At 48.2% G+C, this 70,666-nt stretch overlaps 3 protein-coding genes across 3 annotated transcripts; all 3 read left to right on the plus strand.

Moving 5' to 3' along the window:
* Nucleotides 1-1,413: 1,413 nt before the first annotated feature.
* Nucleotides 1,414-2,701, plus strand: nkx2-8 (NK2 homeobox 8). Its single transcript, XM_004082098.4, has 2 exons — nt 1,414-1,807; nt 1,906-2,701. Exons 1-2 carry the CDS (start codon nt 1,645-1,647, stop codon nt 2,472-2,474), a joined length of 732 nt encoding a protein of 243 aa, XP_004082146.1. The 5' UTR covers nt 1,414-1,644; the 3' UTR covers nt 2,475-2,701.
* Nucleotides 2,702-8,656: 5,955 nt separating this feature from the next.
* On the plus strand, nt 8,657-12,943 carry nkx2-1 (NK2 homeobox 1). The gene is made up of 2 exons (XM_004082054.4): nt 8,657-9,247; nt 9,556-12,943. Exons 1-2 carry the CDS (start codon nt 8,881-8,883, stop codon nt 10,227-10,229), a joined length of 1,041 nt encoding a protein of 346 aa, XP_004082102.1. The 5' UTR covers nt 8,657-8,880; the 3' UTR covers nt 10,230-12,943.
* A 19,240-nt stretch (nt 12,944-32,183) lies between these two features.
* On the plus strand, nt 32,184-40,146 carry mbip (MAP3K12 binding inhibitory protein 1). The gene is made up of 9 exons (XM_023951687.1): nt 32,184-32,333; nt 33,177-33,293; nt 33,473-33,634; nt 34,142-34,238; nt 34,583-34,648; nt 34,792-34,953; nt 36,859-36,956; nt 39,023-39,061; nt 39,142-40,146. Exons 1-9 carry the CDS (start codon nt 32,214-32,216, stop codon nt 39,247-39,249), a joined length of 969 nt encoding a protein of 322 aa, XP_023807455.1. The 5' UTR covers nt 32,184-32,213; the 3' UTR covers nt 39,250-40,146.
* The last annotated feature ends 30,520 nt before the right edge of the window (nt 40,147-70,666 follow it).

Below are 70,666 nucleotides of genomic sequence, written 5' to 3' on the forward strand. Positions count from 1 at the left end.
GCCGCAAAGGACCCTCAGCCGTGGAGGACCCTCCTCTCTGCGGGTGTTAAACAGATTAAGGAGCCGCCGGGTCTTTGTGGAAGGAGAAATTCCCGCTTTCTGGACGCCTTTCGGTGTGTTTTGCTCTCCAGTGGAGTGGGCTCTGCAAACGCGCACTTCAGCAGACCAGCATGTGGTCACGGAGCGTGGAGTGGTCACGGAGCGTGGAGTGGACACCGGCTGTTTCTGGACGTCCCGCAGACACTTTCTGGCTGATTTGGGAAGATTAAGGCGGCAAAAGGAGAAAATGACAAAGTGCAGATTTCTGGCACCGATTTGGAGTTTGCAGCGTCCTGAACCGCGTCAGTCAACTGTCTGAAGATGCCCCACGTCCCGCTGAGCTCCATTCAAAACCATGACAACACGGAACAAGCCGGGATTTATTCTGCGGGGTTAGAGCACATTGTGCCGCTGCGTCAATCATTCATTATTGCGGCACTGAACAAATGCTAAATCTTGACTGGAACAAAGGCTTCCAATGGGTCTTGGACGCAGGGCTACATTTTGCCCCCTTTGTTCCTCTTCTCTGGCTGGTATGTATTTGCCCCCCCCCCCCCCAAACCCTCCTGTCCGACCACCCAGGGCGAAAGCGCAGCTCTCCTCCGCGCGAACAGAGATCGATCAGTTTGAACGTGTTTGGAGGCTGCATTGATCCCACGAGCTGGAAGGTTTGGATTTTCCAAAACGATGTGTGATGAATGCTCGTGACCCGCGCTGCGGGACGGTGATTGATTTAATCAGAAATGATCCATCAATGTCAGGATTCAGGATTAATAACAATCATCAAAAGGTGCAGAAAATGATCGATTTGTTTCCTGTAACCAAACAGAAACATGTTGATGTTAAACAAAACCCTTAGTTTTTAGTTTTTCATTCAAAAACTTGAAAAATGACTTTTGTTTTTAGGTTTCTTTGTTTTCTATTGAAATACTTCTGTAATGTCAAACATTAAAGGCAGGCTGGGCTTCCTGCGCCAGCATTACGCGTTCCCAGCGCGCGCATCCATGAAGCCCTGAGGAGCAGGTGTGATGGTGGAACCTTCATTCGAAAGGAAACGCACGAAGATATAAAGGAAAAACCTTCCAGAAAAGTGTCAACATTGACGGTTTCTCCTCGGGCTTCGTGCGTAAAACGTCCTGGGCGGCGCGCGTTAACGGCGCATCATTAGTTAAACAAACTCGCAGGCATCAGGCTAATTGCTCACTTTGTCTGCAAATATTGGACACGTTGTGTGGACAAGAGGGGGCTGAGGAGGGGGGTTAGGGGAAGGGGGGGTCTGTTGTCAGATACCACCCAAGACGCGATTCAGCTCCAACAATCACCATTATCTGTGTCCCGTTTGACGATACGGAGCGCATCTGTAATGACGACGAGTGTTTCCTCCAATCATTGTGGGGGGGTCACACCTAACCATCATTGGGTGACTGCTCTCCAGCTATTCAGGTGCTGGGGGGGGGGGGGGAGCGAAGTCTTTATAAGCGCGCGCCGTGTTATCTGTTTAAACACTGCGCGTAAAGTGGATCCTCCGCCACTTTGGTTTGTGGTCTCTACATAGATTTACTTTGGGAATTGGATTCTTTCTGGCCCCCCCCTAAAAAAACCGACATGGCAGCCCCCCTCACCAAGTTCAGCTTTTCCGTCAGGAGCATCCTGGACCTGCCTGAGCGGCACGCGGACGCAGCGCCGCCGCGGTCGTCTTCGGTCTTCATGTGCGCCTCCAGCCCGCCTTACGCCGCCTGGACGGACGGAGAACCGGGTCTTTGTTTATGTGAGTTACCCTTTGATGCGCCGACACCATCTCTCTATGATCTTTATGGGAAACGGAGGAAGACGCCCGGATTCTGACCCGGTTCTTTCTGTTTTCAGCTTCAGATGAGGGCAGCCCAGACGCCTCTCCAGACTCAACCAAGCCGGACGACTCCGCTCTGGACTCGGAACCGCAGAGGACCCAGAAGAGCAAGAAGCGCCGCGTTCTGTTCTCCAAAGCTCAAACCCTGGAGCTGGAGCGGCGCTTCCGCCAGCAGCGGTACCTGTCCGGGCCGGAGCGGGAGCAGCTGGCCCGGATGCTCAGCCTGACGCCGACGCAGGTGAAGATCTGGTTCCAGAACCACCGCTACAAGATGAAAAGGGGTCGGGTAGAGGGGGCGCTGCAGGACGCGGACGCAGCGCAGCCCCCCGTCCTGCGCAGGGTCGTTGTTCCGATTCTGGTCCGGGAGGGGAAGCCGTTCCATCCCTGCTTCTTGGACACGGACTCCGTCTGCTCCTCTTCCTCCTCTCCCTCCGCGCAGCCGCTTCCCTTCTCCGTGGCCTTCCCGTCGCTCCCGCGGTCCTCCCCCCTTGTTCTTCCTCCGCGGTTCCAGCAGCACTTCCCGGCCCCCGGGTTCGCTTGGAGGGACTTCTGGAGCGAGTCGGTTCCGTTCGGTCATTTGAAGTAAAGACCTCGGCTCGCGTGGACTCAGATGATTTCTAAATGAACCAAGACATTTTCACTTTAGCAAAACTTTTATATTTTTGCACATTTTTGGTTAAATGTTTCTGTTTTCACTCGAGTTTTTTCATTTTCTTTAGTAAAATTGATTTTCAGTGTTTCTAAACTGCAGCATATAGAAAAGATAAAGCTTGTTTGTAAGGAGATATTTCAATGTGAACAATAAAATGTTTTTTTTTTCTAAATCTGTGCAGTTCTGTTCATGTTTTTATTCTGTTAATACTAAAAGTGTTTTTGAGGATTTTATTTTAAGTTGCAGAAACTGAAATGTGTTTCAGATCCAATAAGAGACTTTTATGATGTTAAATGAATTCATTGTGCGGCTAAAAGCTGAGCAAACATGTCTGTGAGGGAAGGCCTGACTGTGTTCAGCATAAGAAAAGCTGTTGCCTCTTTCAGCTCCTCCTGCAGCCTATCTGCGGCTCCTGCAGCCTGTCTGGGGCTCCTGCAGCCTGTCTGCGGCTCCTGCAGCCTGTCTGCGGCTCCTGCAGCCTGTCTGCAGCTCCTGCAGCCTGTCTGCAGCTCCTGCAGTCTGTCTGCGGCTCCTGCAGCCTGTCTGTGGCTCCTGCAGTCTGTCTGCGGCTCCTGCAGTCTGTCTGCAGCTCCTGCAGCCTGTCTGCAGCTCCTGCAGTCTGTCTGCGGCTCCTGCAGCCTGTCTGCGGCTCCTGCAGCCTGTCTGCAGCTCCTGCAGCCTGTCTGCAGCTCCTGCAGTCTGTCTGCGGCTCCTGCAGCCTGTCTGTGGCTCCTGCAGCCTGTCTGTGGCTCCTGCAGTCTGTCTGCGGCTCCTGCAGCCTGCTCCTGCAGCCTGTCTGCGGCTCCTGCAGCCTGTCTGCGGTTCCTGCAGCCTGTCTGCAGCTCCTGCAGCCTGTCTGCAGCTCCTGCAGTCTGTCTGCGGCTCCTGCAGTCTGTCTGCGGCTCCTGCAGTCTGTCTGCGGCTCCTGCAGCCTGTCTGTGGCTCCTGCAGTCTGTCTGCGGTTCCTGCAGTCTGTCTGCAGCTCCTGCAGCCTGTCTGTGGCTCCTGCAGTCTGTCTGCGGCTCCTGCAGCCTGCTCCTGCAGCCTGTCTGCGGCTCCTGCAGCCTGTCTGCGGTTCCTGCAGCCTGTCTGCAGCTCCTGCAGCCTGTCTGCAGCTCCTGCAGTCTGTCTGCGGCTCCTGCAGTCTGTCTGCGGCTCCTGCAGCCTGTCTGTGGCTCCTGCAGTCTGTCTGCGGCTCCTGCAGCCTGTCTGTGGCTCTTGCAGTCTGTCTGCGGCTCCTGCAGCCTGTCTGCAGCTCCTGCAGTCTGTCTGCGGCTCCTGCAGTCTGTCTGCGGCTCCTGCAGCCTGTCTGTGGCTCCTGCAGCCTGTCTGTGGCTCCTGCAGTCTGTCTGCGGCTCCTGCAGCCTGCTCCTGCAGCCTGTCTGCGGCTCCTGCAGCCTGTCAGCTCCTCCTCGAGTCTGTCTGCAGCTCCTGCTGTTTTGACTGCAGCTCCTGCAGTCTGTCTGCGGCTCCTGCAGCCTGTCTGTGGCTCCTGCAGTCTGTTTGCAGCTCCTGCAGTCTGTCTGCAGCTCCTGCAGCCTGTCTGTGGCTCCTGCAGTCTGTCTGCAGCTCCTGCAGCCTGTCTGTGGCTCCTGCAGTCTGTCTGCAGCTCCTGCAGTCTGTCTGCGGCTCCTGCAGCCTGTCTGCGGCTCCTGCAGCCGGCTCCTGCAGCCTGTCTGCGGCTCCTGCAGCCGGCTCCTGCAGCCTGTCTACGGCTCCTGCAGCCTGTCTGCGGTTCCTGCAGCCTGTCTGCAGCTCCTGCAGCCTGTCTGCAGCTCCTGCAGTCTGTCTGTGGCTCCTGCAGCCTGTCTGCAGCTCCTGCAGTCTGTCTGCGGCTCCTGCAGTCTGTCTGCGGCTCCTGCAGCCTGTCTGCAGCTCCTGCAGTCTGTCTGCAGCTCCTGCAGTCTGTCTGCGGCTCCTGCAGTCTGTCTGTGGCTCCTGCAGCCTGTCTGTGGCTCCTGCAGTCTGTCTGCAGCTCCTGCAGCCTGTCTGTGGCTCCTGCAGCCTGTCTGCAGCTCCTGCAGTCTGTCTGCGGCTCCTGCAGTCTGTCTGTGGCCCCTGCAGCCTGTCTGTGGCTCCTGCAGTCTGTCTGCAGCTCCTGCAGCCTGTCTGCAGCTCCTGCAGCCTGTCTGCAGCTCCTGCAGTCTGTCTGCGGCTCCTGCAGTCTGTCTGTGGCTCCTGCAGCCTGTCTGTGGCTCCTGCAGTCTGTCTGCAGCTCCTGCAGCCTGTCTGTGGCTCCTGCAGCCTGTCTGCGACTCCTGCAGCCTGTCAGCTCCTCCTGGAGTCTGTATGCAGCTCCTGCAGCCTGTCTGCGGTTCCTGCAGTCTGTCTGCAGCTCCTGCAGTCTGTCTGCAGCTCCTGCAGCCTGTCTGCGGCTCCTGCAGTCTGTCTGTGGCTCCTGCAGTTTGTCTGCGGCTCCTGCAGTCTGTCTGCAGCTCCTGCAGCCTGTCTGCGGCTCCTGCAGTCTGTCTGCGGCTCCTGCAGCCTGTCTGTGGCTCCTGCAGCCTGTCTGTGGCTCCTGCAGCCTGTCTGCAGCTACTGCAGTCTGTCTGCGGCTCCTGCAGCCTGTCTGCAGCTTGTTCTTCTGCAGGTGCTGCGTCTTTCGCTGCAGCCATGGCCTGTTGCACTAGACCGTCATAAAAACAATTTTCATTTGGATCTGGGGGCCCCGCCTGGCACCAACGGCCCCTAACCCGATAAATGTGCCTCAGTGTTTAAGTTGCTGTCAGTAGCTGGGGTGGGGTGGGGTGGGGGGTCTTTGCTTTCACGCCCCCTGTAATGTTGTTTGCTCGTCCTGTGACCCTGCAGCCCATCGTCCCTGTCACCTGGCCCTTTGTCACCCTCTCTGGGGCCACCTTATATCACATATGGAGGGGTCTGGCTGAACCGCTCATCTCTCCTTAAACAGGCTTTTTGTGTGTGTGCCCCCCCCCCCCTGAAAGCAACCATTGTAGCTCCCCCAAAAGGAACTGAGACCACATCTTTAGTGTTTCACTTCTGCCATGTTTAATCAGCCCCTGCGACAAATTTACGAGCTTTCACGACACAATGGGGGTTCAGAGCATCTTGGGGGTGTGGGGGCCACAAAGACGCTTTTGGAGGTTGCCATTGGTTTTTTAAGATGGTCAGAGGAATTGTCTGAAAAGGATGGGCTTGTGTCGGGCCGACCAGGCCCACAGTTTCACTGATGGGCCTGACTTCGCCCCCCCAGTATGCTTCATGGGGCGGCGGCGGGGGGGGGGGGGGGGGGGTCATTTAAAAACAAAATTATTCCCCAGTTTTTGTCCAGTCACAGAAATCCCTGAACCTGAAGTGTTATTATGAACTGCAATGCATTGTGGGAAACAACTGTATCTTAGTAAAGCATCATGCAAATGTTGAGACATAAATAGAACTAATCTGATCCTCATCGTCTTCTGGATTTCTAAATCTTCTCCTGTTTTCTGGATTGGAGCCGTTCTTTGTCTTCCAGGAAAACTCCCGTCTGGCCTCCAGCTCGTTCCAGATGAAGAAACGGAGAGAAGAGGAGGAACCTCTGCATGTTGTGAGGAAGAAGGGAAGTCGCTGCAAACCAAAAGTTTACTTTGACAATTAAAGCTGAAAGTTTCTCTTCCTGGACGTTTTTCTCTGACTTGCAGGCGACTCCTTGCAGATGCTTCAGGTCACGACCTCCTGAGTGACAGACCATCAGACGGTCAGAAATCCATCAGCTGATCAGGAAAACATGACGTCTCTTGAAATCAGCGGCCTGGTTTCTTATTCTCCTTTGATTTTCCTGCATCAGTAACTTTGGTTGACTTTGTTTGAAAAACTTTAGAGACAAAAAAGTCAACTGTCTGAATTTCTGTCTGAATTTCTGATCATTAATGTTGGAATCAGGATTTTCTTCTTTGCATCAAACTAGAACAGACAGAAACACGAGTTTAAACAGAAAAAAAACCTGGTGAAGAAGATTTATGGAAGCTGGATGGAAACGAAGATGAGCACCTTTCGGGGGGGGGGCTCATTACGTCCAGAGTTAAATAAACAAAAAATATACATAGCTCGCATGCCAAGGGTGTGCCCCCCCCCCCCCCCCCCCCCCCGGTTAACTTTATTTGAAGTTACAGCTGCCGTCTGGAGACGTTGGAGTTACCTGATTTTTCCGCTAGATGGCAGCATTGCACCTGGATCCGCGTAGAAACGGTCGGACTCACCTGTTTGGACTGGAAAGGCCACCAGAGCGCGCGCTGACCTGCTGCTGGACTGATTCCCGCCGCCGTGCCACGGCGTGATGACGTCATCGCGCATGGTACGTAGAACGTAAGGGGTTGGGGGGGGGTGCTTTTGGGTCAAGGAGCTTCGTGTTTTTGAATCAGATGTCCTAATCACACAACCTGTCCTGGGGGGTCAGAGAGAGAAATGTGCCCCCCGCCCCTCCTAGGCTCGTGCGTGATGCATGCTGGGAGAAAAGATTAAGATAAATTCCAAATTTTTAGATAAAAGTGGAATCAAAGAAATGAATCCAAACATCTGTAGTGACTCTCATTTGAAAAAGCTTTATTGGCAGAAAATCAGCATTTTAAGGACAATCAGCGGAAAATGTCTTCCCCCACCCCCACCCCCACCCCCCACTTTATATCAAACAACGCCCGGTTGATAAACACGCGCCTCGCGCGGCCTCGGTCACACGGGCGCCCACGGCCCCTTCAGTCTTCTGAGGAATTAGCCGCAGCATTTCAACTAATTGCTGCTAATTGGCTGTAATAGCCTCGCTGCAGAATGGGGGGGGGGGTTCCCATTTAGTTAAATGTCTTACGAAGTTCTTCAATTAAGGGAGCGCGCGACAGGCTGCGCGTGGCCGCAGAATTCTGCGGTTGTTGCGGCCTAAGTTCTGCCGCGCCGCAGCTGCGGCTGCTGTGCTGTGCGGGGTAAAAACCCGCAGCTGAAGCTGTGCGGTTAGAACGCAGACCGCAGATCTGAGGGTTTGCGGGGGCAGCACCCGCAGCGGCGCGTGTCCACCGGCGGGAACGGATCCCAAACGGTTTCGGGAGTTCTGAGGTCTGAACATTTAAAAAGAAATAATTTTCTTATCCAGACAATTTGTTGGAATAATATTGAAAGGAACATTTGTATTTTTGTCATTCTATAATAGGGAGCTCAAACTAAATTGATGTAAACAGAATAATTTACCTGCCGGGATTAAAACAAAATTCTGAATTAAAATAAAATCAGGTTTCTTTAAAGCTCATGGAGAAAGTGTGGCGCCTTCATCTCTCACGTGAAAATAATACAAATCCTTTCTATTTTGGGAGGTGGAAGCACATTCTGCCTGTAAAATTGGAGCCATCAAGAGCTCCATTCCTGTTCCGCTGCTTCAGCTCAAATGGCTCCTGTGCGTAAAATCTTCCCCATGCCTGGGTTAAACTGTAATGGCTCCTTGAGCATTAAGGCAAGATGCTGCTGAGGGCTACCTGGCGTTGTGCTGCAGGAGAGCAGCTACTTGAACACCACCAACTTCATATGAGAGCCTCTCCTGCTCCAGACTTGATTTCTCCCCCTTTCCTTTTCTAGCAGGTCTCTCACCCGCGAGCGTGCATCCGACATTAGGTGACACGCTGCTGCGCCCAATGATCTCAAAAGGAGGGGAGGAAAAAGTGAGAGGGGGGGGGGTTCATTTACGCATCCACTTAACGCGCGGATGTGTATTTATTTACTTATCAGTATCAGTCATTTTCCTCCCCGCGAGCGCACTTTTGCATGTCTGAGTACGAGCAGGCAGCAACAAACAATCCTGCAATCACGGAGGCCTCTCGTGGCCATTAAAAGTCAGTGGTTCTGCTGAGGAGTGCTCCTCCGACCCTCGAGTCCACACAGGCCTCCTTTCATCAAGAGGCCCTCGTAAACATCACTACAGTTAATAAAGTGCATTGTGGTCACTGCAGCCCCGAGCTGCGGCCGCGGCAGCAACAAGTCAGAAAGTTGGCGCGCGGCTCCGGCCGCGCTCACGCACGCACGCACGCACGCGGCGTATGTTGTTGTCGGTGGGAGGGAGCGCCTGTCTTCTAAGTGAAATTACGCGCAGCCAAAGGAGGTTAGAGCTGTTTGGTATTGTTGCAGAGGCCCCGCCTCTGACGGGAGCCCGAAACCTGGCTGCCAGCTAAAACAAACCCGAGCCAGCGCCGAGCTCCCACTCAATCCAATTAAGGCGGACTTGAGGCGCTCTCCTACGTCTTCATCGAGCAGAGTCGACGTTGAGACAACAGGAACCAGAGGGGCTTTGGCCAAGAAAAAAAAAGGAGAGGAGAGAGAAGGAGAGATTGCCTTGCCTTCTAATTTCTCCCTCTCCAGCCACAGAACAATGTCGATGAGCCCCAAGCAGACGACTCCTTTTTCTGTTTCCGATATCTTGAGTCCCCTTGAGGAGAGCTATAAGAAAGTAAGTATGGACAACAACAACCTGGGGGCGCCTCTCACTTCTTACCGGCAGCCGCAGGTCTCCCAGGCCGCTATGCAGCAGCACCACATGGGCCACAACGGGACCGTGTCGGCGGCTTACCACATGACCGCGGCGGGGGTCTCCCAGCTGTCGCACACCGCCATGGGGGGCTACTGTAACGGCAACCTGGGCAACATGGGCGAGCTGCCCTCCTACCAGGACGGCATGAGGGGCAGCGCCGCGGCCACCGGCTGGTACGGAGCCAACCCGGACCCGCGCTTCTCCACCAGTGAGTATCGAGCGCGCGCGCCAAATCTGGGATTTACGCAGAGATTGGAGCCTCGTTTCAGAGCAACTAAAGCGCGCGAGGGTTTCATGAAATGATGTCAACATCTGGATAAAACATGGAATTAAAACAGGACTTTTTTTTATCTAAAATTTCTAAATCATGATTTTTAAATTAAAGAAAATGACACATTACTGTTGCTCGTTTCGCGTTTGAGTCCAAAACTTTTAAAACATTTTTATTCATCAACAAAGAAATTTAGTTTTTGCTTCTTCCTGCGTAAAATCTGACCGCGCTTCTCATCTTCTCAGTTTCCCGCTTCATGGGCTCGTCGTCGGGCATGAACATGGGCAGCATGGGGAGCCTCGGGTCCCTGGCAGATGTGGGGAAAGGCATGAGCTCCCTGTCCAGCACCCCGAGGCGGAAGCGGCGCGTGCTGTTCTCCCAGGCGCAGGTGTACGAGCTGGAACGGCGCTTCAAGCAGCAGAAGTACCTGTCTGCGCCGGAGAGGGAACACCTGGCAAGCATGATCCACCTCACCCCGACCCAGGTGAAAATCTGGTTCCAGAACCACCGCTACAAGATGAAGAGGCAGGCGAAGGACAAGGCGTCGCAGCAGCACCTGCAGCAGGACGGCGGCTCCTGCCAGCAGCAGCAGCAGCAGCAGCAGTCCCCGCGGAGGGTGGCCGTGCCGGTGCTGGTGAAGGACGGGAAGCCGTGCCAGGGCAGCGGCCACACGCCCACGTCCTCCGCGCAGACGCACCACCAGCAAGGAGGCAACGTCATGATCATGTCCAGCGGCGCGTCCGGCCTCGGGCACCAGAGCCAGCAGGTGGGAAGCACGGGTCACTCCCCGGACTTGGCGTCGTCCAGTCCGCCGTCCATGCAGAGCCAGGTGGCCGGCCTCTCCCACCTCAACTCCCCCGGCGCGGAGTACGGCTCGGCCCTGCAGTGTTCCGCGCTGCTGTACGGCAGGACGTGGTGACAGGAGGCGCCGGCTGCGACCCCCGAACACGCAAAGTTTTTCTCTTTTTAAAGATTATTGTAAAAATGTCAACAGAAAAGCCGCCATTTTTCAAAGACCACGCGTGGAAAAAGTTTTCCCAGAAACTGCGGATGTGAAAATGTTGGGAATTATTTATGTAAATTATATTCAGAGAAAAAGAGGAAAAAGCCGGGCGCATGAACACGAGTGGACTGCTGCACCCCCCTCCCCACGGACACGAACCCACGACACGACTCTGATTTATCCTAGAAATTCATGTAAGAGTAGAGTAGCGTGTATATTTCTGTCCGAGGTTTGGATTTTAGATCTTTGTTGTACAGATGTTTTGGAGGTTTTTGCTCGTTTGTTGTCGTTTCTGGTATTTGTACGTTTTTTTCTTTGTAACTTAAAAAGAAATTTGAAAAATAGTCCTATAAATAAATTATGGAAAAAACAGGTAAAGTTTCTGACACATGTTAATGAGGGCGCTTTAAATCATGAAGCGATACACAAATATTTATCCTCATTACTTAAAAAGTATTTTTACGTCATAAATCCAGCCGTCGGCGGATCAAAGCGGCTCTTATTGTGAAAGTGCCTCTTATCTGCGCGTTTTCACTCCGTGACAGATCGCCCCGCTTATCGCGGAGGCCGCGGCGCGCAAACATTTGCGCCCCGCAGGTAAACTCGCCCTTTTTGACTTCCTTTCGCGCGCGCGCGCGTCCTCTCCGCGTGAGTCACTCAGGTGAGGTTTGTCAGCATCAGTCGGAGCACAAAGGCGCCTTATCGGGGAAAATCTGAAAGCAAACAAATTCCTCTCCAGTGACGGCGCAGCTGATCAATAATCAATCCACAAATTTGTGTTGGAACAACAAAAACACACAAACAGTTGCTGCACATTTTCGTATTTTCTGATGCGCCTTTTGAAATTGACCGCAATAAAGACCCGTAATCTCTGTCTTTTCTGCGGGTTATTACCGCGCAGCCTATAATAACCATTAGACTCTATTCTCCCGCGCGGCGCGGCCGTATCTTCGACGGTAAACAACGTGGTTGCTAAGCGACGGAGGAAATAGAAGAATAAATGGTCTGTTTAGGATTCTCGGCTTCATCATTTCTGAGTCTGAAAAACAACGAAGGCAGTTTGACCCGAACGTGATTGAACTGAGCGGGAACGGACGGCATCCGGGAGGAGCCAAAACTCTGCTTTGGATTATTTCTGATTTTTCTGAGCGGCTGGTTCTGACGGAAACGTTCCGGGTCATGTGATCCGTGGGCTCTGAGGCCTGCGGATCCACCGAATCTGGAAAGTTCTGGAAGGAAGTGGTTTTCTGGAGAAATGTTTTATCTTTTCTGTTGAAGGAATAAGACGTCCCGGCGGCCTCCGAGGCCTCCGAGACCCCCCCCCCCCCCCCCCCCCCCCGGCATCGGATCTCCCATTAGGTGTTTAGCCGCGCGGGTTTTGTTGGCGCGGACATTTGCATGTCTTTGGCGCAGTGTGTGGTCTTTGTGTGCAGCTTGTAGCTGTTGAGGATGACTTGTTGGGAGCGTGCGCGCTCTCATCGCGCTCCTTTGTTGAACTCCCCAAGTCCTCCTAGCTTTATGGTGGGCTGTCTCCATGAACCCCAAGCAATTAGTCTCTAATCTCAAGGCAATCACACTGGAGTTAGTGACCAGCGGCGGGAGTTTGCGGCTCCTCCGCGAGCGCAGCTGCTGCAGACGGAACTTTCATTTCGGCGCAGCTCTGATAAATGTCGATTGATTTGCTGCGAGATGTGAGAAACAAGTTTATGTCTGGCTTTGGATACACATTTGTTTTTTTTAAAAAGTATCCAATTATGTGGTAAAAGCTTTTATTACTATTATTTACAGTGTAAACAAAGGTGCAAATAACGGAAAACATGTAAAGACTTGCTTTGATTGACAGCATCACACATGGTCCGAAATGTTTCTGCGTCATTTTGCAGCCTTTTGTGCGGACGCGCGGAGCTGTCCGCGGTGCTGAACAGCAGCATAAAGACCGAACCTCTTCACCTGAACGTTGTTTTCCTCATAATAACTTCGCCTCGAACGGGACGCACTTTCATCTGAAACATTTCTGCGGGTCCGAGCTTCCCGCGCGCGTCTCAAAAAGCACAATTACGCGGCAACTGCAATCACCTCCTTTGGTAAATGTTATTGTGAGCCGGCAGCGAAAATCTTTAATTGTCCCACATTTATCTGGTTTTTCAAGTCATTGTGCAAAGAGCGCAAACGAGGGTCATTTGTGAGCTGGAATACTTTGCATGCAAAGCGGAGACGATGCTGTAATACTTGACCTTTCAGCATAATTGTTGCAGGCATGAAATGCGGCATTCAGGGCTCCCTGAGTGCGTCTTTTCCCTCCCCCTTTACATCTTGGGTGTTCATTTGGTTTTGTTTCTTTAGGGAGAACATTTTGCCAGAGCTAGCAGCAATTTAACTTCATTTTAATAACTATAAAAGGCACAATTACTGTGAGGTGTTTACGATTTTTTTCCGTATTGCTTTTGCAGCTTTTGCTTTTTTTTTCAAACCCCGGAAATGTTCAAAGCTGACATGAACTGAAGGTTGAAGACTTCCCAGACCTGAACAATATTTTAAAATGTCAATTATTAGAATAAATATTCATCTGGAAATGTTTTTTCGCTCATTTTTGGCTGAATTTCCCCCCGAATTCAAAACATTTTCCTGATTTTAAAACCAGAAATCTCAACCTTTAAATGAGAAAAAGAATTAAACATTTCTGAAAATCATTAAAAAAACAGATTTGATGTGGACGTTTTTTTTAAATGTATTCATTTCAAAAAAAGTTCATTTATTTATTGAGAAAAATAAAGAGGGTTTAATAGTTTATTATCTGGAAACCACAGATATGAATATGTAAGAAAAAAACAGTATAAATTTGAGAAAGAATAAATAAAGATATAAAAATATTAAATTATAAAAAACGCCTTATTATTAACCCTTATTTAAATACAATTTTTAGAGACAAAAAAATTCAAATGGATTCTAGAAAAAGTCAAAATTATAAACTCATCCTCACTTTACTAAACTGAATTTTATCCTAATAATACAAAAGGTTTTCCTCAGATTCTTTTAGACGAAGAGTTTTTTTAAAGCCTCATCATCTGCGTAGAACTTTATATTCATGATGACTTTGGAGAGAAAAAATCTACATTTTAGAATTTGATTTTTCTTCAATTAGCATTAAAATGTTAAATTTAATAAAGTCAAATTAAAAGAAAAAGAAGTGTTTCAGTTTACTATAACAACGTGATGTTTGTGCAGACAAAAAGAAATTCCCCCTAAAACCAAACAGAAACAGAAAAGTTCAAAGGAAACGCAGCTGCAACAATAATGACGACATTTTTAGACTCGCTGTTTGTGAAATTTAAATCCACAGAAGCTTGTTTAGTTAAGACTGAAGCTTTAAGAAGCATCTGTGCACATTTAGAGATGAACTTCAGCAGATCTGCAACAAAAAAAAGAACAAACGACTGGATGTTCTGGAAATGCAACACATTCAGCAAATATTCATTCAGGAAAATGTAAAACAGGAAGTAATGCACAAAAAACCCAAAGAAAGTGGATTATTTAATAAAAGAGGTACAAATATGATCTATTGTCACTTTAAATAAGAAAGTCACAATCAAACATACAGAAAAACAGCATTTTATTAAACATTTAGTTTCTACATATTTTTCTATGAAGCAACTGTCATCAAGTTTTTATTTAACAAAATGATCCGACATTCTAAACAGAGAGACCACTACTATTTTATTGTGATTTATTTATTTTCATAAATATTTACACATAGAAGAGGCAGATTTAAATCTCTTTCAGATTAAAATAAAAGCGTTGATTGCAGTTTCTTCCTTTTACCACTAGATTTATTTTTTCTGTTTCCCCCTGAGTCTTCAATGACTCACCTTCGTCACCACGTGACTCACCTTCGTCACCACGTGACTCACCTTCGTCACCACGTGACCTGATCAAAGAGGAATCTTCGGACAAGTCCCGATTTGTTAAACACGTTTCTGCCATTTTTTTACATTAATTTGATTATGGAATAGTTGTAGATTTTTAAAAAACATTCTATAAGACATTTAATCTTTCATCATCTTTACATATTTGATTTAGAAATTAATTAATAAATAAATTAAATATTTAATTTAGAAACTTAGACAGATTTTCATTGTAAACAGATTCATTCACTTTGACTGTTTGAAGCAGAATTTTCACAAATTCTAACAAAACATTTGCTCTCATTTTCTTTTATGAATTCATAAGAAACGGATCAGATGAAAGAATCTGATCGTTAGGGAGACACGAATGAGATCCAGGAATATTCTCAGATTTACATTTGTGTGTTTGTGTTGACATCTTTCATTTGCTTCTGTCTGACGTAAAAATATCAAAACTTTATTTTATGAAGTGAAACATTTCAACAAAACTGAAAACTGCTTTAGAAACTGAGAGCTGCAACAGCTAAAGCAGGTTTGTGTGTGTGTGTCTGTCTGTGTGTGTGTGTGTCTGTCTGTGTGTGTGTGTGTGTGTGCTCACTTGTGTTTGCATTACAAGTCTAATTAATACGTTTGTTTACATTCATTTTTGTGACTTTAATTTTATTTTTAGACATTATTTCTTTTTTACTTAAAGATAAAAAAATTCAGATTTTGTCATTTTTTTAAAGGTATTTTTGTTGTTGGTGTGTAGTACTATGTGAAGTACTTGTTACCCGTTGGTGTAGTTTCTGAATTTATTTCAGTTTAGAAAATGTGGGAAACCTGTGGGCGGAGCCAACAGCTGCTCAGAGACCATCACGCCTGACAAGCGGCAGAAGTTTGACAGTTTTGCTGTTGAACTTTTCACACGTGAAACATTTTTACTTCGTGTTAGAAAAGAGAAACTTTGTGAAATACATTTACCACCTTAAATACACTTCAGAGAAAGGTTCTGCATCAGCATCGGGTCACCAGACTGAACCTCAGTCCAGACTGACCAGAACTCTCCAGAACCTTCATGCAGAGATGGATCTGCTGCTCTGATGGAGGACATTCAGCCCCACACCATCACACTGCCACCTCCATGCCCGACTCTGAAAGTCTGAGTCCAGATGTTCTTGTGTCTGATCAGAACATCAGTCCAGATGTTCCTGTTCCTCAGCAGCGTCTCTCATGGATCCATGTTTGTCCTAAAGTCTATTTCTGACTGTTGGGTCGTGACCTTTGACCTGAACTGAGTCCAGTGAGCTCTGGCCGTCTGGACGAGTCCTCCTCCAGTTCTTGGACCCTCTTTGGTTCTTGTGAAGGTTCTCCTCTGTCCAGTGTTCTCCTTGAGAGGATGATGATCTTTCAGACTCAAACATGGCAGAAACATCCTGGTCATGAATTTCTTCAGATAAAAAGTTTCTGAGATCCTTCATTTCATGTAAAATCTTCTGATAAAGTGATGTTGTGAGTCATCAGGTCTAACCAGGATCAGGTCTGACAGAGGAACTGAACTCACTTTTCCACAAAAAAAGAGGCAAAACTCATTTACAGTTCAAGAACCGTTCAGTTTTATGCATAAAAGTCATTTTTCTGAATGTTTTAAACACGCAGAACAACAGCAGAAGAGGATTTAGGACTCATTGAGATTCTCGTTGTCAGTTTATGTTTTTCAAAAGGAATTTTGTTTTATTTTCAACCGTCTTCTGCTCACGGGTCCAAAACCAAATTAAAGGGTCTATATCAACTTTTTGAGTGTTTTCTAATTCATTCTTCACTATAAACAACCCAAAGTGGTATTTTGATCCTTTCATGCATTTCTGAGTGTTCCTCTATAAAGCTGCTCTCTGAGCACCAGCCCCTCCCACCCACAAAAACGAGTGGGTCCTCACATTGTGACATCACAAAGTGAGAACTCTAAAAAGACAAAAGTTGACCCAACTTAAATGAGTCACTTCAATTGGTAACACTTAATTGAATGAAATTTATTAAACTTTATTTTTTACATTTATCCAAGTCAAATTAATGTGTTGATCTAACTTACATTTTTTTGTTTATACAACTCAAATCAACACATTTATCTAACTGACTATCAGACATTTTTCCTACTCAATACCATGTATTTCTGGCATCGGTTTTTATTTATTCATTTATTTTTACTATGATTTTACATACGTTAAAGTTCAGGCCAACAGGCTTTGTAACTTCCATATCAGAGACATGAATGACCCAGCAACGTTTAACACTACACTGAGCTCTGTCATTAACCCTTGTTCTATCCTAGGCACTTTAACGTTGGGAGTTGGGTCACCTAGACCCACTAGACAGAGCTCTGAACCTTTCTTCTTCAATGATTTGTGATCTTCACTGGTGTCCATGGATTACAGGAAATCTTTCCACCTTTATCCACCTTTGTCATGGTAGGGAGAACACGTCAATGGAAGGGGGGGGGGGGGGGGTCTAGCACAAGGGTTATAACAGGACATACAGCATCTTTCTGCACATGGGGGGTGGTCATCATCCTCTCCCTCCCTCTATGGTCCAGAAAAAAATAACCATAACAGGTTCAAAGACTAAAAACAGAGTAAAACAACAAAACACACAGACAAAAACTCACTTAACCCTCAATCTGCCCAGACAGGCAAACAAAATGATATCCCACAATTCCTTGCGCTGGCTTACGTTATGACGTCATGACGCATTGACAGCTTCACATCAAAGTTACACCAACTTAATTGAATTAAGTTGATTAAAAGTAAAATAACTGTCAGACACTCACTGTTATTTTTAAGTTGAATGAACTCAAAAAACGATTTCTTTTCACCAAACTAAAAAAATTCAGTTAGAGAGAGTTCATCTTTCCAACTACAGACCAAACTCTCTTTTTAGAGTGAGGAACCGCCCCTTCCAGGAAGAGTCTGCTCTACCAGCCCCGCCCCCAGGTTAGCAGACACGCCCACTTTCTCTGTGGAGCTAGCAGTGATTGGCTAAACGTTTTCCTTTCATATGAACAATATAACATCCTTCTTTGGAAAAGTTCAGATGTTTGTTTTTGCCGACGCTAGGATGATGTCATGAAATGGGCGGCACCCACAAGGAGAGAAAGGCGGAGCCTCAGTCGTTTTAAATGAGCTGTGAAAGTAACTAAAAAAGTGGTTCTTTTGTGCCAAAGGTAAAAAATGGGCATGTATGATAAAGGCTAAGCATGATAAAGGCCCCTTAAAAACAACTATCTGATGGTTCCCAAAAACTAACCATCAGTCTTAATCCACTGAAGTTCAACATATTTTAGTCTTTACTTTGATTTTTCTAAATGACTTAAATCACTTTTGAAATTGTGAAATTGATGACGTCATATCTGCCGTTTAAATAAAAAGTAGTGAGCTTGGTGTCCAAATTGCTTTTCAAATTCAGGCTACATAGTTTTTTTAGTGGTGAGGGGTTTGGGCGGGAATTCAGAAGGTCAAAATCTAATTGAAATGAGCGTTTTGTGACAATTATTTATGATCCAGTGTCCTCTGAAGATAAAAACATTGACGGTTCATTAAAAAATACATTTAAATACATTTTTTGGCCAAAATTGTTCAGACGCAATGCATTGTGGTCTATATTCTCCGATCTAGTGAGCATTGATGCACACAAGTTTTTCTCAGAGAATTCTGGGAAATTTCTAGGGCTCTGGATTGTGGAATTGTAGATTCAGACACACTAGAACATGAAGAACGCGCTGTAGAGTGAAGAGGGAGGGAATTCAGACACAACCTGAGTTTGCATTTGTAGAAGTTTAGAGTCAACAATCCAGAAAGTAAAACCTTCCTTTGGGTTTCTGTCAAATCTTTTCTCACATGGCGAATGAAACCAGATATTTGTTTTGTTCCTTAGTTCATATTTTCTCTTTATTCCTTTCAAAGGCGGTCTGCATTTCTGCAGGAATCTTGATCAGAATTCGTTCTTTTAAGCCAAAATGCCTCAGCGGGTCAGCAGTGTGAGGAAATGTGCGCTCGGCCTTCTCCTGCTAAACGAGCCAATTAGGCGAGGCCGGGCTGCAGCAGAGGTGTCATGTCTGTGGACAGAAGCAGCAGGAGGCCTTTGGAGAGCAGCAAGCCGTCACTAACACTGTTAACCGCTCACCAAGCAGCCGCTGCTGCTCACTCTGTGGCCCTGCTGCATCTCACAGCTCCAGCATCACACAAAAGAGAAGGAAGGGATTCTAGAGAGGAGAAGGGAAAGAGAGAGAGAAACTTTGTTGAAGCTTTTGCTCCCGTAAACAACATTTTAAAGACCAAACTTCAGATGTAGCCGTTTTCCATCGTCAGAGTTTAGGTCTTTGCATGAATAATAACCTTCCCCTGGAGGAAAGTTGAACGTTAAATCCGACAGCGGGTCCATTCTGCAGAGCCGAGCGGCTGCCTCTCCCAACGCCGAGGGAAGAAATGCATTGAATGTTGCTACACAATAAGCAATCAGGAGCCAAAGGCAGACATTTGACAGCTTAATGAGTTCAGGCTGCAATCACTTTCAGAAAGGGCCTGGTCCGTTTGCAGGCGGTCTGAGTGAGAAAAGGCTCGGCTCGTCCATTTAACTCACAGCAGCCACGCACATAACTGCAGGTTCACGCAAACACGGGTGGAGGTGGATGTAAATAGGCCTGGATATTAGGACCTGTTGAGACGTGCGTGTTTTGTTCAGCAGCCGGGAGGGGGGGTGATATTTGCTCCCCTAATGAAATATGTCTTTACGAGGTATTCATGTGACACAAAAGGGGCGACAGTCAAAAATTGCCCCACCGCTGTTCAGTAATTATATAGTTTGCCCTGGCAGCGCCTTCAGGCAGGTGGCTGGTCCATCATGCAAATGGCTCGGCTGCGTTGACGTAATTAGCCTCTGTGAGCGGCTTCAATTAACAATTAGCTAACATGCAATTCTGCTCACAACTCGCTAGTTCTCCCTTTTGGGGCCAATTGTCCCTGTGTGTAACTCCGGGGGCTGAATTGCTCGGTAGGTTGAAGCCTATGGGACTTTTTGGGGTCAATTTGCGGCCTAAATGGACAGAAATCAACAGAGGAGGCTCAAAGGGGGCCTATCGCAAGGTTTGGGGGGGCGAGGGGCCGGCGGGCTTCTCAGCTCTGAGGCCACAGTTGTTGCTGGTAAAACGGCAGTGAATCAGCCTCAGGGTGGGGGTGCTGCAGGGGGGGGGGTAATGCTGGGCTTCAGTCCAAAAGGTTTTGCTTTTCTAACCTCTTCACTGATCCCCCTGCAGGCCAATCACGGCCCACCCACCCTCACATTATCCCAGCCGCCCTGCGCCATGACACGGGAACAAAGTCGACATTAGGCCGCATTAAAGCGGACAGCAGTAATCAGGACGCCGTTATCCGTTAATGACGGCAAACACATGCGCGGCGATGCGCGCCGGAGTCATCAATAGGAGGCGGACAAAAGGAATCAGAGACGGAGAAATGCAAATCCCAGCCAGGCCGCTGCCTTTGTTTTCATTGATGATGCGTTCATTCAACTCATTTGTGTTCTGAACACAACAGTTGTGTTGTTTTTACAGCACCAACGCACAAAACTGGAGGCTTTGACCTGAACTGGAACACAGGGCGACCCGGTTCATCTGTTTGGTCCGGATCTGTCTGAGCGGGTTTTCACAGACACCAGAAACCACCTTTACCCTGCAGCAGCAGCAGCAGAAGTAACAGCAGCAGCATGAAGCAGCAGCAGCAGCAGTAACAGCAACAGAACAGTAGCAGCAGCAGCATGAAGCAGCAGCAGCAGCAGTAACAGCAGCATAACAGTAGCAGCAGCAGCATGAAGCAGCAGCAGCAGTAACAGCAGCAGCAGCAGCAGTAACAGCAGCAGCAACAGCAGTAACAACAGCAGCATGAAGCAGCAGCAGCAGCAGTAACAGCAGCAGAACAGTAGCAGCAGCAGCATGAAGCAGCAGCAGCAGTAACAACAGGAGCAGCAGCAGCATCAAGAAGCAGCAGTAACAGCAACAGCTTGAAGCAGGAGCAGCAGCAGTAACAGCAGCATAACAGTAGCAGCAGCAGCATGAAGCAGCAGCAGCAGTAACAACAGCAGCAGCAGCAGCAGTAACAGCAGCAGTAACAACAGCAGCAGCAACAGTAACAACAGCAGCAGAACAGTAGCAGCAGCAGCATGAAGCAGCAGCAGCAGTAACAGCAGCAGTAACAACAGCAGCAGCAGCAGCAGCAGTAACAGCAGCAGCAACAGCAGTAACAACAGCAGCATGAAGCAGCAGCAGCAGCAGTAACAGCAGCAGAAGCAGCAGTAACAACAGCAGCAGCAGCAGCAGCAGTAACAACAGAAGCAGCAACAGTAACAACAGGAGCAGCAGCAGTAACAGCGGCAGCAACAACAGCAGTAACAGCAGCAGAAGCAGCAGTAACAACAGCAGCAGCAGCAGCAGCAGTAACAACAGCAGCATGAAGCAGCAGCAGCAGCAGTAACAGCAGCAGAAGCAGCAGTAACAACAGCAGCAGCAGCAGCAGCAATAACAACAGCGGCAGCAACAGTAACAACAGGAGCAGCAGCAGCATCAAGAAGCAGCAGTAACAACAGCAGCAGCAGCAGCAGTAACAACAGCAGCAGCAGCAGCAGCAGTAACAACAGCAGCAACAGCAGTAACAACAGCAGCATGAAGCAGCAGCAGCAGCAGTAACAGCAGCAGAAGCAGCAGTAACAACAGCAGCAGCAGCAGCAGCAGTAACAACAGCGGCAGCAACAGTAACAACAGGAGCAGCAGCAGTAACAACAACAGCAGCAGCCGCAGCAGCAGTAACAGCAGCAGTAACAACAGCAGAAGCAGCAGCAGCAGTAACAGCAGCAGTAACAACAGCAGCAGCAGCAGCAGTAACAACAGCAGCAGCCGCAGCAGCAGTAACAACAGCAGCAGCAGCAGCAGTAACAACAGCAGTAACAACAGCAGCAGCAGCAGCAGCAGTAACAGCAGCCGTAACAACAGCAGCAGCAGCAGCAGTAACAACAGCAGCAGCCGCAGCAGCAGTAACAACAGCAGCAGCAGCAACAGCAGCAGAACAGTAGCAGCAGCAGCAGCATGAAGCAGCAGCAGTAACAGCAGCAGTAACAACAGCAGCAGCAGCAGCAGCAGTAACAGCAGCAGTAACAACAGCAGAAGCAGCAGCAGCTATCTCATCCCTTTTTACACAGTCAGAGGTGCTTTTACCAAGGGCCCACATCCTCTCGTGGTTGCTATAGCATCTTCAAGCACCATTGTGCGCGCGCCCAGCCCCCACATGGACCCACACTGCACACTTGTCATAAATTATCCTCAAGTGAGAGAACTAAAACCCGAAGCGGGCCAGAGCGGGACAAGGCCACTTTACCGAATCTCACCTCATAAAAACTTGAAGCTTTCCAGGACTTGACCCCCGGAGCTCTGCGTCTGGGTCTGCCGGCGCGCGGACCGAACCCCGCCAGCACGCTTGGCCCGCAGCTCCCGCGCGCCTCTCATCCGCCTGCTCATCACTGATGTTATGCAATCGCGTTTGCAGCAGACAAATGTGTAGGCGGCTGGATGGATGGCGCGCAGGGCGTCCTCCTCATCCGCGCACTGAAGTGCAAACACATGGGCCTTGAAACACAAGTGAGAGGAGGGTTGAATTGTTGATTAATTAAACAACCCCCCTCCCCAAGAAAATCCCCCCAAAAGCACATGTTCACAAAGCCGAACTACCAAGTTTAGTGGTGAACGAGTGGAAATCTGAATCAGCCTCTTTACTCTATGAGCCCCATCTTTGCCAAATTGAATGCAGATTGAAAATAATTTTTCTGCTCTTGACTCGAGCAATTCAGCGCTCTGAATTGGTTTCGCTGCTGTCAGGTTGCCACACAAATTTAAATAAAAGCATTAATGTCGTGAGCAAGTGCTGCGGATTGTTGCGCCGCTGGATTTTCAAGGATTCAGTCTGCAGAAGGAGACAGAAAACCGCAAATAGACTCTGCGCGGGGAAAAAAACACTCAACCACCTCTGATGGATGGACTTTCAGTTTATGAAGCTCTCACCTGGATGAAAATCTGGTTTTTAGTTTATTAACCTGCTGAAACAAGCAGAGAGATGTTTGGGTAAAACCTGGAACCAGCTCTGCTGCGCTGGAGGTTTCCCGCCGCATGCAGGACCACAGCCCGCTGTGTTTTGGCAGGAAATCAATACGGAGCAAAATCTGTTCTAATCATCTGTACATTTACCATCACAATCAACAATCAAAGCCAAGACCTGAATCTTTATTTGTAGCCTGAACGAACAATTTTCCCCCCCGTGAATGGAAAGCTAAATTAGAAGCCTCGGTTCCTGTTAGCAGCTCCTAATGACTCTGATTTGTGAACTGCTAAATGAGGTTATGTAAATTGATCCTGAATGTAGGCAGGGGCCCCCAGGTGACAGGTGCAGCTGAAGGTGGGGGCTGGGCGGCTGCATGGAGACAGGAGGGGGGGCTTTTCTCACAGGGAGGAGGAGGAGGTTTTTCTGCATCAGAGAAAAAAACTCTTCAAATTCGACTTTGGCATCAGAACGGTGCAGGTTTGGTGAAGCGTTCCTAAAGGACAGACTCAACCTCAAACCTGCAGGTTTAAACATTTCACAGGAAGATTCAACATCCTGAGATCTTTATAAAACATGGGAGGAAATGGGACAGGATCCTGCAGAAGTCTTTCCGTTCCCACATTTCCTGAAGCCTTTCATGCATGAACACTGCAGATCTCAGGATCTCATGACCTGACGGCGTTTCTCTGATCACCTCCGGATCTTCAGGCTGTTTCAGACGTGCAGCTGAAGCTTCAGTGAGAAGGTTCAGGACATTTCTGTCCCTCATCTTCCCCCACCTCAAAGACACCCCAAGACCATCACTGGATGGAGGACATTTGCATCTGCTCCACCTTCTGGAGCGGCAGACCAGCAAGAACTGGAATTCTCCATCAGGAGTTGGAACTGAAGAAGATCCTCAGTATATCAGAGGAATGTGGTCTCCATGAACCTTTAAAGTCCAGCTAAACAGAGGAACCGAATTCTCAGGACCTGAATCCTGAGAAACTGAATCCTGAGAAACTGAATTCAGAAAAACTGAATCCGGAGGAACAGAATCCCGAGGAACTGAATCCAGATAAACTGAATCCTGAGAAACTGAATCCAGAGGAACTGAATCCAGAGGAACTGAATCCTGAGGAACTGAATCCAGAGGAACTGAATGCAGAGGAACTGAATCCAGAGGAACTAAATCCAGAGGAACTAAATCCAGAGGAACTGAGTCCAGAGGAACTGAGTCCAGAGGAACTGAATGCAGAGGAACTAAATCCAGAGGAACTGAATCCAGAGGAACTAAATCCAGAGGAACTGAGTCCAGAGGAACTAAATCCAGAGGAACTGAATCCAGAGGAACTGAATCCAGATAAACTGAATCCTGAGGAACTGAATCCAGATAAACTGAATCCAGAGGAACTGAATCCAGAGGAACTGAATCCAGAGGAACTGAATCCAGATTAACTGAATCCTGAGGAACTGAATCCAGATAAACTGGATCTTGAGGAACTGAATACAGAGGAACTGAATCCTGAGAAACTGAATCCTGAGAAACTGAATCCAGAGGAACTGAATGCAGAGGAACTAAATCCAGAGGAACTGAATCCAGATTAACTGAATCCTGAGGAACTGAATCCAGATAAACTGGATCTTGAGGAACTGAATCCAGAGGAACTGAATCCTGAGAAACTGAATCCTGAGGAACTGAATCCAGAGGAACTGAATGCAGAGGAACTAAATCCAGAGGAACTGAATCCAGAGGAACTAAATCCAGAGGAACTGAGTCCAGAGGAACTAAATCCAGAGGAACTGAATCCAGAGGAACTGAATCCAGATAAACTGAATCCTGAGGAACTGAATCCAGATAAACTGAATCCAGAGGAACTGAATCCAGAGGAACTGAATCCAGAGGAACTGAATCCAGATTAACTGAATCCAGATAAACTGGATCATGAGGAACTGAATCCAGAGGAACTGAATCCTGAGAAACTGAATCCTGAGAAACTGAATCCAGAGGAACTGAATCCAGAGGAACTGAATCCAGAGGAACTGAATCCAGAGAAACTGAATCCAGAGGAACTGAATCCAGAGAAACTGAATCCTGAGGAACCAAATCCAGAGGAACTGAGTCCAGACAAACTGATTCCAGAAGAACTGAATTCAGAGGAACTGAAGAGGAACTTTAGATTAGGGCTTCTGGATCAAATGTTGACATTTATGCGACTTGCAGTTCTGGGATCCAAACCAAACTGTTCCAACTGTTTAACCAAATCCAGGAGAAAGTGAGTTGCTGTGTCTGTTCTGCACGTTTAAATAAGTCAAACATGTTTGTTGTGATAAATGTAATATATTTAATAATGTTTAACGACAGTGAAAGACAACTGAACAGTTTTTCTTCACTGTTATTTTCCTATTAGCAAATTTCAAAAAGGATTTTTCAGAGTTTTTAGTTTTTTTTTTTTTGCAGTTTTGTGAAACCCAAATAAAAACTCAAAGCGAGACCCAAACATCCAGGTTTGAATGGAGTCGTGGGGAAAGTGAATCGCTGTTTCTCCTCCATTTATGTCAGATTTCTGAGCGTTTTTAGTTCAGAAGGTTTCCAACAAACCCGTGAAAATGGTGTCCACTGATGATGGAGGACATTTATAGAGAAAATTGATCCTAAAATTACATTTCTGAGCATTTATTTATTCAAATTGTTGTGAATCAGGAGCAGACAAAAACATACAGTTTGAAAATGAAAAAGCTGCTGGGCGGGGCCACATGTTCCCAGCTCCGCCCCCATTCTGATCCATGAACGTCTTTGTTTTCTTTGTCTGAGTTAGAATCTGTATCAGAACCAAACGGCTGGATGGCCCTGATCAAGATTTTCACTACACCAATGTCAGGTAGGGGTGTGAGGGGCTGCTAGCTAGAATGTAAACAGGGAGCTGTCTGTAAAGTTAAAGTCCCACTATCTGTCACACACCTAGGTGTGGGAAATTTGTTCTCTGCATTTGACCCTTCCCCCGGGGGGGGGACAGTAAGCTGCAGACTCAGCCGCGGTTAGTAACCATTTGGTGGATTAATCCCCCCAATCCAACCCCTTAGTGCTGAGTGTCAAGCAGGGAGGCATTGGGTCCAATTTTAGAGTCTTTGGTACTCGGCCTTCCAGTCACAGGGCGGACACTCTACCACAAGGCCACTGAAATGGCCTTGTGGCCAGGTAGCTGTAGAGGCAGCTGTGTGTGTGTGTGTGGGGGGGGGGGGTGTTGCTCCACGAGAACAGCCCCCCCCCCCCCCCCAACTCAGAGGTGAATTTCTACTGAACTCCTGCCGCTCTGCAGAGACTATGTCCTAGAAAACAACATGGGTTTTGGGATTTGGGCTAAAAACGGCTTCATTGAAATGAAAAGACCACCAGGAACATTTTACAATAGATCAGAGGAGGATCAGAGTGGACTGTTAATGTCTTAACGACAGCTTTCTGGGGTTATGTGAGGTCATAAAAGGGTCCAAAACGTGTTTGGGTGAGTTTATCATTACGGTGAAAACAGCTTCAATGAAGGCTTTTCCTGCAGTTTCAATTCTTTTTCTGCTTTTCCAGATTTGATGAGTTGGAATGCATCTCGGTGCAGCACCATAGAGGCGTTTCACACGGAAACCTGATCAAATGTTGTTCCCGCCTCCCTCGAAGACTGCAGTGTTTATTTTCAAGCTCGATCTTCAAGAGCCTCCGTGAAAACGCCACTGCTCGTCTTCTGCACCACAACACGGCTCTGGCTTGTAATTACACCTCAGAAATCTCTCCTGTCTGCCGGTGCTTATGGGTGCTGCTGGCACACAGCCATGATTCAGACGGGTCTCCGTGGTTCTGAAATGGGATCTGAAGGAAACCATCAACATACAGCCTCTCAGGGAAAGACTGCTGAGTGATTGAAGCTCTGACTCACTGCACTTCACGCCTCCATTTGGGCTCTGCAGAGTGCCGCCTCAGCTGCAGAGGACTGACGGCTGCTTACTTACTCCTCAGCCAAAGTCTGACAGCTGACCACCGAGCAACGCACACCGACGCCGTTAAGACCGTCATTCCTGCTGTTTATCGAGGGATTCCTCCATCCTCCTGATTGGAGAGAAGGAGGAGGAGGATTACCTTCTTCAGGACATTAAAAAAGCAGTGAAATGTCATTAAAAGCATTTAACCCTTGTGCTATTCTAGGCACTTTAACGTTGGGAGGTGGGTCATCTAGACCCACTAGACAGAGCTCTGAACCTTTTTTCTGCAATGATTTGTGATCTTCACTGGTGTCCATGGATTACATGAAATCTTTCCACCTTTATCCACCTTTGTCATGGTAGGGAGAACACCTCAATGGAAGGGGGGGTCGTAGGATAGCACAAGGGATATATCATCAGAATCCTGATGTTTTAAATATAATAACAACAGATTAAAAGGGTCAAACATGATCAAATCCAGTTTACAGCAATTTAAGTCAAAAGGATCAAAAAGAATAGAGTCTTATGTGTTTCAATCATCCAAAAATGCCAAAAAAAACAGATTTTTTTTAAAGAATCTTGTGTTTCATTTATGAAGTTCATGCTCTCAGGTTTCTGGACAAAACGTATCCTTTTTTCCTGCAGATAACATTGAAATGTGGAAAAAGAAGATTTTCATTCATTTTTAAAGAATTCACAAAAAAAGAAAATCCGAGTTTAGAAACTTTTCTTCTGGAGATGAATCCTCCAGAATGACCCTGATGTGAACAGTAAAGCTGCATGGTTTTGAGCCGTCGCACACCAGCCGTTCACCGCGGTCTCATGGAGTCGCATTTGTTGCTTTGTGTGCACCCCCGAGCTGCTTCATGCATGTGAGCCTGTATTTAACTGAATGAGTAGTTGCACGAGAAGGGCTTAAGTGCTGGAGACCTGGATCTTTCCCTGCTGATTGGAAATGTAGCAGCAGCTTCAGTAAAAGCAGGTTAATCATTTTATGAGGATGCTTAGCGCCTTGTTCATATCATTAATTCTCTTTGCAGCCAGAAGTGCTTTAAATCACTAACCTGCCAGCCAAAGTCAATGGCTTTTTGTGAGGTCTCCATTCCAGCATGCAGAGGAAGGCTTTTCTGACCTCATTACCTCCCAAACGTTTAGTAACGGAGGCTTTTCTGCTGGCTTTGGTCATGTTTGGTTCATGTTGGACTGACTTTCAGTCATGCAGACCCTTAAACTCTCTGGAGCTCATGTGGACACTGCAGCTCCTCTGTCAGATGGATGACTGCTGTTCCTGACGGATCTTCAGCAGCTTGAGGATTAGTTATACAGCAAAAACATCTTCCCCTCTGAACTTTCCTCCAACTCCTTGAACCTTTTGTGTGGACCTAATCCTTATTGATCGCATGGATGATGGTCGTGACATAGACCTTCAGGCCATAGTGGGTGTTTCTGTTTTGCCGTCATGGCTTCATTTGTATTTCAAAGATGGTTCAGGGATGTTTTCCTCGCTGAGGAAACCTTCTGATGCTTTGGGACCTAATTTTAAAGGTTGGTGCGTTTTCTCCCTCAGTGTGAGCGAGGACGTTCGGAGGAGGACATTACAGACTCATGGGAGGAGGAGGAAGACATTCTGTTGTGGAATGATGTTCTTTAGGTCTGACCACATGAAGTTCTGCCTCTGCTCCCACCATTTCCATGCTCTCCTGTGCTTTCCACTTCACACCTGTCATCATGTAGAAAATACCTTTTTGCCGCTTTACATTTTTTGCTCTCCTGACTGAGACAAAAAAAAAAAATCCTGCAAATAGACCGAAGAAATGGAAAATGAAGCAGTTCTTCAAAAAAGGTCAGCCTTTCTTAGATGGAGCTGATCTTCTGTAGGCTGTTAGCTGGGTCTGTGTTATTTTCACTGACATAGGAAGGTGGAAACCCAAAGCCTGAAGCCTCCCAGCGGTAAGCCAACGCTCTGACACCAGAGGCACTTTTAGCAACCAGCATTGGTCATGAAATGTGCAGAATGTGAGGCCAGAAGGTTCACACATAGGCCCTTTATTATGAAAACGTCACAAGGACAAAGACTTGTTTCCCAGATCTCCACTTGTGTGAGGACTGGTTTTTATCTCGGGCATCATTCAGACTTAAAAGGACTTCTGAGTGAGTTAGAGAGCCAGACAGAATCAAAACATAAAAATCATCCTAAAATTAACTCATCAACCTTCATAGTTTCTGCTCTATGGCTAAAGCAGCACGGTGAGGTCATCTGTGTTCAGCTTTGACTTAAGTTTTCATACTGCGCGTGTCTCACACATCATTCATTCATAACTAGCAGATCTGTGCTGTTTATGACAAACAAATACGCAGATTTACTGTTTTTTTCAGCAGAGTCCTGGACCTATAAATAACACTTTTCAATTTAATTTGGCAAATCCAGAGTCTTGCTCTCAAAGCTGTCCTCTCAAGCTAATTCTGTTTGTAAAAAAAAAACAACTGCATCCACTGCAACCATGCACAAACACTTCCGGGAACACAAAGAGACGTGCTCTCTACTCAAGCATCTGTAGAAAACAAAACGTTGTGGTGTTTCTCCTCCAAAACCGTATAGAACTCACACTCAACCATCTGTTCTGCACGCGTCACCATCCTCCTGTGTCCTGCTGGCTCGTTCAGAACCCCCCACCCCAGAAAAATGCACTGAATCAAAGTGAACTTACTTTGAAGGAGAGACACTTTGGAACAATGTGTTCAGTAAGCGTATAGACTTATAGCAATGTAGTGGAATCTGTGGCTCAACGTACAATGTTTTCAAAGAAGCAATGCTGCAGTCGATAAAATTCCATCTAGAGCAGGGGGGGGGGGCAGACTTGGTGGACATGGCGTCCAGACTTATTACAAAAGGGGCGGATTTAGTGAGGTGAAAATGAGCGAGGGCCAGCTTTCTTCAAACTCATATAATATCATTAAATGTAAATGAGAAATTTAATGAACATTTTATTTCAACTTTTTATTTCTTCAAATAAATACCTCTGAATTCATTTTTACCCAAATTACTGTGGATTTTGTATTGAAGCCCAGAAGAAATTGACAATTGATTTTACGAAAGGAGCCTGCGGGCTGGTGGAGATTTGAACGTGGGTCGCATTTAGCCCACGGGCCGGACTTTGGACATGCCTGATCTAAAGAGTCACACACAACAAAACTTTGACATTTTTGTAACAAATAAATCTGTATAATTGTTAACATTAGACTTTTCTGAAAGTCAGAGACTCCTTTTCTTAAAGCCTGTGCTAAAGGGAGGTCTGCATGTTTGCTCCTGTCTGGGAGGGGGGTTTCCATGCAGGGACTCCTCTGTTCCTCCCAGAGTGTAGCTGCTTTCCTTTAACCCAAAGCAGCTCAGATTAGTGGAAGTTGCTGCTTTTGAAAATGAAGGTAAATATCTGGTAAAAATGTTTGAAAGCTGTTTAAAAACAGTAGAATGAAGAATCGTCACTCAGGAGATTTGCTTCTTTGTTTCTCGTTAAACGAGTGAATTGAACTATGCATTCCACTGTGACCACTTCTTTTCCAGTTTGTTCAACAGCACTGGCTCCAAACAATTAGCTGATCAGTTGGAAGCTCGGTCCCGAGTCCAGAAGACAGTACATTTACATTTACATACAGTACATTTAATTACCCTTCTCTAAATGAGATGAGACAAAAGCTTCCCACTGCAGTCCACTTGTGCGTCTGCATTGTGCTCCCCGTTTGCCCTGACCCTTCTGTCTGGCCTTTTACTCCGTCTCCGGCTCTGTCAACATCATCTGCAGAGCTTTTCACTTTCCTGCAGGTGGCTGATGTGGCTGAGGCGGCGAGAGGCGGCGAGAGGCGGCGAGAGGCGGCGACAGCCCCACGGCGGCTTCACTCTCACTGCAGCTCTGCTTCCTTCAGCATTTTCAAACCCTCGTTCCCTGAAGGGGGGAAAGGGAAAACACAGAAAATACCAAACCTTTCATTAAACACTAATGTGTCTGCTTTTCCTAGAGAAAATGTTTAGGTCTTAAAGACATTAAAACTAGACACAGATGCACCTGAAAACATTTAAATACATTATTATTTAATTGTTTTGATGCTTCTTAAACTTTATTCCTTGTGAGGCAGTTTCCCTTTGTCCTTTGCTGTTTCTCACTGATTATAAAATACTACATTTTATAGAAATGTCAGTTCCTAGAAGGTCTTTTTACATGCTCGTTTCCTTTTTTGTTGTTTTATGTCTTGATTTTTCTTTTCTTTTTTCATGTTTGCTTGTTGTGTTTTTGCACGTCTCCAGTGTTAATGTGTGATTTTCACAGCTCCTCTTCAGGCTTTTATCGGGTTGCACACAGAAAGCTCTGCTGCACGTGCACTCATGTAGTGTCCAGTGCAGCTCCTGCTCATTTTAATAAGAAGCTTTTTAAAATGAGCAGGAGCTTTTCGGAGCTCCTTGCTGTGTGGGAACATTTAGGATCCACTCAGCATGTCAAACCATGTCAAGTGCTACAGTTCCTTTCCTGTTTTTAGGGGGAAAATATCACCTCAGTGATGAATTAAAGTAAAAAAGCTTGTCTTCAGACTCCTTCCTAAAATGATTAACCCTTCTACAGGGCATTATTGAATTTTGAGTGCTTGTGCCGTCTCTCTGCCTGCAATTGTTCTTTCTCCGTTGTTGCCTTCATTATTCTTGCTCCTCATTATATGAAAAGAAGGGAAAAATGTCTGAATAGAGAAGGGAGATTTTCCCACAGTCTCTCAACTCGGAAAAGTACGCTATTGTGGCCAGGTTCCCATCCTAATGCCCCGCTGCACAGTCCTGCCAGAGGGACAATGTTCTTGCAACACAGTGACCGTTCTTTCACCTGTTTGAAAAGAAGCTCAATGAGAATATCATTCAATTCTGATGCACTTTTTTGTTGCTCCAGTTCTGCAGAAGCTTAAAAGCCTCATTTCTGATTTAAAGCAAACCTTAGTTGATTTGAGCTTCATTTACCTATAAAATGCTCCAGTTAACAAATTCTCATCTGTGATTTTGGTTTTGCCCAGAAATATATAAGATTAGCATGAACATTGATTTAGTCTCTGCTAGCGAATTAAAAAACAAATATCTAGTCCAACTGTTTTTAAACAATAAAATAAAAAAGAGTAATCATTTGGTTAAGATTCTTTTTGTCAACATATGGTCTCACCCAAAGGCAGCATTTAAATAAAAGTAGTGTTACTTCAAAGATGTATTTAAGCAGAAGTGGGTCATTTCTTCCAACCAATTCTTGAGTTATTCATGTTGGGGTATATTTTTGGGTTACTTTTTGAGGCAATTCTAATTTTGGGGGTTATAATGGTTTCATTTTAATCCAATTTATGTTTTGTTTTTTTTCATTACAAAAATCATTTAAAAAAAACGTTAAAAGTTAGTCCCTTTTTGACCTTGGGGTTGGGTTAAAAATAACCCAATTTGGGTTTTTACACTTATGGTGTTTTTAGTGTGTAGAGTTGAAAAATAACTGCTTAGAAAACGACTTAACTAATAATTATTATATATAATTCTTATATGTTTGACCAAATGATCAAAACTTAAAAAATTAAACAAAATGACACAGATGATTAGATAATTTGTTAAATAAAATAATTAAGAAGGGTCTTGAAAACACACACCTTTACATTTAGCCTACAGTGCAACATAAAAGAGGATAAACAGAAATAAATGATAAAAAAAGGAAAATATATTTAAAAAATACAATTTTAGCTGAATGTGATTTATTTATACTACTACTACTACTAATATTATTATTATTAATATTGTTATTATTATTAATTCATCATCTATTGTTATTCCTTACAAATGTGAGTTTGACGCATGCGTCCTGTGAATAACGGCGTCTGCGCCTGTGCAAACCCCCTTCAACCAATCAACGCACAGCATTCGTTGAACTGCAATGGCGGACCCAGCGGCGCTACTTGGAGGCGTTGCTCCTCCCCGCGCGCCCGTTAAGATGTCCAGCTGCGGGGACTGCGTGGTGATGATGCTGAAGCTGCTTTCAGACTTTCACAAACAGGTCGGTTCGGTTGGTTTCCGCCTGTTCGCTGCGAACGCGCGCGGCTCCTCTCCCTCCGTTTTGTCTGCTAGCTAGGTGCTAATGTTTTTAGCCGCGTGGGCACTTAGCATAAACCCTGAGCCTACCGTGACCGTCCCTTATTATTTACTGACTTTGTTTGGGACTAAATGTTTCTCCAAACTGTCCAACCTTGTGTTTTTTGTTGTAGTTAAGTGTTTTAAATTAATTTCTTAGATTTGTCACTGTGCTTTTCTAGATATATTTCTGGACTCATTTACCTTTTGATATAAATATTGTACTTTATCATATATCTCGCTCACTCACGCATTTAATACATAATAAAACGGCTTGCATATGTCCGCGCGCAGACATATACACCTGCAAACAGGTACAGGTGAAGAAAAGCCTTTCTGATTTAGAGCAAAAAAATCCCTGTGGAGAGAAAATAAAATGATCCAAAATCTATTTTTTGTCCAATCTTTATTGACAAGAACAACAGCTGCACTGACATGGTGATTTAACAGTACAAACAAGAGTAAATGGAGGCAGATGTAGGTGCTATGAATGGCTTCTATTCCATCACAAACCTATAGCGATGATCCCATAAAAGCCTGTAGGATCAAACTACACAGCTGAATGTAATAGATGTTATTTATACCTGTGGATGAACATACATTTATCTGCATAGATACGACCTAAATGATACGATTATATTTAGTTTACAATGTCACAAGTTCATCAGAATAAAGTAAACATCAGTCAATTATGAGCTGAATGATTATAGAATTGTGCATTGCAGGTTGAACACGTATGTCATTTAGTTATCTATATGTTTTTTTGCAGCTGAACTTGGGTGATGCTGCTTTGAGGATGGAAGTCAACCTTGATGCTGTGAAACCTCCGTTTCCCTCAGCTGCTCGGGTCCACGCCGGTTTGCAGGATCACATCGCTAAATTACAGGTGAGGGAGCAGAGGCAGCTCTTATTTTGGTGGAGTTACGTCATTTTGCCTTTTTGCTAAAAGCACAAACTCCATTCTTGTCGTCATTATCTGGAGCAGCGGAAGGCGGGTTTTAAATCAGTTGGATGATGTTCTGCTCGGTCGATGGTGCAACATTTCCCCTTTCTGTGTCCGCTCAGTTGGTCTCAGACGACCTGAAGTCGCTCGTGGACAGTTCTGCAAACAGCGACGCGTCAGCTGAAGCTGTCAGAGCGCCGGCGGAAGCGGCGCACGGGCGCCGAAGCTCAGAGGACACGACAGCTGCTGACGTCACGGTTCAGATCAAAGCTGGAAAATCAGAGGTTGGTTCTTCTCAGCTGTTCTGCCAGTGACATTTCCGAGGCTCTTCACACTCTGCCAAGCAAATGAATAATCATAAGTAATTGCTGCTGAGGACGTGCACATGACGTGAGGCACATGCCTGATGGAGACCTGATAGGCCGGGTTCGGCGGAGAATGAGGGGTCCTCTAGTGCGGCGGTTGGGTTGAGCGGACCGCATAGCTGGAGGGTTTTGAGAGAGGGCCAGGTCCTTGATGGATCATGAAGTGGATGCTCATTACCCTGAGATTGCATGTAGATGAAGGACAAGAGGCCCCGTTCTGTTGTGCATTTATTCTGGGAGCCAACCAAACCGCATTCAGATTCTGTCCTGTCACGATGGCAGCCTGAAAGAATTCCTTTCATTTCACAGAAACAAATGTAATGTTTGCTTCACTAAACTATCATGACGTAAGCTGCATCATCATCATCATCATCATCAAGCTGCTGTCTGATAATCTGTGTTGTGTCTTTATTATTGTTGCCCCAGATTGAGCGAAGAATATCTGCATTTATGGAGCGCAAGCAGATGGAGATCAATGAAAACAATGTGCGCGAGTTTTGCAACGTGATCGACTGCAATCAGGGTGAGAACGGGAGAGAGGCTGGAGGGGGGGGCAGGCTGGAGGGGGGAGCTGCACATAGATTGCCAATGTTTGGGAGAGAGCTGATTTCCACAGGCGAGAGGTCAGGCTGAACTGCTCCAAGAGTGGGGTTGAAGTAGCTAACACACCCGGCCTCAAAACACAAGCCGCTCCGCTCGCAGTGGCGTGAGACGGAGGAGCTTTTTGAAATTCAAAGCCTGTGAGAGGCGAATGGAAATCAGGAGGAGCTGTGCTTGGAGTGGGATATAGATAGAAACAAATTCAAATGCTGTTTAATTATACCTCAGAATCCTCCACTTATTTTTCTGCCGTCTGGTTCTCCGCAGAGAACAGCTGCGCCAGAACGGATGCGGTTTTCACCCCGTACCCGGGCTTCAAAAGCCACGTCAAAGGTGAGCTGATGTGGAGCTTCTGCTCTCACAGGTAACCTGTACCTGTACCTGTACAAAAACAGACAGAAGGTCAGTTATGAATGAAACAAGCACTGTGCTTAACCTGGACTCACTCCTCTTCCTCTGTTCTGGGGGCGGGGCAGTTTCTCGTGTTGTGAACACTTATGGTCCCCAGACCGGTGGTGCTGGGGGGGGGGCCGGAGAGGCTGGGGAGCAGCCGAGGGGGGGGACGACCCGAGACTGTGGAAATGCAGCCATAGAGGAGCGACTTCGGAACGTTGAGACTCACCTGAGACTCCCTGCAGGTGAGAGAAAAGCCAGAGAGGATGTTTGCATTGATTTAAGAAAATGTGTGGTTTTTTTATGAACACAATAATATGAAGTCGTGACTGAGGAGCCAAACTTTTACAGTGGAGCTGTTACCACCGGCGGGGGGTCAAACTCAGCCCGTCTCTGCTCCCTGCGATAAGCACCGGAGCCTTTTTACAACAATAAAACCGCCGCGACTCCAGCTTCTTGTAGCGCCCTGACATGTCGAGGAGAAACGTCAGCATTTGAGATCTAGTGGCTCTAAAATCGGCCCAGCCGTTCGATTCAACAGGATCTGGCTGCAGAAAACACGATGGCGTCTAGACGTCATCAGCTGGAAGCAAAACGTCATTCAGGCTGGCGCTCCTGACATTTACGCTTTTAAGCTTTAATAAAGGTTTTGCAGTTTCAGATACTGTTATTAGGTTCAGTTTTGAAAGAACTATCAGGATTTCTGCCTCATTTTAAACTCCTCTTGCTCACTAAAACTTTATTTTATACAGGAGACGTATCAGTTGCGGCTCATTGTAATTATCTAAAAAACGTTTTCAGTGTCAATTTAGAAACTGAACGGCTGGTTGTGTCTGAATTCCCTCCATACTCACTCTATAGAACCTTCTCCATGTTCTAGTTTGTCTGAATCTACAATTCCACAATCCTGAAAATCTCCCAGACGTCTCCAAGATAAACCAGTGTGCATCCATGCTCACTAGATCTGTGAATATAGACCACAATGCATTGCGTTTGGACAATTATTACCCAAAAAATGTATTTTTTAAACAAACCATCAATGTTTTTATCTTAAGAAGACAGTGGATCATAAATAATCGTCCCAAAACGCTCATGTCAATTAGATTTTGACTTTGTGAAAACGATGACGTCGTTTTAAATAATAAAGTAGTGGGCGTGGCGTCTGAATAGCTTTTGAAATCCAGCACACTACGTAGAAACACCATCTAGTTTTTAGTAGTTAGGGCGGGAATTCGGACACAGCCTCCGTGTTCCTCCGTTTATGTTTGATAAAATAGTTACATTACAGAACATTCATTTAAAAATGCTCTGTGTTGAAGCGGCGCTGCTGAATAAATGCCGCTGTGACATCACTGAGTAAAGCAGCGTCTGACTTAAAGAGAAACTTCCATATTTATCCCTTTTGTTGCTTTTTTGTTCCTAATATTCTGGTTTATTTTTGCTATGATTTATACATCTAGTAGGTTTGTACTTTCTAGATGGTTAGATTAGTAAATTATTAATAAAAAGATCATCCTTGTTAAGGGGGGTTTGCATTAAATGAGTGGAAACATGATCAACTTCAACAAAAGGAGACAATATGAGCCAGTTATCTTCCAATCTAGTGGAAAGGCTGCATTAGAAAGCTTGACCGTTTATTTAGGTAAAAATACTTATGACACACACACACACACACACACAAACACACACAATAAAAAAGCAAGATGTTTGTTTCTTATCTGTTTCATTCAATGTTTTCCTTCATTCTTTGACAAGTTAGAGTTTTCTGATGATTCTTCATCTGATTTATTCTTAAAAATGAAGAATAAATCAAATAATCGCAAAAAAACAAACGTCTGTTTCTGCTTTTCCGTCTTTGGCGCCATCTTGTCCCCTCCCGTTTGATTGACATGCGTGTCTGTCCCATCCTGGACTCTGAAACGATCTGCTGGCAGAAATTAAAGCTCAGATGGAAAATAAACTTGAATTTAAAGTCTAACTTCTGGTTTGACCGTTTTACACTAACGAGGCCTTCGTCTGTGACTAACCTCCATGTTTTTGATGTTGACTTTGCTCCTGGGGTCGTGGCGTTGGTCTTAACCCACCGCTGCGTCTGCATGTGAAGCTGTTTGTGTCTGCAGTGACGTTTCTGCTGGTTTTTGTTCCTGCAGCGGGGCCGGTGCCTCTCAGCGTCTTCCACAGGCTGAAGAAGCTGGAGGATCGGATCCTGGAGCTGGAGGGGCTGTCACCCGAGTACTTTCAGTCCACGGTGAGACGCTGTCACCTCCACGTCACACCAAACACAGTCAGATGGAAGGCTGAGGTGGTCCTTGGGATCAATAGTGTGTGTCAGGAGCTTTTCTGTCCAGACTGGGACTTTGAGTCTTAGAGGCAGAGATTTAGCCTCTGCAGGACGTGAGCGGTAACTTCCAGCTTCCAGCTGCTGATCTGACGGCAGAAACGTCTTGGTGTGAAGAAACGCTTGGAGCCAAAAATAACCCTAAATGTGTGCAGATGGCAACAAAGACATCTCACCTTGGCGCCGCGTGATGTGCTTGTTTCACGTCTGCGTTTGACTGCGTCTGAGGACAGACGTCTCTCCGTGTCGCACGGTTGGCGGCGCTTTAACGTGTCATCTGCTGATTCTATGATCAAAGTGTGACTGTGATTTTCACCTCCCACCTGCCGCTTTAAAGCAGCTTAGTCCCTGATGCTCACATGCTGCTGCTGCTGCTGCTGCTGTTACTGCTGCTGCTGCTGCTGCTGCTGTTACTGTTACTGCTGCTGCTGTTACTGCTGCTGCTGTTACTGCTGCCGCCGCTGCTCAGGAGCCCCCGGGACTTCAGTTTCTTTGTTTCATAAACTCTCCTAATCTGGATCTGCTGCTTTCAGCATGAAGTCCTCCTTTCTGCATCACAAATGTTTGAAGCTCTCTCATCCAGGACTCTGCACGCTCGCCCTTCATGCACCACTTCCTGTGTGAATCAGAGAGCCGCCTCCTTAAGCTTTGTGGCTCCAGGCGGCCTCACGCCACTGCTCACGCTGGCGCTCAAATCTGTCTTTCTCTGCACATTCTGGCAGTGTTGAACCCACATCATCATACTACCTCCTCCGACTCAGACACAGAGGCAGGATCCGGTTCTCCGTCTTTACTCTCATACAGCAAGGAGCAGATTTTAGGAGCTTCAGTGGCGTCACAACAGGAAGTGAGGTCACATTAAAGTCATCTATCTGACCAGACTAAATTGCTCCGTTCATCTTATTCTTTGACTTATTTGTTTTAATAGTTACATTTTTGACAACAGCAACTAGAAACAACAGAAGCAGCATCAGGTGGATCCTTTAACAGAATAGTTCTGGTTCAGGTTGTAGAAAATTCCTTAAATAAACGTCAAACATTCTGCTGGCTGCAGGAGGCCGTTCCTCCTCGCTGCAAACAATCACACTACAGGATTTACTCTGGAGTCCTCCAACCAGAGACCGAGGATCCACATGAAGACTTAGTCCCAGGATCAGAGGAAACTTCAGTAACTCTCTTTTTCTCTGATTGTGTTTCATTTTTGTGTAGACGCTGAAATATTCATGTAAAACCTTCCATGACGTCTTTTCTCAGAGCGGTTTGGAGCTTCTCTCCTGTTTCTGAGCTGACGTTGAGCTGAAACCAGAATCTTGATCCAGAATGAAAGGCGTCTTCTTTAAAACAGCGGCAGCGGCGGCTCGGGTCGCGGCAGCAGGTCACGTCTGTGTTCGACCTGCTGCAGATCGTCAGGCGGCCGCTCCTCATCTCGCCGTCTGAAGGAGCCGGTCCGCGGCGCTGCTGTCTGAGTGTGCTTGAGATGCAGCGCGTCTCTCGGCGGCGGCATCCTCGGCGGCGGCATCCTCGGCGGCGGCATCCTCGGCACAGCGTGCTGCCGCTGAAAGAGCGCTGCTCTCCATCTGCTTGTGACGGGCTGCATGTTTGTGAGCGGAGTGTCTGAACAAAACACCGAGACTCTTTGTGCTGTCTGGACCCAGCCAAGCCTTTGGTCTGGAGGGTTCTGGTGGATTCTGTCTGGAGAAAAAAGCTTTATTCTTATTTTCCTTTGGCTGCCAAGGACACCCCCCCCCCCCCCCCCCCCCCGTGTTTACTGCCTTTATGGTCAAATCAATTCCACTGGGAATAAAATACAGAAAACTTCTACATGAAAACAGTTTTTCTCTCCATCTCCATCTTCAGATTGGTCAAATTATACATCTTCTTCAGTGAGAATCGATCGGTTCTTTGTGGTTTTGATTCTGAAGAGTTCTGCTTTAACCGGACCAACAAAAGAGTCTAATGCAGCTTTTTTTCTGCAGAATCACCTGCACAAGCGACCAAAACCGTCCTTCACTCAGGTGAGTGCCTCCCTCCTCTTCCTCGGTGCTGGCGGGTGCAGACGCGTGTCTTCATGTTTCTCTGTGCCCCCCCCCCACAGGCCTGCAGCCTGACGGAGCTGGATGAGAGGATCAGCGCCGTCAGAACCGCACTGATGAAGAAGGCGACTCAATTCGGGCCTGGATTTGGGAGCGACTGTGGGCTGTGATTCACTCTCCCAAAGCCAAACAATGGCTTAGCTAATGCCTCACCTGTGGTGTCATCAGCTCACCTTTCATTAGCAGCATTCTCAGCATCCCTCACTTCAAATCAGGGCTGTTCCCAAAACGCTCCGGAGCCCAAGGAACAAAAGACGCAGCAAATGGGATCAAACAATGAGCACAGCTTCCAACCTGACATTATACTCAGCAGCCGGGTCTACGTCCTGCTACCTCTGATGGGCGTGCACGTATGTGCATGTTCCCATGTGCGTGTGTGCCTTCATGTTTATGGGTTTGTGCAATTTGTGTGTATGTGTGCATATGTGTGTGTTCCTATGTGCACACACATCTGTTGCTATGTGCATTTATGTGCATGTGTGCACACGTGTGTGATTTCATGTGCACACATGCACATGTATGTCTGTGTGTGTGTTTATGTGCGCAAGTGTGCAGATGTGTACGTGCACAAACGCATGCATGTGTGTTTATGTGCACACAGGTCTTGTGTGCACAAAAACACGAGTGTGTGTGTGTGTTTATGTGTGATTGTGTGTGTGTGTTTATGTGCACACAGCTCATTTGTGTAATGCTTAATTAAACAAATGAGCTGATTTCTGCACGTCTGTTGGGGAAATGGGCGGAACCAGGAGAACGGCGTCGAGCGGGACGCCGCTCCGCTCGGCGCTGAGCGGGACGCCGCTCCGCTCGGCGCTGTGACCGTCCTGCTGCTGAGATGGTTTTCAGGTTCCTGTTCTAGAAAGGCTGATCTACGTTCCTTTGGGTCTTCTGCTGGAATGAAAGCTGTCAGAAGAATTCTGTTTGGACTTTTGGCTTTTTCTTCTAAAAGTTGATTAAACATGAATGTGTTTGATGAAAATAAAATGGGACAAGTTTCAAATCCTGAACCCGTTTTGCTCTTTGAAGCTGTTCACTTCCTTGGTTCTTCTGCCAGTTCTGATGGACTGCAGGGAAGCGCACAGAAGTCCAAAATGTGGTTCCGCTGAAACCCGTTGAAGGGATTTAGTTCCTTTGAGCCGCCAGACGAGCAGCAGCCTCTGAGACGGTTCTGGTTCTGGTGGTCTGCTGTCAAACTGAGCAGGAAATGTCATTTTCCAGCGTCGGTTCAGGAGAAGCTGGACTTCCTCATGTGTGGCATTACTGTAACTCCCCTTCCTTTTCTTGGCCGGGGCTCTTTGTACTTCCTGTCAGGATTTATTTCAGAGTTGATTGATGGAGTGACCTGAATGCAGCGCGGAATGGTGCATTGTGGGTCCTATTTGGCAGATATTTCAGTCTCCAGACAGAAAGTGGGACGTTTCTTTTCACCCCTCCTTTCAGGTGTGCCCTGCCTGTTGGGGTCCATCTCTCGCTTATAGACCGGAGCGCCCCCCCTCCGCCTCCCCGGGGGAACAAGGGGCAACAATGCTGCTGGGAAAGGGGGCACTTGAGCTGTGGATGCAGGGAGGGCGGGTTGGTTCTCATTGTTCCTGGGGGGCTTTTGTCTCAGGCTCCGTTCTCTTATGAGGGTTAATGAGAACAAATTGCTCGGAGTGGAACAAATGGATCATGGAGTCGGACAAAAGCTTGGATTTGGTGAGCTGCTTTTGCAGAGATCCACCAATCATCTGCCCATTTATCTGAAGGAAGCTCTTATTATCTTCATCCTGGCGGTTTTATTAGCCTCCTCGTCCTAATGATGCTGCTGGAAGCAGCAGATCCTCCTCTGGACCTTCCAGTCACTCAGCGTGGATCCACGTCCATGTCACTCACACCTGCTCGCCGTCTCCAAATGTTCTGGGAACCTCTGTGAGAAAAGAGCCGCTCCTGTGTTCTGTGGGTCCGGTTTGGTTTTTGTTGGGTTCATATCCATTCATATCTCACAAACTCTTAATGGGCTCCAGGCTCTCCAGAAAAAAGCTCTTTCCTGTGACTAGTCAGCTCCAGTCTTTATTCATCCGTGGCTCCGTGTCAAAAAAGACTGTTGCTCGTTTGTGTCCCGAACAATGAGGAACAAGGCTGAATCTGTGGCTGGGAACAAAAGGCAGAAAACAGGCTTTTCACTCTGCAGAACATTAGATTCTGACACATTTTGCCATGGCAGTTTTTTCTCCACATCCTGAGTGCTTCGGCTCTGGTCTCATAAAGAGACCACCTGTTGGCAACAAGCTCGTTCTTCATTACTGACAGGCCTATTATCGCAGGATGAGGAGAGCCACAGGCCAACTTCTTCAGGTTAACCTCTGCGGCGCTGTGGATTAGCGGAGGAGAAGCAAATGCTGCTCAGGACGCGCGTCTGTGGATGAAGGAGCGCGCGGCCGCGCACTCCTGTTAGAATAATGTATATGTTTGCAGGGGGGGGGGGGGGGGGGGCAACAATCAAGCTGTAGGGTTGGACGTGTTAAGCACAGGGAGGCTGGCGGGTTATTTTCTGCTCTGATTGGAGCGTTTCTGCAGGAAGGTTCTCGCGCTGCTGCCTGCAGCTCGCGCCATCACTGAAACCCCTTACAGGAAGTTGTTCACAAACAAGAAGAGGAGCGGCGCGCGCGCACCTGTCCGCCTCCCCCCAGCACGCAGACAGCACGAGAGGATCCCCCTGCAGCCCCCAGGCTCCAACAAGAGGCAGTCAGCTGCGCGCGCGGCGCCCGGCGCGCGGCTCTGCAGTTAAATGTTCCGCGCTTTTGCCAGGAGGGAGCAGCGGGAGCTGAATTCAGGCAATTACAATCAAGTCAGGGCAGAATTGGTGCGTGGGCCTGGCAGCACCTGAGCTGGATGCTGATGAGACACTTAGCCCGGAGCCCGCGCGCATTGGCCCAGGCGCCGCGCGCAGCGCCGCCTCCCCTCCCTTCCAAAGTAGCAGACCCCCTACCGGACGCTTCCACTTCCCCTCACCTCATTTGCCCCCCCCCCCCCCCCCGCCCTCACACTGCAATCCTCCTGATTTGTGAAGGCGGCGTGGAGGACTGCACTCAATCACTCTTCATTCATCCGCACCGGACGGGAACAGACGGGGATCCGGTCCACCTGAAGACACGCCGGACCGTTTTCGTCCGTCTGCGCAGACGCAGGTGGCTGAGAGCAGCGGCGCGTCCCCGCCGGCGCGCTATGGCAACAGGAAGGGCGCGTGGTGGAAACGGAGGGGCGGTTATCGGGTGCGTCTGACCACAGAGTACGGAGGCATCACAACAACGACGACGACCCTCTCAGCTGTTTCCGGGGAAGAGTCCCCGCCCACTCAGGCGCCACATTTAGCTGAAGTGTCCTCGGGCTCGTGAGGGGCAGCTGATGCTGAACCTGCACGCGGGAGCACACCTTCACCTGCAGGCTGCCGCGCGCCGCTTTGTTCTCCTGCAGCTCTGCTCCTCACCCCCCATCACTGTGCGCACATGGCCGTGCTCGTCAGGTGGACACAGTATTTGACAGACCCGACGAGAAAGGTGAACCCCACCCCCATCACTCATCCTTTGATCTTTTTCCACGGCCTGGGGAGGGGGGGGGGCGCTATTCCATTTCGGTGGAGACAAATCAAATAGATTGAACTGATCCTGTTCTGTTCCTGCGGCATCACGGCGGGCTGACACCGGCGGCGGGAAGGCAATCATAGCAGCCCCCGCGCCGACACAAACACTCCATCTGCACAGAGACGAGGAAATCACCTGTCTGCGCTGCGCGCGCGCGGACGGATGGACCCTGGGAGTGGCGGACCATGCACCCCTGCGTCCACATAAACACTGCCCCCCCCATCACAACAACACACACAGACAGCAGTCTCTTAAAAAGTTTCTGTTCAACGTTTCAACTCGAAACCATTTCTGATGCTTTTATTTTGTGTGCGGAAGCTGTGAGGAATCTTCCTCTGACTTCCTGTTCCATGACCTCAATGAGAAACTTTTCCCTCAGTGACTTTCAGAACAAATTCCCCAACATTTTCTCTGGAAAATAACTCAGTTGCATAAAAAATCCTGTTTAGTTTCTCAAAGCCAGACTAGTATTTCTCTTGAATTTGACTGATAGAACAGTGTTTGATGCTCAAGCTGCTGGAACTTGAATGTATTTAATGCATTATGAATCACGCCAACGTTCTTCTTTATTTCTAACGGTTCTCCGTTGGTTGGAGGTCTTTTGTGTTCTTTGGCTCCCCGCCGCTGCGTCACATAAACATAACATTCAGTCCTCGTGTCGTAATTAGACAGAAATGTTTCTTGCAGAGCGGATTTCCAGCTGAGTTCCCTCCGTCTGAGAGCTGCATCACATCTGAAATGAGCCCATCTAAATGAAAGTCTCACTTCTTTCACTTTAAACATTTGTTTCATGATCTGCTGGGATCAAACGTGCGTCCACGTCATGTAAAGTCCCACTCTGAGCATCGGCTGCTCTCATTTCAAAATGTTTTTTTACATCATTTTAAGCCAAAAACTGGGACATCGTTTTAGCTGACCAGCAGGAGTTCATCAGAAATTCACCTCTGAGTTGTGGCACAAAGTAAGCCCGCCTCCACTTCCCATCACCTATTTTTTTACATTCTCTCGCTCTAGCTTACAGCCCCTCACTCCCCCCAAACTAACCAGGCAACAAAATGCATCAGAAAGGGGCGGGGCCACGGAACTCGTGGCCCCGCCCCTTTCTGATGCATCCTCCCCCTGAAAATTTTCCATGTCACAAATACAGTAGTTTCCATCTGCTCCTTATTTACAAAATTTGAGTAAAGAAATACTCAGAAATGCAGTTTTTAGTTTATTTTCATCATAAACATCCTCCAGAAAAAAGGCTGCAACAGCAAAAAACACTATTTTCATGGGGGTAAAAACCCCCATGAGGTAAAAACCCCCCATGAGGTAGAAACCTCATGGAGGTTTCTACCTCCAGCATCTGATTTTCTTTTTTAGATTCCAGATTTAAACCAGTTTGGATGGAGATGCCATCAGGGGTCAAAGCACTCAGATGAAAGCCAACCTGTTAGTATTCAGCGTGTCGCCCCGGTCCCTCTGCGGCCCCTACCTGGGGATCAAACGCACTTCTCTGTGAGCGCGTCCTGAACCCCCCCCCCCCTGCTATTAGCAAACAGAAGAGAGCCCAGCTGACACCGCTCTTCAGATGTGCCATGTAGACAGAGGCCTGTGATTACAGCACAATCCTGAGGAGGTGCTGCCCCCCCCCCCCCCCCCCCACAGGAGAAAAACTCCCCCCCCCCCTGAAATGGATGTTAATCTGTGGTACAGCGGCTCCCTGGAAGACCTCATTGACACACATGCAGCCGTCAGAGGGCCATGAATAATCAATAGGACCACGTTTTCCCGAACAGTTTCTCCAGAGCGGCTCATTTCTCGGGGCCATTATGGCACCAGATTACAATCTGTGCTGGAGCAGGAAGATTGGTGTTGGAGGGGGTGTTTTCTCATTTTTTTTGTTTTCTCTGGGTGGGTGTTTTCATCTGTATGGATGGAGAAGCTCCTGCTGAATGTGACACAGAGGAGCATGAGGCTGTCTAGTGCCTTCACATGAAAACCAATGAAGGTAAAAAAAAAAGAAGGGCTGGGGCTGGGGGGGGGGGTTAGTTTGTTGTGAGAGTGGCAGAGGCTCAAGTGGGTCTTCCAACAGCAAATTAGCAAACCCTCATTGCAAACACACTCATATCTACGTGCTGCAGAACAGGGATGCACAAACGCATCCAGATTTTTTTTTTGCAGCTGCTTTTCCGGAAACGCCCCTCCCGCCGTCACTGCTGACCCCCGCACGTGCGCTAATGTGCACGCACAAAGACACCAAACTTCCATTTTATCTGCGGGGGCAGAAATCAATCCCACATCTCTTTAGTTAATCTGCAATGAGTCTCTACAGATCCTGACACTAATAAGGTATTGAGCAGGTGAGGCCAAGGGGCTGAGGAGGAGAACAGAGGAGAGCAGAGGAGAACGGGGAGTCTGGGGCCGACTGGCACCGTTCCAGTCCAATTATAGGACTTGTGTGTGGCAGAGCAGCAGCAGAAATAGAGGGAGGCATGGAGAAAGAGTGGAATGGAAGGGGAAGAGGGGGGAACGGCAGAAAAAAATCGATCCCATCTGTGGTATGATGGTTAATTAAAGCAGCTCTTGAGCAGCCCAAGGATGAGAGGCTTGGCTGGGCTCCTGGAGGCACAGCTCTGATTACTCACACAGAATGGATGGTTTTTTAGCAGAGAAAGGAGGAGGCCAAGAGCTGCCTGGTGGGGCGCAGAGACAACCTCAAGAAGGAGGGACATGTGCACGCTGCACACAGAAAACCCAGGACTCCTGCTAACAGCTCCTTAAAAGCACAAACGCTTCCTAAACCGGAGCAACGTGGAAAAAATATACACGACCCCCCCCCCCCCCCCCCCCCCCCCCCCCCCCAAATGAAAGGAACTCGCCTTCGGCCCATCTGGTTGCACAAAACCCAGAAAAGGTACAAATCTAACCCAATTCCTACTTTCATTACATTTTCAATCCCTTTGCCCCCCCCCCCCCCCCCACACACACACACCATACTACCCCCCACCCCCCTCAATGACATCCAAGACTGATGACAGGGACAAGGGACGGCAGGAGCTCTCTGGTGTGACCCCACCCCCCCATGGTGAGATTAGGAACTGCATGAGTGGCGGAGGGCTTGAAGCTGCTCTTCAGCAGGTAAACATGAAGATTTCCAGCATTTCTGTCCGCTGATGAACAAACTGCAGCTGGAGAGGAGGAGCGACGAGGAGACGCAAATGGAGGACAAGGAGCCGCTTTTCCACCATATTTATAAAGTTGGAGCTGACATATAATCAGACTCTCCAGGTAAGAGTGGGTTGTGACAAACGTCCAAATTCCAGGTGGATGAATTATGTATACAGCAGTGATTTTATGGCTGCAGAGAAGGGAAGCGGGGGCTGATTGAGGCGCTCGCTGCATCTTCAGCGCCTCACGCTGCAGACGTCTGGGGTCAGGGAACGCCGCTAATTGGTGTCGGGCCAAACGCTTGCCAGCTAAATGAGAAAATTACACGTTGAGGGAGGAATCAGCTGCGTTTGTCAGGACGCCTTTCTGCAGCCGCCTCCAGGAGTCGGATGGAAGGGGGGGTTAGGAGAGGAGCAGTGAAGATCCGCTGCTCCACAGCCTCTCCATCCGTCTGGAGCTGCAGCCAGGAGACTTCCTGTAACTTCTGCTCTGACGGACTCCTTCACCTGCATGTGAGGCCGACAGGTGAACTGAAAGGATGTGAACACCTTTTCCCTCTCAGTGAGCCTCACAGCAAAGAAGACACTCCCTACATCTGAGATCTGTCTGTCGTTTGCTGAGAATCAGGTTTATCGAAGAGATAAAACAATTATTGGTCGAGCTGAAAAACCAACAGGAGGAGAACCACAGAGAGGAGGAGAACAAAAGACAGGAGGAGAACCACAGAGAGGAGGAGAACCAAAGAGAGGAGAAGAACCAGAGACAGGAGGAGAACCACAGAGAGGAAGAGAACCACAGAGATGAGGAGAACCATAGAAAGGAGGAGAACCAGAGACAGGAGGAGAACCACAGAGAGGAGGAGAACCACAGAGAGGAGAAGAGCCACAGACAGGAGGAGTACCAGAGATATGAGGAGAACCAGAGAGAGGAGGAGAACAAAAGACAAGAGGAGAAACCACAGAGATGAGGAGAACCATAGAGATGAGGAGAACCAGAGACAGGAGGAGAACCACAGAGAACAGGAGAACCAGAGATATGAGGAGAACCACAGAGAGGAGGAGAACAAAAAACAAGAGGAGAACCACAGAGATGAGGAGAACCATAGAGAGGAGGAGAACCAGAGACAGGAGGAGAACCACAGAGAGGAGGAGAACCAAACAAAGGAAGATAACCAGGGAGAGGCGGAGAACCAAAGAGAGGAGGAGAACCACAGAGAGGAGGAGAACCAAAGAGAGGAGAAGAACCAGAGACAGGAGGAGAACCACAGAGAGGAAGAGAACCACAGAGATGAGGAGAACAAAAGACAAGAGGAGAACCACAGAGATGAGGAGAACCATAGAGAGTAGGAGAACCAGAGAAAGGAGGAGTACCAGAGATATGAGGAGAACCACAGAGAGGAGGAGAACAAAAGACAAGAGGAGAAACCACAGAGATGAGGAGAACCATAGAGAGGAGAAGAACCAGAGACAGGAGGAGAACCACAGAGAACAGGAGAACCAGAGAGAGGAGGAGAACCAAACAAAGGAGGATAACGACAGAGAGGAGGAGAACCAAAGAGAGGAGAAGAACCAGAGACAGGAGGAGTACCAGAGATATGAGGAGAACCAGAGAGAGGAGGAGAACAAAAGACAAGAGGAGAAACCACAGAGATGAGGAGAACCATAGAGATGAGGAGAACCAGAGACAGGAGGAGAACCACAGAGAACAGGAGAACCAGAGATATGAGGAGAACCACAGAGAGGAGGAGAACAAAAAACAAGAGGAGAACCACAGAGATGAGGAGAACCATAGAGAGGAGGAGAACCAGAGACAGGAGGAGAACCACAGAGAGGAGGAGAACCAAACAAAGGAAGATAACCAGGGAGAGGCGGAGAACCAAAGAGAGGAGGAGAACCACAGAGAGGAGGAGAACCAAAGAGAGGAGAAGAACCAGAGACAGGAGGAGAACCACAGAGAGGAAGAGAACCACAGAGATGAGGAGAACAAAAGACAAGAGGAGAACCACAGAGATGAGGAGAACCATAGAGAGTAGGAGAACCAGAGAAAGGAGGAGTACCAGAGATATGAGGAGAACCACAGAGAGGAGGAGAACAAAAGACAAGAGGAGAAACCACAGAGATGAGGAGAACCATAGAGAGGAGAAGAACCAGAGACAGGAGGAGAACCACAGAGAACAGGAGAACCAGAGAGAGGAGGAGAACCAAACAAAGGAGGATAACGACAGAGAGGAAGAGAACCAAAGAGAGGAGAAGAACCAGAGACAGGAGGAGAACCACAGAGAACAGAAGAACCAAAGAGAGGAGAAGAACCAGAGACAGGAGGAGTACCAGAGATATGAGGAGAACCACAGAGAGGAGGAGAACAAAAGACAAGAGGAGAAACCACAGAGATGAGGAGAACCAGAGACAGGAGGAGAACCACAGAGAACAGGAGAACCAGAGAGAGGAGGAGAACCAAACAAAGGAGGATAACCACAGAGAGGAGGAGAACCAGAGACAGGAGGAGTACCAGAGATATGAGGAGAACCACAGAGAGGAGGAGAACCAGAGACAGGATGAGAACCACAGAGAACAGGAGAACCAAAGAGAGGAGAAGAACCAGAGACAGGAGGAGAACCACAGAGAGGAGGAGAACCAAACAAAGGAGGATAACCAGGGAGAGGCGGAGAACCAAAGAGAGGAGGAGAACCACAGAGAGGAGGAGAACCAAAGAGAGGAGAAGAACCAGAGACAGGAGGAGTACCAGAGAGAGGAAGAGAACCACAGAGAGGAAGAAAACCAAAGAGAGGAGAAGAACCAGAGACAGGAGGAGTACCAGAGAGAGGAGGAGAACCACAGAGAGGAGGAGAACAAAAGACAAGAGGAGAACCACAGAGATGAGGAGAACCATAGAGAGTAGGAGAACCAGAGACAGGAGGAGAACCACAGAGAGGAAGAGAACCAAACAAAGGACGATAACAAGGGAGAGGCGGAGAACCAAAGAGAGGAGGAGAACCACAGAGAGGAGGAGAACCACAGAGAGGCGGAGAACCAAAGAGAGGAGGAGTACCAAAGAGAGGAGGAGTACCAGAGATATGAAGAGAACCACAGAGAGGAGGAGAACAAAAGACAAGAGGAGAACCACAGAGATGAGGAGAACCATAGAGAGGAGAAGAACCAGAGACAGGAGGAGAACCACAGAGAACAGGAGAACCAGAGAGAGGAGGAGAACCAAACAAAGGAGGATAACGACAGAGAGGAGGAGAACCAAAGAGAGGAGAAGAACCAGAGACAGGAGGAGTACCAGAGATATGAGGAGAACCACAGAGAGGAGGAGAACAAAATACAAGAGGAGAAACCACAGAGATGAGGAGAACCATAGAGATGAGGAGAACCAGAGACAGGAGGAGAACCACAGAGAACAGGAGAACCAGAGAGAGGAGGAGAACCACAGAGAGGAGGAGAACAAAAAACAAGAGGAGAACCACAGAGATGAGGAGAACCATTGAGAGGAGGAGAACCAGAGACAGGAGGAGAACCACAGAGAGGAGGAGAACCAAACAAAGGAGGATAACCAGGGAGAGGCGGAGAACCAAAGAGAGGAGGAGAACCACAGAGAGGAGGAGAACCAAAGAGAGGAGAAGAACCAGAGACAGGAGGAGAACCACAGAGAGGAAGAGAACCACAGAGATGAGGACAACCAAATAACGGAGGAGAACCAAAGAGAGGAGAAGAACCAGAGACAGGAGGAGAACCACAGAGAGGAAGAGAACCACAGAGATGAGGAGAACAAAAGACAAGAGGAGAACCACAGAGATGAGGAGAACCATAGAGAGTAGGAGAACCAGAGAAAGGAGGAGTACCAGAGATATGAGGAGAACCACAGAGAGGAGGAGAACAAAAGACAAGAGGAGAAACCACAGAGATGAGGAGAACCATAGAGAGGAGAAGAACCAGAGACAGGAGGAGAACCACAGAGAACAGGAGAACCAGAGAGAGGAGGAGAACCAAACAAAGGAGGATAACGACAGAGAGGAGGAGAACCAAAGAGAGGAGAAGAACCAGAGACAGGAGGAGTACCAGAGATATGAGGAGAACCAGAGAGAGGAGGAGAACAAAAGACAAGAGGAGAAACCACAGAGATGAGGAGAACCATAGAGATGAGGAGAACCAGAGACAGGAGGAGAACCACAGAGAACAGGAGAACCAGAGATATGAGGAGAACCACAGAGAGGAGGAGAACAAAAAACAAGAGGAGAACCACAGAGATGAGGAGAACCATAGAGAGGAGGAGAACCAGAGACAGGAGGAGAACCACAGAGAGGAGGAGAACCAAACAAAGGAAGATAACCAGGGAGAGGCGGAGAACCAAAGAGAGGAGGAGAACCACAGAGAGGAGGAGAACCAAATAGAGGAGAAGAACCAGAGACAGGAGGAGAACCACAGAGAGGAAGAGAACCACAGAGATGAGGAGAACAAAAGACAAGAGGAGAACCACAGAGATGAGGAGAACCATAGAGAGTAGGAGAACCAGAGAAAGGAGGAGTACCAGAGATATGAGGAGAACCACAGAGAGGAGGAGAACAAAAGACAAGAGGAGAAACCACAGAGATGAGGAGAACCATAGAGAGGAGAAGAACCAGAGACAGGAGGAGAACCACAGAGAACAGGAGAACCAGAGAGAGGAGGAGAACCAAACAAAGGAGGATAACGACAGAGAGGAAGAGAACCAAAGAGAGGAGAAGAACCAGAGACAGGAGGAGAACCACAGAGAACAGAAGAACCAAAGAGAGGAGAAGAACCAGAGACAGGAGGAGTACCAGAGATATGAGGAGAACCACAGAGAGGAGGAGAACAAAAGACAAGAGGAGAAACCACAGAGATGAGGAGAACCAGAGACAGGAGGAGAACCACAGAGAACAGGAGAACCAGAGAGAGGAGGAGAACCAAACAAAGGAGGATAACCACAGAGAGGAGGAGAACCAGAGACAGGAGGAGTACCAGAGATATGAGGAGAACCACAGAGAGGAGGAGAACCAGAGACAGGATGAGAACCACAGAGAACAGGAGAACCAAAGAGAGGAGAAGAACCAGAGACAGGAGGAGAACCACAGAGAGGAGGAGAACCAAACAAAGGAGGATAACCAGGGAGAGGCGGAGAACCAAAGAGAGGAGGAGAACCACAGAGAGGAGGAGAACCAAAGAGAGGAGAAGAACCAGAGACAGGAGGAGTACCAGAGAGAGGAAGAGAACCACAGAGAGGAAGAAAACCAAAGAGAGGAGAAGAACCAGAGACAGGAGGAGTACCAGAGAGAGGAGGAGAACCACAGAGAGGAGGAGAACAAAAGACAAGAGGAGAACCACAGAGATGAGGAGAACCATAGAGAGTAGGAGAACCAGAGACAGGAGGAGAACCACAGAGAGGAAGAGAACCAAACAAAGGACGATAACAAGGGAGAGGCGGAGAACCAAAGAGAGGAGGAGAACCACAGAGAGGAGGAGAACCACAGAGAGGCGGAGAACCAAAGAGAGGAGGAGTACCAAAGAGAGGAGGAGTACCAGAGATATGAAGAGAACCACAGAGAGGAGGAGAACAAAAGACAAGAGGAGAACCACAGAGATGAGGAGAACCATAGAGAGGAGAAGAACCAGAGACAGGAGGAGAACCACAGAGAACAGGAGAACCAGAGAGAGGAGGAGAACCAAACAAAGGAGGATAACGACAGAGAGGAGGAGAACCAAAGAGAGGAGAAGAACCAGAGACAGGAGGAGTACCAGAGATATGAGGAGAACCACAGAGAGGAGGAGAACAAAATACAAGAGGAGAAACCACAGAGATGAGGAGAACCATAGAGATGAGGAGAACCAGAGACAGGAGGAGAACCACAGAGAACAGGAGAACCAGAGAGAGGAGGAGAACCACAGAGAGGAGGAGAACAAAAAACAAGAGGAGAACCACAGAGATGAGGAGAACCATTGAGAGGAGGAGAACCAGAGACAGGAGGAGAACCACAGAGAGGAGGAGAACCAAACAAAGGAGGATAACCAGGGAGAGGCGGAGAACCAAAGAGAGGAGGAGAACCACAGAGAGGAGGAGAACCAAAGAGAGGAGAAGAACCAGAGACAGGAGGAGAACCACAGAGAGGAAGAGAACCACAGAGATGAGGACAACCAAATAACGGAGGAGAACCAAAGAGAGGAGAAGAACCAGAGACAGGAGGAGTACCAGAGATATGAGGAGAACCACAGAGAGGAGGAGAACAAAAGACAAGAGGAGAAACCACAGAGATGAGGAGAACCATAGAGAGGAGGAGAACCAGAGACAGGAGGAGAACCAAAGAGAACAGGAGAACCAGAGAGAGGAGGAGAACCAAACAAAGGAGGATAACCACAGAGAGGAGGAGAACAAAATAGAGGAGAAGAACCAGAGACAGGAGGAGTACCAGAGATATGAGGAGAACCACAGAGAGGAGGAGAACAAAAGACAAGAGGAGAAACAACAGAGATGAGGAGAACCATAGAGAGGAGGAGAACCAGAGACAGGAGGAGAACCACAGAGAACAGAAGAACCAAAGAGAGGAGAAGAACCAGAGACAGGAGGAGTTCCAGAGATATGAGGAGAACCACAGAGAGGAGGAGAACAAAAGACAAGAGGAGAAACCACAGAGATGAGGAGAACCATAGAGAGGAGGAGAACCAGAGACAGGAGGAGAACCACAGAGAACAGGAGAACCAGAGAGAGGAAGAGAACCAAACAAAGGAGGATAACCACAGAGAGGAGGAGAACCAGAGACAGGAGGAGTACCAGAGATATGAGGAGAACCACAGAGAGGAGGAGAACAAAAGACAAGAGGAGAAACCACAGAGATGAGGAGAACCATAGAGAGGAGGAGAACCAGAGACAGGATGAGAACCACAGAGAACAGGAGAACCAAAGAGAGGAGAAGAACCAGAGACAGGAAGAGAACCACAGAGAGGAGGAGAACACAACAAAGGAGGATAACCAGGGAGAGGCGGAGAACCAAAGAGAGGAGGAGAACCACAGAGAGGAGGAGAACCAAAGAGAGGAGAAGAACCAGAGACAGGAGGAGTACCAGAGAGAGGAGGAGAACCACAGAGAGGAAGAAAACCAAAGAGAGGAGAAGAACCAGAGACAGGAGGAGTACCAGAGAGAGGAGGAGAACCACAGAGAGGAGGAGAACAAAAGACAAGAGGAGAACCACAGAGATGAGGAGAACCATAGAGAGTAGGAGAACCAGAGACAGGAGGAGAACCACAGAGAGGAAGAGAACCAAACAAAGGACGATAACAAGGGAGAGGCGGAGAACCAAAGAGAGGAGGAGAACCACAGAGAGGAGGAGAACCACAGAGAGGCGGAGAACCAAAGAGAGGAGGAGTACCAGAGAGAGGAGGAGTACCAGAGATATGAAGAGAACCACAGAGAGGAGGAGAACAAAAGACAAGAGGAGAACCACAGAGATGAGGAGAACCATAGAGAGGAGGAGAACCAGAGACAGGAGGAGAACCACAGAGAGGAGGAGAACCACAGAGAGGAGGAGAACCACAGAGAGGCGGAGAACCAAAGAGAGGAGAAGAACCAGAGACAGGAGGAGTACCAGAGATATGAGGAGAACCACAGAGAGGAGGAGAACAAAAGACAAGAGGAGAAACCACAGAGATGAGGAGAACCATAGAGAGGAGGAGAACCAGAGACAGGAGGAGAACCACAGAGAACAGGAGAACCAAAGAGAGGAGAAGAACCAGAGACAGGAGGAGTACCAGAGATATGAGGAGAACCACAGAGAGGAGGAGAACAAAATACAAGAGGAGAAACCACAGAGATGAGGAGAACCATAGAGATGAGGAGAACCAGAGACAGGAGGAGAACCACAGAGAACAGGAGAACCAGAGAGAGGAGGAGAACCACAGAGAGGAGGAGAACAAAAAACAAGAGGAGAACCACAGAGATGAGGAGAACCATTGAGAGGAGGAGAACCAGAGACAGGAGGAGAACCACAGAGAGGAGGAGAACCAAACAAAGGAGGATAACCAGGGAGAGGCGGAGAACCAAAGAGAGGAGGAGAACCACAGAGAGGAGGAGAACCAAAGAGAGGAGAAGAACCAGAGACAGGAGGAGAACCACAGAGAGGAAGAGAACCACAGAGATGAGGACAACCAAATAACGGAGGAGAACCAAAGAGAGGAGAAGAACCAGAGACAGGAGGAGTACCAGAGATATGAGGAGAACCACAGAGAGGAGGAGAACAAAAGACAAGAGGAGAAACCACAGAGATGAGGAGAACCATAGAGAGGAGGAGAACCAGAGACAGGAGGAGAACCAAAGAGAACAGGAGAACCAGAGAGAGGAGGAGAACCAAACAAAGGAGGATAACCACAGAGAGGAGGAGAACAAAATAGAGGAGAAGAACCAGAGACAGGAGGAGTACCAGAGATATGAGGAGAACCACAGAGAGGAGGAGAACAAAAGACAAGAGGAGAAACAACAGAGATGAGGAGAACCATAGAGAGGAGGAGAACCAGAGACAGGAGGAGAACCACAGAGAACAGAAGAACCAAAGAGAGGAGAAGAACCAGAGACAGGAGGAGTTCCAGAGATATGAGGAGAACCACAGAGAGGAGGAGAACAAAAGACAAGAGGAGAAACCACAGAGATGAGGAGAACCATAGAGAGGAGGAGAACCAGAGACAGGAGGAGAACCACAGAGAACAGGAGAACCAGAGAGAGGAAGAGAACCAAACAAAGGAGGATAACCACAGAGAGGAGGAGAACCAGAGACAGGAGGAGTACCAGAGATATGAGGAGAACCACAGAGAGGAGGAGAACAAAAGACAAGAGGAGAAACCACAGAGATGAGGAGAACCATAGAGAGGAGGAGAACCAGAGACAGGATGAGAACCACAGAGAACAGGAGAACCAAAGAGAGGAGAAGAACCAGAGACAGGAGGAGAACCACAGAGAGGAGGAGAACACAACAAAGGAGGATAACCAGGGAGAGGCGGAGAACCAAAGAGAGGAGGAGAACCACAGAGAGGAGGAGAACCAAAGAGAGGAGAAGAACCAGAGACAGGAGGAGTACCAGAGAGAGGAGGAGAACCACAGAGAGGAAGAAAACCAAAGAGAGGAGAAGAACCAGAGACAGGAGGAGTACCAGAGAGAGGAGGAGAACCACAGAGAGGAGGAGAACAAAAGACAAGAGGAGAACCACAGAGATGAGGAGAACCATAGAGAGTAGGAGAACCAGAGACAGGAGGAGAACCACAGAGAGGAAGAGAACCAAACAAAGGACGATAACAAGGGAGAGGCGGAGAACCAAAGAGAGGAGGAGAACCACAGAGAGGAGGAGAACCACAGAGAGGCGGAGAACCAAAGAGAGGAGGAGTACCAGAGAGAGGAGGAGTACCAGAGATATGAAGAGAACCACAGAGAGGAGGAGAACAAAAGACAAGAGGAGAACCACAGAGATGAGGAGAACCATAGAGAGGAGGAGAACCAGAGACAGGAGGAGAACCACAGAGAGGAGGAGAACCACAGAGAGGAGGAGAACCACAGAGAGGCGGAGAACCAAAGAGAGGAGAAGAACCAGAGACAGGAGGAGTACCAGAGATATGAGGAGAACCACAGAGAGGAGGAGAACAAAAGACAAGAGGAGAAACCACAGAGATGAGGAGAACCATAGAGAGGAGGAGAACCAGAGACAGGAGGAGAACCACAGAGAACAGGAGAACCAAAGAGAGGAGAAGAACCAGAGACAGGAGGAGTACCAGAGATATGAGGAGAACCACAGAGAGGAGGAGAACAAAAGACAAGAGGAGAAACCACAGAGATGAGGAGAACCATAGAGAGGAGGAGAACCAGAGACAGGAGGAGAACCACAGAGAACAGGAGAACCAGAGAGAGGAGGAGAACCAAACAAAGGAGGATAACAACAGAGAGGAGGAGAACCAAAGAGAGGAGAAGAACCAGAGACAGGAGGAGTACCAGAGATATGAGGAGAACCACAGAGAGGAGGAGAACAAAAGACAAGAGGAGAAACCACAGAGATGAGGAGAACCATAGAGAGGAGGAGAACCACAGAGAACAGGAGAACCAAAGAGAGGAGAAGAACCAGAGACAGGAGGAGAACCACAGAGAGGAGGAGAACCAAACAAAGGAGGATAACCAGGGAGAGGCGGAGAACCAAAAAGAGGAGGAGTACCACAGAGAGGAGGAGAACAAAAGACAAGAGGAGAACCACAGAGATGAGGAGAACCATAGAGAGCAGGAGAACCAGAGACAGGAAGAGAACCACAGAGAGGAAGAGAACCACAGAGAGGAGGAGAACCACAGAGAGGAGGAGAACCACAAAGAGGAAAAGAACCACAGAGAGGAGGAGAACCACAAATAGTAGGAGAACCAGAGAGAGGAGGAGAACCAGAGAGAGGAGGAGAACCACAGAGAGGAGGAGAACGAGAGAGAGGAGGAGAACCAGAGAGAGGAAGAGAACCACAGAGAGGAGGAGAACCACAGAGAGGAGGAGAACCAGAGAGAGGAGGAGAACCAATGACAGGAGGAGAACCAATGACAGGAGGAGAACCAATGACAGGAGGAGAACCAGAGAGCGGAAGAGAACCACAGAGAGGAATAGAACCACAGAGAGGAGGAGAACCAATGAGAGGAGGAGAACCAGAGAGAGGAGGAGAACCAATGAGAGGAGGAGAACCAGAGAGAGGAGGAGAACCACAGAGAGGAGGAGAACCAGAGAGCGGAGGAGAACCACAGAGAGGAATAGAACCACAGAGAGGAGGAGAACCACAGAGAGGAGGAGAACCACAGAGAGGAGAAGAACCACAGAGAGGAGGAGAACCAATGAGAGGAGGAAAACCAATGAGAGGAGGAGAACCAGAGAGAGGAGGAGAACCAGAGAGAGGAATAGAACCACAGAGAGGAATAGAACCACAGAGAGGAGGAGAACCAATGAGAGGAGGAGAACCAATGAGAGGAGGAGAACCAGAGAGAGGAGGAGAACCACAGAGAGGAGGAGAACCAATGAGAGGAGGAGAACCAGAGAGAGGAGGAGAACCAAAGAGAGGAGAAGAACCAGAGACAGGAGGAGTACCAGAGATATGAGGAGAACCACAGAGAGGAGGAGAACAAAAAACAAGAGGAGAAACCACAGAGATGAGGAGAACCATAGAGAGGAGGAGAACCACAGAGAACAGGAGAACCAAAGAGAGGAGAAGAACCAGAGACAGGAGGAGAACCACAGAGAGGAGGAGAACCAAACAAAGGAGGATAACCAGGGAGAGGCGGAGAACCAAAAAGAGGAGGAGAACCACAGAGAGGAGGAGAACCAAAGAGAGGAGAAGAACCAGAGACAGGAGGAGTACCAGAGAGAGGAAGAGAACCACAGAGAGGAAGAAAACCAAAGAGAGGTGAAGAACCAGAGACAGGAGGAGTACCAGAGAGAGGAGGAGAACCACAGAGAGGAGGAGAACAAAAGACAAGAGGAGAACCACAGAGATGAGGAGAACCATAGAGAGGCGGAGAACCAAAGAGAGGAGGAGAACCACAGAGAGGAGGAGAACCACAGAGAGGCGGAGAACCAAAGAGAGGAGGAGTACCAGAGAGAGGAGGAGTACCAGAGATATGAAGAGAACCACAGAGAGGAGGAGAACAAAAGACAAGAGGAGAACCACAGAGATGAGGAGAACCATAGAGTGGAGGAGAACCAGAGACAGGAGGAGAACCACAGAGAGGAAGAGAACCAAAGAGAGGAGGAGAACCACAGAGACGAGGAGAACCACAGAGAGGAGGAGAACAAAAGACAAGAGGAGAACCACAGAGATGAGGAGAACCATAGAGAGGAGGAGAACCAGAGACAGGAGGAGAACCACAGAGAGGCGGAGAACCAAAGAGAGGAGGAGTACCAGAGAGAGGAGGAGTACCACAGAGAGGAGGAGAACAAAAGACAAGAGGAGAACCACAGAGATGAGGAGAACCATAGAGAGGAGGAGAACCAGAGACAGGAAGAGAACCACAGAGAGGAAGAGAACCACAGAGAGGAGGAGAACCACAGAGAGGAGAAGAGCCACAGACAGAAGGACAACCAAATAACGGAGGAGAACCAAGGAGAGGAGGAGATCCACAGAGAGGAGGAGAACCAGAGAGAGGAGGAGAACCACAGAGAGGAAAAGAACCACAGAGAGGAGGAGAACCACAAATAGGAGGAGAACCAGAGAGAGGAGGAGAACGAGAGAGAGGAGGATAACCACAGAGAGGAAGAGAACCACAGAGAGGAGGAGAACCACAGAGAGGAGGAGAACCACAAAGAGGAAAAGAACCACAGAGAGGAGGAGAACCACAAATAGTAGGAGAACCAGAGAGAGGAGGAGAACCAGAGAGAGGAGGAGAACCACAGAGAGGAGGAGAACGAGAGAGAGGAGGAGAACCAGAGAGAGGAAGAGAACCACAGAGAGGAGGAGAACCAGAGAGAGGAGGAGAACCAATGAGAGGAGGAGAACCAATGACAGGAGGAGAACCAATGACAGGAGGAGAACCAGAGAGCGGAGGAGAACCACAGAGAGGAATAGAACCACAGAGAGGAGGAGAACCAATGAGAGGAGGAGAACCAGAGAGAGGAGGAGAACCAATGAGAGGAGGAGAACCAGAGAGAGGAGGAGAACCACAGAGAGGAGGAGAACCAGAGAGAGGAGAAGAACCAATGAGAGGAGGAGAACCACAGAGAGAAGAACCAATGAGAGGAGGAGAACCACAGAGAGGAGGAGAACCACAGAGAGGAGAAGAACCAGAGAGAGGAGGAGAACCAATGAGAGGAGGAAAACCAATGAGAGGAGGAGAACCAGAGAGAGGAGGAGAACCACAGAGAGGAATAGAACCACAGAGAGGAATAGAACCACAGAGAGGAGGAGAACCAATGAGAGGAGGAGAACCAATGAGAGGAGGAGAACCAGAGAGAGGAGGAGAACCACAGAGAGGAGGAGAACCAATGAGAGGAGGAGAACCAGAGAGAGAAGAACCAATGAGAGGAGGAGAACCAATGAGAGGAGGAGAACCAGAGAGAGGAGGAGAACCAGAGAGAGGAGGAGAACCAATGAGAGGAGGAGAATCACAGAGAGGAATAGAACCACAGAGAGGAAGAGAACCAATGAGAGGAGGAGAACCAATGAGAGGAGGAGAACCAGAGAGAGGAGGAGAACCACAGAGAGGAGGAGAACCACAGAGAGGAATAGAACCACAGAGAGGAGGAGAACCACAGAGAGGAGGAGAACCAATGAGAGGAGGAGAACCAATGAGAGGAGGAGAACCAGAGAGAGGAGGAGAACCAATGAGAGGAGGAGAACCAATGAGAGGAGGAGAACCAATGAGAGGAGGAGAACCACAGAGAGGAATAGAACCAGAGAGAGGAGGAGAACCAGAGAGAGGAAGAGAACCAATGAGAGGAGGAGAACCACAGAGAGGAGGAGAACCTCAGAGAGGAGGAGAACCAATGAGAGGAGGAGAACCAGAGAGAGGAAGAGAACCACAGAGAGGAGGAGAACCACAGAGAGGAGGAGAACCACAGAGAGGAATAGAACCACAGAGAGGAGGAGAACCACAGAGAGGAATAGAACCACAGAGAGGAGGAGAACCGAACACCCACAGCTTGAATCTGGAGACGTTGGATTTGTCTGCTGGGTGGCAGTCAGAGGTCGTTTCAGACAGTAGCGCCCCCTGAGGAGCAGCTGTTGGAACTGCAAACCGTCCTCTTTGAGGAGGTCCATTTCTGCCTCCGGCTCTACTGTGGCTGAAACCAAACCAGCTGACAGGGGGGATTTAATAACATTTCAACTCGTTCAGAGGGAGGAGCCTCAGAGCAGATGACATCACAGATGTTTAGATTATTCCACCTTCTGACCAGAACATTCACCTCCTGCAATTTGGAGAAAATGATCTGAATCCGGGTTGTGATTCCGCTAGTCTTCCCTTCCTCTCAAAAGCGGACGTCCTGTTTTTACGCTCCAGGAGGATTTTTAGGAAAGCGAAGGAAGAACTTCTCCACAGCAGCTCAGCTTTCAGAAGATGAGACTGAAGACTCCAAGTATCTCTGCAGCTTCCTGCTCTTCAGCTCCAAAACTCTTCTTCTGTTTTCTCATCATGAACTTTGCATCCATGACAGAGTTCATGTGGAAGACCCCAAGGGCTTCTTCTGTGCCGTGCGCGCGTAGAGCCGTGCACGCACTATTCAGGTCCTGAGCAAATGTTTCACCTCCAAAGGTGGCGTTCCTCTGACACACCCAACAAACAGAGCCTCAGACCAAAGCCTTCATTTACCTTCCTTTTGTTCTTCTCCTCCCTTTGGCGGCCGGCTCTGCTAATCTAAAGTCAACACCGTTACCTGTTTGCTGGAACCGCCCACAGAAACCAGGCCGCAGCCGGCTTTGTCTGAAGAGGTTTGTGCTGTGATGGTGTGGTCAGTCTGGGACTTTGATGGGATGTTCTTTTGGAGAACTGACCTCCATCGTGTTGAAATTTGGGGAGAAAAACCTCATAAGACGTCTTTTTTTTTTTTTTTAAAGAAGAAATTTAGTTGCATTTTTATGTCTTTATTTCAGGATAATCAGTGGTTTGTCAACTTTCCTAAACCTTCTCCTCTATAACCCTTGTGCTATCCTATGACCCCCCCCCTTCCATTGACGTGTTCTCCCCACCATGACAAAGGTGCCTATATAGCACAAGGGTTAAAGAAGAATTAATTGTTTTTCATTTTAAACTGTATTTTTCAGACCCAAAGGTGCTTTAAGTGAAACCAGACAGTAGAATAAATTAAACCTCATTGGTACGAGCTCCCCTGAGAGGCTCCGGACTCGAATGATTTGTTGATGGGATTTGACCCTCAGGGCCACCGTACTTTGTTGTTTAAAAAAATCTCTCATTGTCTTTAAGTGCTGAAGGTCGTGTGTTCCAGAAAATGTAGAAAAAGCCTCAACATCTGCAGATGATGGGAAAGAATCAACATTTCTGCTGCGATGACACAACAGCGCACCGACAACAAGCGTCCACCTGTGCGCAGATTGGACTCAGGCCTTCTTCTCCGTTTGTTTGCAGAGCAGCTGTGAATCTGCAGGTTGATGATTACCCCCAGAGGGAAGGCAAAGGTGTCGTTTGTGTTTCCCTGCTGGTCTTCCTGCATGTCTGTCTGTGACTAAAGCCTGAAAACGTCACTAGCAGGAACAGCTCTGCTCTTCTGGGAGGCGTTGAGTTCCCTAAAATTATCTAACTTGGTGCTAGGGACCTTTTTTTTGGGGGGGGGGGGGCAGAGCCATTACAGCCCGACCTGCTTGAGTAATGGCAGCAGCGCATTAGGGGAGGGGCGTGTGTGATGTGTGAGTCAACATGAGAGGCCGCAGGCTGACCCCGCGGTGGATTACACACTCTGATTTAAGAGCATCTCTGCGTATGCACCCCCCCCCCCCCCCGGTGGAGAAGAGCGAGCTGCCCCCCCCCCTCCATCTTCTGCAGGATCAGATCGGGGGTGCCTTCCAGAAAGAGAGGGAGAGACATCAGAGCCCCCGCCGTGGTGAGTAAATACAGCCTAATGGCCTCTGATTAATTCTGCATTGCTCTCATCGGGCCGTAAAAAGAGATGTAATGACCCCCCCCCCCCTCAGAGTCTTTCTCAATGTCTCCCTCATTTGCTCAGCTTTTGATTGTGAATTAAAAGGGATTGCAAAAGCTCTGCTGTTGGTTGGCCCCCTGATTGCCATATCTGATTAAGAAATGTCAGTGTGCATGTTTCCCGAGCCCGGCTCTCTTCTCGCCGTGGTCGCCGTAACATTCACACATCCGGCGGGAGCACAATAGCCGGTTCCAACCTCAGAAAACTTGCTCTAATCAAACACATTCTTCCGTCTCCCTTCTCTTTTTTCAGCCCTTTTTTCTGCCTTTTCAAGGCCGGCTGCGTTTTTGTATCAGCTGTGATGCGCAGCAACAAGGGGAAAATCACAGACAATTAAAGAGCATTGACAAAGGCAGGTAGAGAAGAGACTGAAGATGGGAACAAGTGATGGAGAGACGGCGCCTTCTCTGAGGGGGGGTCTGAGCCGCCGCTCTGATATCAGTGGGACACGTTTCCTGACGGAAACTCGGAGGAGAACCTCTGGAAGCCGAAAAGAAACGAACAGAAAATCCCACGACAGAACTTCCTGCTGCTGCTGATGCATAACGTCTGACCACGTTTGATTCCCGTGCTTTAAACGTCCTTACATCCTTTGACTTCAGAGTTGATGCACATTTAAAAACAGAAGCAGGTCAGTTCACCAAGTTACCTGTAGGGTTCAGCTTGGCTGAAGGCTTTGCTCATCGCACGCCGCAGCACGCCGCAGCACGCCGCAGCACGCCGCAGCACACCCCAGCACGCCACTGCACGCCGCAGCACGCCAATGCACGCCGCAGCACGACGCAGCATTCACACAGGGATGGTGTCATGGCGTTGGTTTTAGTCGGTCACCAATGAAACGGCTCCAAGAGAACACGGCTCCCAGAAATGACCTAGCTTTTGTCGTTCACGCCAAAGAGCCGGCTCCTTTCTGGGAGCCTGTTCTTTTCATTTTCTGCATACTTTTATATAGTTGACAAAAAATTAAAGAAAGCAACAAAACAACCGAAAGAGCTGTTTGGGAGCTAAAAGATCCGGTTCTTTTTAGTGAGCCGATCCAAAAGAAGAGCCGGAATTCCATTCACTGGTTAGGTTCTAATTAGTGATGCACAACAATGAGCTTTTATGACTGATAATGTCCTGCTTCTTGTTTCTGATCTCCAAAATCAACCAATGATTCTTCTTGTTTTAAATACCCGAGAAGAAATAATTTGTTAGTGAAAATCTGATCTCTATAGCTCAAAGGTCACTTGCCAATAGTTACCGTTTCAGGAGCCTTTGTCAATCAAAGTCCCTGTCGCTGTCTGGTTGCATCTTTTTTATATTTATTATTCACTATAGTGACGCCTCAGTCTGCTGCTCCTCCCAACCCTCCGGCGGTCTCTGGTCTTCATCAGGTTGTCCCTCTGTGACCTCTGTGACCTCTGTGACCTCCTCGCCCCCTCAGCTTTGACGGGTTTGGCCAAACCTGCTGCACATCTGTCCACCTCACGGTGAATCCGTGTCCATACCTGCGTGCATGTCGATGTCAGTGAATTCTGCACAAGTGCATGCATGTGTGTGTGCGTGTGCATGCACGTGTGTGCTTATGTGTGTGTGTGTGTGTGTGCATGCAGGTGTGTGTGTGAATGCGTGTGTCGATGCATGTGTGTGTGCGTGTGAGTGCACGTGTGTGTGCTTATGTGTGTGTGTGTGCATGCAGGTGTGTGTCTGCATGTGTGCGTGTGTGTGCATGCATGTGTGTGTGCATATGTGTGTGTGTCTGTGTGCATATGGTGCATATGTGTGTGTGTGTGTGAATGCGTGTGTGTGTGTGTGCATGTGTGTGCATGCGTGTGTGTGTGTGCATGCAGGTGTGTGTGAGTGCGTGTGCATGCATGTGTGTGTGTGTGTGTGCATATGTGTGTGTGTGTGCATGCAGGTGTGTCTGTAAATGCGTGTGTGTGTGCACGTGTGTGTGCATGCATGTGTGATAATGACCCGTCTCCATCAGCACACAGAACACGAGGCCCCTGCAGGCAGGAGAACCTTCACGCCTGTCACAGGGTCAGATCAAGTGTTTGCAGAGAACTAAATCCTCAGAAAACCAGATCCAACCAAGGACAGCGTTCCCGTTTTGTCGAGGAGAACAAATAAACGAGGGGGGCGAGGGAAAATGGGTGGGAGAAAAGGTGAAGGCGGCCGTGGGACAGAAATGGGTGGATGTCCTGAAATGAAAAGTTCTGCTGCTCAGAATGGAGTGGCGGGCTTCATGCCTGAGGCCGAGCAGAGGGCAGCTCCTCTCCCCTTCAGCTCCCTTTGTTGCATCCCAGAAGGTTATCTCAGAGGAGGAGAGGCTCATTGTCCTGAGCTGGTAGGATGTGACTGTACGTCCTCCCCCCTCAGCTGAACACACGGGGGTAATGCTAAAAAAGGAGCAAAGGAAGAGGTGAGAGTGACGTCTGCACAGAGCAGAAAGGCTGCTAATAAGGGGACGGCACAAGGAGAAAGGGTTCTGCTGTGCTCCTTTTGCACGGTGGCCCCCTTCGCATTATATTCTTGACTCCCCTTTAGGGGGGCCTAATGATGCTCTCCAAGGAAGGCAGAGAAGGAGCGAGACGGGGGGGCCGACGGCGCCATAAAGAGCCCCAGAAGACGCAGAGGAGCCAGCCAAGGAAGCGACCGGAGAATGAGGAGCCAGAAGGAGCTCCTTTCCTCAAGACTCTTCATGCGCCCATCTTCCTCTCACTTTAACCTCTCTCCTCTTCTACCGCCTCACCTCTCCACCTCCTCCCATCCCTCCACTGCTCCCTCCTCCGTCTTCTGCAGGCAGGTTGGTAATTGTCGGAGTCTCACATTAGTTTGAGAAGATCAGAATGTGGATTCAGCAGGAAGCGGCCTGCAGCTGCAGCCGACAGCAGCAGCATCCCAGGAATTTCCCCTCGTTGTGAATTTTATTAGCAATTTCCAAAACAAACCTCTCTCCCCCTCTGCCCCCCCCCCTGTTATCCAAGAATGTCAGAGTATCCATAAACAAAATCAGAGGGTACAGTAAGGTCTCTAATCAAGGCAATCAGGGCTGTTTTCAGAGGTGTGCAGCGCCGCAGCAGCAGAGCTGGGCTCATCTTTGTGCTTTAATTACTTGCTTCTGCATTTTGATGGAGGGGGGTAATGGGGGTGATTGTGCCTTATCACCTATCTCTGAGGATAAAAGACTACCCAATTACTTTGTTTGGATGCTAATGATTGCGTTTCATTAGTAGCCGCTCTTAGCCCTCCTCACCCAATAAATGAATGAATATGCAGTAATTTCAATTATTGGAATTATGAAAATTGCTTTTAAAAAGACGACCCGGGTATCATCAGCTTTCCACTGTGACATAATGCCATTTTAATTTCTATAATAGTTTTAATTGTCAGTGTCCCCGCCGCGCATTAATCATTTAATTATATTGTCTCTTTCTGCAGCAAACACCTACACCCCCCAACACCCATCCGCTTTCCCGCCCCAGCTTTGAAATCACAATCAGCACTATCATCTTCAGAGTGATGAGGCGCGGCGCCGGTGAACTTCAGCCAAACTTGCGCAGGCTTTTGTTGGAGGCAGTCACGGCGAGCAGGATGCCATGTGACCTTCAGCTGACGGTTTTCTCCGGCTGGAAAGTTCATGTCCATCTGATATTCTGGGAGACTTCACGTTTCCAAAGCAGCCGATCATGATGCAGACTGACGTGATGCAGACTGACAAGATGGGGGGCGACAGTGGCTCAGGTGGTTGAGCGGGTCGTCCAATGATCGAAGGGTTGGCGGTTCGATCCCCGCTCCCACCAGCCAAAATGTCGTTGTGTCCTTGGGCAAGACACTTCACCCTCCTTGCCTCCAGTGTGGCTCCACTGGTGTGTCAATGTGCATGAATGATCCCGGTGATGGTCTGAGGGGCCGTAGGCGCGAACTGGCAGCCACGCCTCTGTCAGTCTGCCCCAGGGCAGCTGTGGCTACAACCATAGCTTACCATCACCAAGTATGAATGAGGAGTGAATGAATAATGGACACAATGTAAGCGCTTTGGGTGTCTTGAAAAGCGCAGATAAATCCAATCCATTATTATTATTATGCAGACTGACGAGATGCAGACTGACGAGATGCAGACCGACGAGATGCAGACCGACGAGATGCAGACCGACGAGATGCAGTCCGACGAGATGCAGACCGACGAGATGCAGACTGACGAGATGCAGACCGACAAGATGAAGACAGACAATATGCAGACCCACGTGATGCAGACCGACGAGATGCACACTGACGAGATGCAGACTGACGAGATGCAGACTTACGAGATGCAGACCGACAAGATGAAGACAGACAATATGCAGACCCACGTGATGCAGACCGACGAGATGCACACTGACGAGATGCAGACCGACGTGATGCAGACCCACGAGATGCAGACCCACGTGATGCAGACCGACGAGATGCACACTGACGAGATGCAGACCGACGTGATGCAGACCCACGAGATGCAGACCCACGTGATGCAGACCCACGTGATGCAGACCCACGTGATGCAGACCCACGTGATGCAGACTGAAGTGATGCAGACCCACGTGATGCAGACCGACGTGATGCAGACCGAAGTGATGCAGACCCACGTGATGCAGACCGACGTGATGCAGACTGAAGTGATGCAGACCCACGTGATGCAGACTGACGTGATGCAGACTGACGTGATGCAGACCCACGTGATGCAGACCCACGTGATGCAGACTGACGTGATGCAGACTAACGTGATGCAGACCCACATGATGCAGACCGACGTGATGGAGACTGACGTGATGCAGACCCACGTGATGCAGACCCACGTGATGCAGACCCACGTGATGCAGACCCACGTGATGCAGACCCACGTGATGCAGACCCACGTGATGCAGACCCACGTGATGCAGACCCACGTGATGCAGACTGAAGTGATGCAGACCCACGTGATGCAGACCGAGGTGATGCAGACTGAAGTGATGCAGACCCACGTGATGCAGACCGACGTGATGCAGACTGAAGTGATGCAGACCCACGTGATGCAGACTGAAGTGATGCAGACCCACGTGATGCAGACCCACGTGATGCAGACTGACGTGATGCAGACCCACGTGATGCAGACCCACGTGATGCAGACTGACGTGATGCAGACTGACGTGATGCAGACTGACGTGATGCAGACTGACGTGATGCAGACTAACGTGATGCAGACCCACGTGATGCAGACTGACGTGATGCAGACTGACGTGATGGAGACTGACGTGATGCAGACTGACGTGATGCAGACCCACGTGATGCAGACCGACGTGATGCAGACCGACGTGATGCAGACCCACGTGATGCAGACCGACGTGATGCAGACTGACGTGATGCAGACTAACGTGATGCAGACCCACGTGATGCAGACTGACGTGATGCAGACTGACGTGATGGAGACTGACGTGATGCAGACTGACGTGATGCAGACTGACGTGATGCAGACTAACGTGATGCAGACTGACATGATGCAGACCCACAAGATGCAGACCCACGTGATGCAGACTGACATGATGCAGACTGACGTGATGCAGACTGACGTGATGCAGACCCACGTGATGCAGACCGACGTGATGCAGACTGACGTGATGCAGACCCACGTGATGCAGACCCACATGACTGAACCTCACTCCCTGCTGAATCTTTTGAAAGGTCCTTTTTTTTATCCGCCATGTCCACCTGCCTGAGGCCTGCAGCAGCATCTGACAGGAGCTTAGTGGACAAAAGTCTCATTTAAACTATATTTCATGTTTTTTGTGGGCTGACTATAAAAGTCACATCATTTTATGTCAATTTTGAACGAATTTATAGTTCAGTTTGTGTAAATTTCCTTAAAGAAACTGAAACTTGTGACCAAAAGAGACGCGTCCTCCATTGAAATCAAGCGTTCAGGAGCTCCTTCAGCAGCCGCTGAAGTGTCTTTGTGCTCATGATTTATTCCAAATGCCCAGCATTTTTCTGCAGGGGGGGGGCTTAGAGCACAGGGACACAGAAAGCCCCCGCAGGGTGTGATGGTGTTTTCTGGTCTTTGGTCTGTGGAATAGGTCAGAACTTTGAGGAAGATCTGAACCATGAGAAAAAAGGCGAGCAGAACCTTTTGAAGGGAGAAGCAGACGCTTCTGCTGCTGAACCTTCTGATGGATTCCTTACTGGACCGGATGTTTGTTCGCTTTTGTATAAACGTCTTTCAGTTTATGGAAGTCGACACTGAAACATCGGCAGAAGGCCGTGCAGGTTCCTCTGAGGATTTAGACGGTAAACAGCTGGATTCCTAGAACCCTGATGCAGCTTTTCTTCACGTTCATTGTCTCCTAGAGAAGCTGTGAGACGTTTTTTCTCACTTCTTCTCCAAACTTTTTGTATTGTTTCTATTTTATTCACTTTAATAAACAACAACTCATAAATATTTCAAGGAAGGAGTCCTTGAAAAAACGTTAACGTCGGTTACGTTTTTCCTCTTCAAACTTTTGAGGATCATCACGTTTATTTATTTTTACCGTCTTGATCAGTAAATCTGTTCTTTTGGGGGATTAAGTTACAATCGGAATGAAATGAAATGAAGCAATTTGACTTTATGTTGTTTGTCTTTGCTTTGAATAGTTTTTTGATTGACATCCAGATATTTTCTCAGGTCAGTTTCTCTGGGATTGAAGACCTGAAGCTGACTAAACCGCCGGCAGAACCAGGCAGTTCTAGCAGCTGCTCATGTGGGGGCGCTGTCGTCCGGAGTCATCTCTGACCTGGAAGGAAAATCAGGATGAAGAAAAGCAGCTGCTCCTCTGAGAACCCTCTAAGCTCCTGCAGCTCCTCACTGCTCCTCACTGCTCCTTCTTCTCCCAGCATGCATTTCCAAACGTCCTCATGGTTCCTGTGTCAGAAGAAACCAGACCTGGATCAGAGCAGAACCAGAACCGGATCAGTCCTGGACCCAACCTTCCCCAAACCCTGTGACCCTGAAGGGGATTCAGAAGACTTTTCTTACACCAGTAAGAAACTGGATCATGTCGGCTCCTCGTAAGTGACAATATTTTTCATCATTGGAAACAAATTAAGGGGTTAAAGACTGAAGCAGAAATGATGAGCGATACTTCAGAGCTTGGCGGCTTCAGGCTGTAGAATTCCTCCCCAAGCCTTCATAATGTGGGACATCCAGCAGCAGAAACTTTTCTGGTTTATTTAATGTAAAAAGATGCTCCTCTTCCTCAGCATTTCCGGCCGACTCTAACTGAGCTTCACGAGAGCCTAAGAGGCTGTTTTAAATGGAGTCTCTGTTCATTCTGGCATCATTTGCAGACACACTAGTTTTATCTTTTGAGTCAGATGTCTATACGATGAACTGATTCATCAATTAATAGGAAACAGCCGTAAGTAAATGCCTCGTTCCTCTGAAACGGTCAGGCTGAAGGACGGAGCAGAAAATGAAAGAAGAGCCTTCAGGAGCAACAATGTCCAGCTGTTCGGGGAGAAGCCGACCCGGGGGGGCTCCGGCTTTCTGCAGAAGTTTTGCAGCATCTCAGTGGTTCTGAGCGAAGCGAGCATGTGATTCACTACAACAACAGCCTGCACACAAACGCATCAGAGGAAATGACTGTTATGGTTCAGGAGAACGCAGCTTCAGTTCAATTCAGTTTCATTTCTACAGCCCAAAATCACAACAGTCGTCTCAATGGGCTTCATACCGGAAGGTGGAAAGTAGACTTCACGTCTGTAGAGTAAAACGCAAACGTGAAATCACAAGGATCATGATTACATAGAATTCAATAGGAAAATACTAAACTGAACTTAATAAACTGACTAAACTAAACTGGCATCCAGAACTCTTAGAGAATTAACTTATCTAACCCTACAACAGACCAGCAGACGAGCTTCATCCAGACGGAGTTGGGGGGACGGCTGGGGGCGCCAGACGAGTCAGGGGGGGGAGGACCACAGCCAAAAACAGGAGCACGGATGAGCCAACTGGAATCTGGAATAACTCCCCCAGGGGGGAGAGGGAAAGAGGGACAGTCCATGAATCACTGCACCAAACAGAGGCATGGAGAACTAAATGATAAATAATGATCAAGAATAGAGGAGAGGAAGAGTAGAAGTAGATGAGAAAAGAGGACAGAACCCCAGAGCACCATAGTTACCCCAGCTTCAACTTCTAGCAGCTACTAACAACTAATAGTTATTAAGTTTAATTTAAACACATTAACATTAAGTTAAATAATCTCTGAATACTAACTAGTCTGACAATAAGCCTGTCCACAGAGGAATGTTTTCAGTCTAGCTTTGAATGTAGAAACTGAGTCGGCCTCTCTTACATGAGCTGGGAGTTTATTCCATAAAACAGGGGCTTGGTGGCTAAACGCTCTACCTCCAACCGTACTTTGACTAATTCTAGGAACCACAAGCAGTCCTGCATTTAGTGAGTGAAGTGTTCTGATTGGATGGTAAGGGACTATGAGGTCCTTAATATAGGACGGGGCCATTCCATGTAAGGCCTTATAGGTTAACAGGAGGATCTTGAACTTGATTCTAGAATCAACTGGGAGCCAATGGAGTGAAACTAACACAGGAGTGATGTGATCTCTTCTGCTGGTTCCTGCTAACAATCTAGCTGCTGCGTTCTGAACAAGCTGGAGACTTCTTAAGGAACTCTTAGGACACGCTGCTAACAAGGAGTTACAGTAATCCAGCCTCGACGTAACAAATGCATGGATGAGTTTTTCAGCATCACTCTTAGAAAGTAGATTTCTGATCTTAGCAATATTCCACAGGTGATTCTGTGCAGTAGGGATTCTGAGTCAGCTTTTATTTCATTCTAAGCAAACTTTACAAGCAAATTCTGAGCAAACAACCGCCCTTTACCCTCCCCACTCCCCTCCGTTAACACATACAACCTTTGACCCCACACTCAATCAATACTTATAAAAGTATGAAACTTAAGGATGGCTCTGCTGTGAGGAAGCACTATTTTGGGAATCTCTTCATTCCGGGAGCAGCTCCGCCATAGGAACATCACCACCGCCCCCCCACCCTGGGACAGCAAAGGGGTCCACTTCACACCCGTGAGGCTGCAATGTGAAA

The sequence above is a fragment of the Oryzias latipes genome, chromosome 22, assembly GCF_002234675.1.
Source record: "Oryzias latipes chromosome 22, ASM223467v1".
Taxonomy (NCBI): Eukaryota; Metazoa; Chordata; class Actinopteri; order Beloniformes; family Adrianichthyidae; genus Oryzias; species Oryzias latipes.

What these genes read in the sequence shown, in the direction of transcription:
- nkx2-8 (XM_004082098.4), top strand. Translation starts at nt 1,645, where the DNA reads ATGGCAGCCCCCCTCACCAAGTTCAGCTTTTCCGTCAGGAGCATCCTG. An exon ending in AGAACCGGGTCTTTGTTTAT is followed by an intron (nt 1,808 to 1,905) that starts GTGAGTTACCCT and finishes TTCTGTTTTCAG; the next exon opens with CTTCAGATGAGGGCAGCCCA.
- mbip (XM_023951687.1), top strand. Translation starts at nt 32,214, where the DNA reads ATGGCGGACCCAGCGGCGCTACTTGGAGGCGTTGCTCCTCCCCGCGCG. An exon ending in ATCACATCGCTAAATTACAG is followed by an intron (nt 33,294 to 33,472) that starts GTGAGGGAGCAG and finishes GTGTCCGCTCAG; the next exon opens with TTGGTCTCAGACGACCTGAA. An exon ending in CCGAGTACTTTCAGTCCACG is followed by an intron (nt 36,957 to 39,022) that starts GTGAGACGCTGT and finishes TTTTTTCTGCAG; the next exon opens with AATCACCTGCACAAGCGACC.
- nkx2-1 (XM_004082054.4), top strand. Translation starts at nt 8,881, where the DNA reads ATGTCGATGAGCCCCAAGCAGACGACTCCTTTTTCTGTTTCCGATATC. An exon ending in GGACCCGCGCTTCTCCACCA is followed by an intron (nt 9,248 to 9,555) that starts GTGAGTATCGAG and finishes TCATCTTCTCAG; the next exon opens with TTTCCCGCTTCATGGGCTCG.